This window comes from Ambystoma mexicanum, chromosome 2q, assembly GCF_040938575.1.
Source record: "Ambystoma mexicanum isolate Mex_15411 chromosome 2q, UKY_AmexF1_1, whole genome shotgun sequence".
Taxonomy (NCBI): Eukaryota; Metazoa; Chordata; class Amphibia; order Caudata; family Ambystomatidae; genus Ambystoma; species Ambystoma mexicanum.
Genome location: NC_090924.1, coordinates 710,388,819 through 710,460,907, shown reverse-complemented (window position 1 = coordinate 710,460,907; position 72,089 = coordinate 710,388,819).

Here is a 72,089-nt window from a genome sequence, read left to right as displayed (position 1 = left end):
TCATACTCACCAAGCAGCCATGTATCGCCATGCCGCCCAGCTTCTAGGTCCCGGCTTAGGGTGGACATTCGGTAAATGAAGCTGTCGTGGGTGGACCCGGGATAGTTGGCATATACTGAGGTGATGATTCCCTTGGCATTACATACTACCTGCACGTTGATGGAATGCCAGTGCTTGCGGTTCCTATCGATGTGCTCTGATGCCCTGGGGGGACGTAGAGCCACATGGGTGCAGTCGATGGCACCTAGCACTTTGGGGAATCGTGCCACACCGTAAAAATCCAGGGCGGCAGCATGCCTTTCTGCAGGTGTTCTGGGCAGGTATATGTGCCTGCGGACTGATGGGCGTGCAGTGATGATGTTCAAGACCTGGTGTAGGCAGCGTGACTGGGTGGCCTGTGATACCCCACCCACTATGGCACTTGTCCGCTGAAATGATCCAGTGGCTAAGAAGTGCAGTACATTGAGGACCTTCTCCAGGGGGCTGAGTGCTTGGGAGCACAGGGTGGGTGATGTGAGGTCATCCTCCCACTCACTCACCAGGTTCAGTATTATGTGTGGTGGAAACCTGTACCTCCCATACACCTGGTCATCAGGCATCCCGAAAAGGCTGGTTCTGGGTGTGAATATTCTGGCCCTGACTATCCTCCTCCTCCTCCTTTGGTAGCCCACGCCCACTGCTGCTAGGAACGGTATGTTCATCCTGGGTCTGAGCTTGTTATTTTGTTAGCGCGCAAATTTATGCGTTGCGCGTGTTGTAGGCGAGCGTGTGACCCGCGCACCCCTGAAATCCAGTACCCAGTCTAATAGCGTGTGGAAATTCCCGCGCACCCCGGGATACAGGTGCGCTGACGTACTTGCGTGTGTAAGTGCCCGCGCACCCCTGATATACACGTACATAGGCCAATCGCGTGTACGCGCACTTTTGTCCAATTACACGCGATGACACTCTGACGTGCTGTCAAATTACACGCGATGACACTCTGACGTGCTGTCCAATTACACGCAATGACACTCTGACGTGCAGTCTTTCCACGTGTGCTCTGTCATCACGTGCTGTGTGGGAAACACCCGTGCGGGTCACGTCACAGACGCGCTTACGCGCTGAGGGCCATTGGTCCAATAGAATCGCGTATGCGTGCTGACGCGCTTACGCGCTGAGTGCCTTTGGTCCAATAGAATCGCGTATGCGTGCTGACGCGCTTACGCGCTAAGGGCCTTTCCTCGATTTTCACGCTGACGTGCAGGATTTTCACGTGCCAAATCACTCCGTATCAAGCTGGCCACGCGTAAGCACACGGAAGACCACGCTCCTGCCCAGAAGGCCGAACTACTGCCCCCCTGACCCCCGAGCACGCTCCCACCTGCCATCTGCTGCTGCCTGACTGCCTGCTGCCCACGTGCACTGCCATTTGCTGCCTGCACATCAGCCAGGGGTGCTGTTGCTGTGACCACCCCTGCTGGAACTGAAGACTCCTGACTGGGATTCCATCGCTCCACAGCCCAGCCCCAGGACCCAGTTGCCCACCCACTCCTGCCTCTGGGGTTGTCATGTCGGGGCAAACACCATCTGTGACCACTGACAACCCCCGGCCAGAGAGGCAGAGGGGCACCAGCTTCAGTGCCACCTAAGTTGGTGTCCTGGTGGAGCAAGTCCTGGGGCAGTATGATGCCCTCTTTGGAAGTTCCCGCGCCGACAAGGAAGGACGGACTCGGATCTGGACTGACATCGTGACTGCCATCAACGCGGAGGGGGTGGCAGTCCGGGACTTACAACATGTCAGGAAGCGCTGGGAGGACTACAGGTCCAGGACCCTGAACAAGGCCCGGCGCCTCTTGAAGGCAGCGGATGCCAAGGGGCGCCGGGGCCACTTGTCGGAAGAACAGATGAGGGTCCTGGAACGCATATCCCCAGCGCTCCACGTCCAGGTCCTAGAGAAGCAGACCCGTCTGGAGTCGAGCGGTGAGTGTACATGCATCCTGATTGTGAGCAGTGCGTGTGGTGATTATTCGGTAGTGTGCAGGTTGCACATCTGTTTGTATGGGGTCGAGTATGGGTGGGGGTGTACAGGGCCGTGGGGCTGACACATGCGAGGGCTGTAATGTGTGAGACATGGATGGTGCTTGTGTGTGTAGGCTTGCATGCCAAATGCAGTTGTGTGTGCACACATGTTTGGATGAATGTGTATGTAAGTAGACATGTCCGTGATGTCACGCATGTATGTTGTTTTCGGCTGCATGTATGAGCACTGTGTACATGTGCATGTGTGTGTATTTGACAAGGGTGCAACAGTGATGCAACATGGATGCATGTGACAGCGGTATGTGGAAGCCTGATTGGCAGATGTGACATGGATGCCCGTCTGAACACTGCGACACTTGGCAGAGGTGTACACATGCATGCAAGTGTGGTGGTGTATGTACATGTGTGGTGCACTTCCTGTGTTGCATGTGATGTCTGGCTCCCCTTTGGCTGCTCATGCAGTTGTATGTGTAGGGATGGTGGTGGCAGTTGCGATATGGCTGTGGTATGGCTCATGTGTGCGAGTTGTAATGACATGTGTGTTGGGGATTGTGATGACATGTCTGAGGTTTGCCAATGCCACTCATGTGCAACTGTCATGTGTGTATGTGCCCATTGTACAGTGCCCTGATGCCTGTGTTTTGTTTCTCCCTGTCTGCAGCGTCAACTGATGAAGAGGGCGGAGAAGGTGCTGTGGAGCACAGCGGCGGGGATCCCACCGCCAGCCGGAAACGCAAGGCCCGGCTCCCCTCCCGTGTTGTCATCTCGTCGGGGAGTGAGGAGTCCGGTGCCGCGTCCCAGGCCGCAGCTGCCGGGGGGAGGTCCAAGAGGCGGAGGTTGGAGTTGGACTCCTCGGCAGCAGAAGGGGCAGCTGGGACCCCACAGGGCCCAACAGGGGAAGATGGCACGGAGTCATCCAGGTTGGTGGGGGGTTTGGTGGAGGAGGAGGCCGTGCAAGTACCAGAGACGGGGTCTGGAGGTGGGGATCCCACTGGTGCTAGTGGTGCAGTGCAGGACCAAGGACAGGAGGCAGCACAGGCCGCCGCAGAGGTGCCTGTGTGCAATCCTGTCCCCGATCCTGTCCCTGCATCATCTTGCACCAGCAGGGATGCCTACGTCCAGACCCGTTTTCAGGCAGGGGATGAGCTGACGTCAACTGGCCTTCCTCTGCCTGCAGACGTGGCCATCCAGGTCCGGGTTGAGCCTGTCCTGGCTGGTGTGGCGTTGTGTCAACGGGCAATGCGAGGTGACCTGCAGTCTTTTCATGGAGAGACTGCACGTCATCTCGAATGGCTCGTTGACCACGTCAGCCTGCTGGGACAGGTCACCCAGGCCGGATTCCTCCGTCTGATGGGGCTTGCTCCGACCCCCTCCTCAACTGGACCCCCTACGCGCCAGTCGTCCTCTGTGCCATCTTCCCACCCATCAGTCACCTGGGTGCCCTGTGGAGCTGCCTCTGACGGTGCGGCCAAGCTGGTGGAGGAGGCATCCCTGCCACAGTCGGGAGTCGGACGTCCAGCAGGGGTGGCCACATCTACGACTGCACCCCAGCCGGCAGAGGATGTGCAGGCAGCAGGAGGGAGTGCACGGGCAGAGGCAGAGCAGCAGCAGCAACATGGTGGGAGCCATGAAGGCTCGGGGCCTTCGACATCGGAGGGGCAGGCATCGGCCGGAGGGCAGGAGGACCCAGGACAGAGAGTGTCTTCCGTGTGGCAGCGGTTGGGCCACGCCATATGTGCGGAGCGGCGGCGGGCGGAAGAGGCGTGGCTCACAATGGTCAGGGCGGAGAACTCCATGCGGAGGGCCCTGAGGCGGGCCGAGTGCCTCGAGGCAATCCGCAGGGGGTTGGAGGAGGACACGGCGTCGTCCCTGCGAACCCTCGGGGCCATGGAACTGGACCGCCTCCGGGACATCGAACAGGAGTTCAATGATGCCCTGGCCCGGAACACCACGGAGTGAGCCGCTGGACTTGCCCGCCGCCTTTGTATATAGTTCTTTAGTTTTAGGTTTCCTTTGTTTGTTCTTATGATTTGGAGTCGACGGACACTGCTCCACTTTTTGTATATAGTTGCATTTTAGTTAGGGTTTTTTGTAGGTTTCCTTTGTTCAGTTGGGCTCATGGACCCTTGGATGTTTTGTACATAGTTCTTCATGTGATTGATTTTATTTTTCATTTGACTTTGGACAACATTTTTTTGGATTAGGATTTGGTGGTTTTATTTGTTGAGACGGACATGCAGCTTATGTTTTTTTTCATTCCCATTGTAGTTTGTTTCATTTCTTTTGCATTCTTTTTTTTAAAATACATTTTTGTTTTCATACTTCAATGTGTGGTATCATCTCATTGGTTTCATGCATGTCATGTTGGGTGTTTTCCCATTCAATTGCAACCATTGTGTGTGACGGACATGGGTTCATTAGCTTTATGAACATTGGGGGTGTAACATGTAATTTCCATTTCCATGTGGGTGAATGGGTTACTTGGTAGGGCTTTTTGGCTGTGGAGGCTGACCATAACGCGCATGATTGGGGATTGTGAGGACCTGGTGGGGGCTGCCCATGGTGGCTGGGGGGTGGGGGTGGTGGGAGACATGAGTGGGGGCCTGGTGGGGGCTGCCCATGGTGGCTGGGGGGTGGGGGTGGGTGGGAGACATGAGTGGGGGCCTGGTGGAGGCTGCCCCTGCACTGCTGGGGGGTGGGGGTGGGTGGGAGACATGAGTGGGGGCCTGGTGGAGGGTGCCCATGGTGGCTGGGGGTGGGGGTGCAGGGGGACATGTGGAGGGGCCTGGTGGTGCTGCCCCTGCACTGCTGGGGGGTGGGGGTGGGTGGGAGACATGAGTGGAGGCCTGGTGGAGGCTGCCCCTGCACTGCTGGGGGGTGGGGGTGGTGGGAGACATGGGTGGGGGCCTGGTGGAGGCTGCCCCTGCACTGCTGGGGGGTGGGGGTGGGTGGGAGACATGAGTGGAGGCCTGGTGGAGGCTGCCCATGGTGGCTGGGGGGTGGGGGTGGTGGGAGACATGAGTGGGGGCCTGGTGGAGGGTGCCCCTGCACTGCTGGGGGTGGGGGTGGTGGGAGACATGAGTGGGGGCCTGGTGGAGGGTGCCCATGGTGGCTGGGGGGTGGGGGTAGGTGGGAGACATGAGTGGGGGCCTGGTGGGGGCTGCCCATGGTGGCTGGGGGGTGGGGGTGGGTGGGAGACATGAGTGGAGGCCTGGTGGAGGCTGCCCATGGTGGCTGGGGGGTGGGGGTGGTGGGAGACATGAGTGGGGGCCTGGTGGGGGCTGCCCATGGTGGCTGGGGGGTGGGGGTGCAGGGGGACATGATCGGGGGCCTGGTGGTGCTGCCCCTGCACTGCTGGGGGGTGGGGGTGCAGGGGGACATGAGTGGGGGCCTGGTGGGGGCTGCCCATGGTGGCTGGGGGGTGGGGGTGGGTGGGAGACATGGGTGGGGGCCTGGTGGAGGGTGCCCATGGTGGCTGGGGGGTGGGGGTGCAGGGGGACATGAGTGGGGGCCTGGTGGTGCTGCCCCTGCACTGCTGGGGGGTGGGGGTGGGTGGGAGACATCAGTGGAGGCCTGGTGGAGGCTGCCCCTGCACTGCTGGGGGGTGGGGTGGTGGGAGACATGGGTGGGGGCCTGGTGGAGGCTGCCCCTGCACTGCTGGGGGGTGGGGGTGGGTGGGAGACATGAGTGGAGGCCTGGTGGAGGCTGCCCATGGTGGCTGGGGGGTGGGGGTGGTGGGAGACATGAGTGGGGGCCTGGTGGAGGGTGCCCATGGTAGCTGGGGGGTGGGGGTGGTGGGAGACATGAGTGGGGGCCTGGTGGAGGGTGCCCTGCACTGCTGGGGGGTGGGGGTGGTGGGAGTCATGGGTGGGGGCCTGGTGGAGGGTGCCCATGGTGGCTGTGGGGTGGGGGTGCAGGGGGACATGAGTGGGGGCCTGGTGGTGCTGCCCCCGCACTGCTGGGGGGTGGGGGTGGGTGGGAGACATGAGTGGGGGCCTGGTGGAGGGTGCCCCTGCACTGCTGGGGGGTGGGGGTGGGTGGGAGACATGAGTGGAGGCCTGGTGGAGGCTGCCCATGGTGGCTGGGGTGTGGGGGTGGTGGGAGACATGAGTGGGGGCCTGGTGGAGGGTGCCCATGGTGGCTGGGGGGTGGGGGTGGTGGGAGACATGAGTGCGGGCCTGGTGGAGGGTGCCCCTGCACTGCTGGGGGGTGGGGGTGGTGGGAGTCATGGGTGGGGGCCTGGTGGAGGGTGCCCATGGTGGCTGGGGGGTGGGGGTGCAGGGGGACATGAGTGGGGGCCTGGTGGTGCTGCCCCTGCACTGCTGGGGGGTGGGGGTGGGTGGGAGACATGAGTGGGGGCCTGGAGGAGGGTGCCCCTGCACTGCTGGGGGGTGGGGGTGGTGGGAGACATGAGTGGGGGCCTGGTGGAGGGTGCCCATGGTGGCTAGGGGGTGGGGGTGGGTGGGAGACATGAGTGGGGGCCTGGTGGAGGGTGCCCATGGTGGCTGGGGGGTGGGGGTGGGTGGGAGACATGAGTGGGGGCTGGTGGAGGGTGCCCATGGTGGCTAGGGGGTGGGGGTGCAGGGGGACATGAGTGGGGGCCTGGTGGTGCTGCCCCTGCACTGCTGGGGGGTGGGGGTGAGTGGGAGACATGAGTGGGGGCCTGGTGGAGGGTGCCCCTGCACTGCTGGGGGGTGGGGGTGGTGGGAGACATGGGTGGGGGCCTGTTGAAGGCTGCCCCTGCACTGCTGGGGGGTGGGGGTGGGTGGGAGACATGATTGGAGGCCTGGTGGAGACTGCCCATGGTGGCTGGGGGGTGGGGGTGGTGGGAGACATGAGTGGGGGCCTGGTGGAGGGTGCCCATGGTGGCTGGGGGGTGGGGGTGGGTGGTCGACATGAGTGGGGGCCTGGTGGAGGCTGCCCCTGGATGCTGGGGGGTGGGGGGGTGCAGGGGACATGTGTGGGGGCCTGGTGGTGCTGCCCCTGCACTGCTGGGGGGTGGGGGTGGGTGGGAGACATGAGTGGAGGCCTGGTGGAGGCTGCCCCTGCACTGCTGGGGGGTGGGGGTGGTGGGAGACATGGGTGGGGGCCTGTTGAAGGCTGCCCCTGCACTGCTGGGGGGTGGGGGTGGGTGGGAGACATGATTGGAGGCCTGGTGGAGACTGCCCATGGTGGCTGGGGGGTGGGGGTGGTGGGAGACATGAGTGGGGGCCTGGTGGAGGGTGTCCCTGCACTGCTGGGGGTGGGGGTGGTGGGAGACATGAGTGGGGGCCTGGTGGAGGGTGCCCCTGCACTGCTGGGGGGTGGGGTGGTGGGAGACATGGGTGGGGGCCTGGTGGAGGGGGCCCATGGTGGCTGGGGGGTGGGGGTGCAGTGGGACATGAGTGGGGGCCTGGTGGAGGCTGACCCTGCACTGCTGGGGGTGGGGGTGGTGGGAGACATGGGTGGGGGCCTGGTGGAGGCTGCCCCTGCACTGCTGGGGGGTGGGGGTGGGTGGGAGACATGATTGGAGGCCTGGTGGAGTCTGCCCATGGTGGCTGGGGGGTGGGGGTGGTGGGAGACATGAGTGGGGGCCTGGTGGAGGGTGCCCCTGCACTGCTGGGGGTGGGGGTGGTGGGAGACATGAGTGGGGGCCATGTGGAGGGTGCCCCTGCACTGCTGGGGGGTGGGGGTGGTGGGAGACATGAGTGGGGGCCTGGTGGAGGGTGCCCATGGTGGCTGGGGGGTGGGGGTGGGTGGGAGACATGAGTGGAGGCCTGGTGGAGGCTGCCCCTGCACTGTTGGGGGGTGGGGTGGTGGGAGACATGGGTGGGGGCCTGGTGGAGGGGGCCCATGGTGGCTGGGGGGTGGGGGTGCAGTGGGACATGAGTGGGGGCCTGGTGGTGCTGCTCCTGCACTGCTGGGGGGTGGAGGTGGGTGGGAGACATGATTGGAGGCCTGGTGGAGGCTGCCCATGGTGGCTGGGGGGTGGGGGTGCAGGGGGACATGAGTGGGGGCCTGGTGGTGCTGCCCCTGCACTGCTGGGGGGTGGGGGTGGTGGTCGACATGAGTGGGGGCCTGGTGGAGGGTGCCCATGGTGGCTGGGGGGTGGGGGTGGGTGGGAGACATGAGTGGAGGCCTGGTGGAGGCTGCCCCTGCACTGCTGGGGTGTGGGGGTGGTGGGAGACATGGGTGGGGGCCTGGTGGAGGGTGCCCATGGTGGCTGGGGGGTGGGGGTGCAGGGGGACATGAGTGGGGGCCTGGTGGTGCTGCCCCTGCACTGCTGGGGGGTGGGGGTGGGTGGGAGACATGAGTGGAGGCCTGGTGGAGGCTGCCCATGGTGGCTGGGGGGTGGGGGTGCAGGGGGACATGAGTGGGGGCCTGATGGTGCTGCCCCTGCACTGCTGGGGGTGGGGGTGGGGGTGGTGGGAGACATGAGTGGGGGCCTGGTGGAGGCTGCCCATGGTGGCTGGGGGGTGGGGGTGGGTGGGAGACATGAGTGGGGGCCTGGTGGTGCTACCCCTGCACTGCTGGGGGGTGGGGGTGGGTGGGAGACATGAGTGGAGGCCTGGTGGAGGCTGCCCCTGCACTGCTGGGGGGTGGGGGTGGTAGGAGACATGGGTGGGGGCCTGGTGGAGGCTGCCCCTGCACTGCTGGGGGTGGGGGTGGTGGGAGTCATGGGTGGGGGCCTGGTGGAGGGTGCCCATGGTGGCTGGGGGGTGGGGGTGCAGGGGGACATGAGTGGGGGACTGGTGGTGCTGCCCCTGCACTGCTGGGGGTGGGGGTGGGTGGTAGACATGAGTGGGGGCCTGGTGGAGGGTGCCCCTGCACTGTTGGGGGGTGGGGGTGGTGGGAGACATGAGTGGGGGCCTGTTGGAGGGTGCCCATGGTGGCTGGGGGGTGGGGGTGGGTGGGAGAAATGAGTGGGGGCCTGGTGGAGGGTGCCCATGGTGGCTGGGGGTGGGGGTGGGTGGGAGACATGAGTGGGGGCTGGTGAAGGGTGCCCATGGTGGCTAGGGGGTGGGGGTGCAGGGGGACATGAGTGGGGGCCTGGTGGTGCTGCCCCTGCACTGCTGGGGGGTGGGGGTGAGTGGGAGACATGAGTGGGGGCCTGGTGGAGGGTGCCCCTGCACTGCTGGGGGGTGGGGGTGGTGGGAGACATGAGTGGGGGCCTGGTGGAGGGTGCCCATGGTGGCTGGGGGGTGGGGGTTGGTGGGAGACATGAGTGGGGGCCTGGTGGAGGCTGCCCCTGGATGCTGGGGGGTGGGGGGGTGGGAGACATGAGTGGGGGCCTGGTGGAGGGTGCCCATGGTGGCTGGGGGGTGGGGGTGCAGGGGGACATGTGTGGGGGCCTGGTGGTGCTGCCCCTGCACTGCTGGGGGGTGGGGGTGGGTGGGAGACATGAGTGGAGGCCTGGTGGAGGCTGCCCCTGCACTGCTCGGGGGTGGGGGTGGTGGGAGACATGGGTGGGGGCCTGGTGGAGGCTGCCCCTGCACTGCTGGGGGGTGGGGGTGGGTGGGAGACATGATTGGAGGCCTGGTGGAGGCTGCCCATGGTGGCTGGGGGGTGGGGGTGGTGGGAGACATGAGTGGGGGCCTGGTGGAGGGTGCCCCTGCACTGCTGGGGGGTGGGGGTGGTGGGAGACATGAGTGGGGGCCTGGTGGAGGGTGCCCATGGTGGCTGGGGGGTGGGGGTGGGTGGGAGACATGAGTGGGGGCCTGGTGGAGGCTGCCCCTGGATGCTGGGGGGTGGGAGGGGGTGGGAGACATGAGTGGGGGCCTGGTGTTGGGTGCCCATGGTGGCTGGGGGGTGGGGGTGTGTGGGAGACATGAGTGGAGGCCTGGTGGAGGCTGCCCCTGCACTGCTGGGGGGTGGGTGTGGTGGGAGACATGGGTGGGGGCCTGGTGGAGGGTGCCCATGGTGGCTGGGGGGTGGGGGTGCAGGGGGACATGAGTGGGGGCCTGGTGGTGCTGCCCCTGCACTGCTGGGGGGTGGGGGTGGGTGGGAGACATGAGTGGAGGCCTGGTGGAGGCTGCCCCTGGTGGCTGGGGGGTGGGGGTGCAGGGGGACATGAGTGGGGGCCTGGTGGTGCTGCCCCTGCACTGCTGGGGGTGGGGGTGGGGGTGGTGGGAGACATGAGTGGGGGCCTGGTGGAGGCTGCCCATGGTGGCTGGGGGGTGGGGGTGGGTGGGAGACATGAGTGGGGGCCTGGTGGTGCTGCCCCTGCACTGCTGGGGGGTGGGGGTGGGTGGGAGACATGAGTGGAGGCCTGGTGGAGGCTGCCCCTGCACTGCTGGGGGTGGGAGTGGTGGGAGACATGGGTGGGGGCCTGGTGGAGGCTGCCCCTGCACTGCTGGGGGGTGGGGGTGGGTGGGAGACATGAGTGGAGGCCTGGTGGAGGCTGCCCATGGTGGCTGGGGGGTGGGGGTGGTGGGAGACATGAGTGGGGGCCTGGTGGAGGGTGCCCCTGCACTGCTGGGGGGTGGGGGTGGTGGGAGACATGAGTGGGGGCCTGGTGGAGGGTGCCCATGGTGGCTGGGGGGTGGGGGTGGGTGGGAGACATGAGTGGAGGCCTGGTGGAGGCTGCCCATGGTGGTTGGGGTGTGGGGGTGGTGGGAGACATGAGTGGGGGCCTGGTGGAGGGTGCCCATGGTGGCTGGGGGGTGGGGGTGGTGGGAGACATGAGTGCGGGCCTGGTGGAGGGTGCCCCTGCACTGCTGGGGGGTGGGGGTGGTGGGAGTCATGGGTGGGGGCCTGGTGGAGGGTGCCCATGGTGGCTGGGGGGTGGGGGTGCAGGGGGACATGAGTGGGGGCCTGGTGGTGCTGCCCCTGCACTGCTGGGGGGTGGGGGTGGGTGGGAGACATGAGTGGGGGCCTGGTGGAGGGTGCCCCTGCACTGCTGGGGGGTGGGGGTGGTGGGAGACATGAGTGGGGGCCTGGTGGAGGGTGCCCATGGTGGCTAGGGGGTGGGGGTGGGTGGGAGACATGAGTGGGGGCCTGGTGGAGGGTGCCCATGGTGGCTGGGGGGTGGGGGTGGGTGGGAGACATGAGTGGGGGCTGGTGGAGGGTGCCCATGGTGGCTAGGGGGTGGGGGTGCAGGGGGACATGAGTGGGGGCCTGGTGCTGCTGCCCCTGCACTGCTGGGGGGTGGGGGTGAGTGGGAGACATGAGTGGGGGCCTGGTGGAGGGTGCCCCTGCACTGCTGGGGGGTGGGGGTGGTGGGAGACATGAGTGGGGGCCTGGTGGAGGGTGCCCATGGTGGCTGGGGGGTGGGGGTGGGTGGTCGACATGAGTGGGGGCCTGGTGGAGGCTGCCCCTGGATGCTGGGGGGTGGGGGGGGTGGGAGACATGAGTGGGGGCCTGGTGGAGGGTGCCCATGGTGGCTGGGGGTGGGGGTGCAGGGGACATGTGTGGGGGCCTGGTGGTGCTGCCCCTGCACTGCTGGGGGGTGGGGGTGGGTGGGAGACATGAGTGGAGGCCTGGTGGAGGCTGCCCCTGCACTGCTGGGGGGTGGGGGTGGTGGGAGACATGGGTGGGGGCCTGGTGAAGGCTGCCCCTGCACTGCTGGGGGGTGGGGGTGGGTGGGAGACATGATTGGAGGCCTGGTGGAGGCTGCCCATGGTGGCTGGGGGGTGGGGGTGGTGGGAGACATGAGTGGGGGCCTGGTGGAGGGTGCCCCTGCACTGCTGGGGGTGGGGGTGGTGGGAGACATGAGTGGGGGCCTGGTGGAGGGTGCCCCTGCACTGCTGGGGGGTGGGGGTGGTGGGAGACATGAGTGGGGGCCTGGTGGAGGGTGCCCATGGTGGCTGGGGGGTGGGGGTGGGTGGGAGACATGAGTGGAGGCCTGGTGGAGGCTGCCCCTGCACTGCTGGGGGGTGGGGTGGTGGGAGACATGGGTGGGGGCCTGGTGGAGGGGGCCCATGGTGGCTGGGGGGTGGGGGTGCAGTGGGACATGAGTGGGGGCCTGGTGGAGGCTGACCCTGCACTGCTGGAGGGTGGGGGTGGTGGGTGACATGGGTGGGGGCCTGGTGGAGGCTGCCCCTGCACTGCTGGGGGGTGGGGGTGGGTGGGAGACATGATTGGAGGCCTGGTGGAGGCTGCCCATGGTGGCTGGGGGGTGGGGGTGGTGGGAGACATGAGTGGGGGCCTGGTGGAGGGTGCCCCTGCACTGCTGGGGGTGGGGGTGGTGGGAGACATGAGTGGGGGCCTGGTGGAGGGTGCCCCTGCACTGCTGGGGGGTGGGGGTGGTGGGAGACATGAGTGGGGGCCTGGTGGAGGGTGCCCATGGTGGCTGGGGGGTGGGGGTGGGTGGGAGACATGAGTGGGGGCTGGTGGAGGGTGCCCATGGTGGCTAGGGGGTGGGGGTGCAGGGGGACATGAGTGGGGGCCTGGTGGTGCTGCCCCTGCACTGCTGGGGGGTGGGGGTGAGTGGGTGACATGAGTGGGGGCCTGGTGGAGGGTGCCCCTGCACTGCTGGGGGGTGGGGGTGGTGGGAGACATGAGTGGGGGCCTGGTGGAGGGTGCCCATGGTGGCTGGGGGGTGGGGGTGGGTGGTCGACATGAGTGGGGGCCTGGTGGAGGCTGCCCCTGGATGCTGGGGGGTGGGGGGGTGGGAGACATGAGTGGGGGCCTGGTGGAGGGTGCCCATGGTGGCTGGGGGTGGGGGTGCAGGGGACATGTGTGGGGGCCTGGTGGTGCTGCCCCTGCACTGCTGGGGGGTGGGGGTGGGTGGGAGACATGAGTGGAGGCCTGGTGGAGGCTGCCCCTGCACTGCTGGGGGGTGGGGGTGGTGGGAGACATGGGTGGGGGCCTGGTGAAGGCTGCCCCTGCACTGCTGGGGGGTGGGGGTGGGTGGGAGACATGATTGGAGGCCTGGTGGAGGCTGCCCATGGTGGCTGGGGGGTGGGGGTGGTGGGAGACATGAGTGGGGGCCTGGTGGAGGGTGCCCCTGCACTGCTGGGGGTGGGGGTGGTGGGAGACATGAGTGGGGGCCTGGTGGAGGGTGCCCCTGCACTGCTGGGGGGTGGGGGTGGTGGGAGACATGAGTGGGGGCCTGGTGGAGGGTGCCCATGGTGGCTGGGGGGTGGGGGTGGGTGGGAGACATGAGTGGAGGCCTGGTGGAGGCTGCCCCTGCACTGCTGGGGGGTGGGGTGGTGGGAGACATGGGTGGGGGCCTGGTGGAGGGGGCCCATGGTGGCTGGGGGGTGGGGGTGCAGTGGGACATGAGTGGGGGCCTGGTGGAGGCTGACCCTGCACTGCTGGGGGGTGGGGGTGGTGGGAGACATGGGTGGGGGCCTGGTGGAGGCTGCCCCTGCACTGCTGGGGGGTGGGGGTGGGTGGGAGACATGATTGGAGGCCTGGTGGAGGCTGCCCATGGTGGCTGGGGGGTGGGGGTGGTGGGAGAAATGAGTGGGGGCCTGGTGGAGGGTGCCCCTGCACTGCTGGGGGTGGGGGTGGTGGGAGACATGAGTGGGGGCCTGGTGGAGGGTGCCCCTGCACTGCTGGGGGGTGGGGGTGGTGGGAGACATGAGTGGGGGCCTGGTGGAGGGTGCCCATGGTGGCTGGGGGGTGGGGGTGGGTGGGAGACATGAGTGGAGGCCTGGTGGAGGCTGCCCCTGCACTGCTGGGGGGTGGGGTGGTGGGAGACATGGGTGGGGGCCTGGTGGAGGGGGCCCATGGTGGCTGGGGGGTGGGGGTGCAGTGGGACATGAGTGGGGGCCTGGTGGTGCTGCTCCTGCACTGCTGGGGGGTGGGGGTGGGTGGGAGACATGATTGGAGGCCTGGTGGAGGCTGCCCATGGTGGCTGGGGGGTGGGGGTGCAGGGGGACATGAGTGGGGGCCTGGTGGTGCTGCCCCTGCACTGCTGGGGGGTGGGGGTGGTGGTCGACATGAGTGGGGGCCTGGTGGAGGGTGCCCATGGTGGCTGGGGGGTGGGGGTGGGTGGGAGACATGAGTGGAGGCCTGGTGGAGGGTGCCCATGGTGGCTGGGGGGTGGGGGTGGGTGGGAAACATGAGTGGAGGCCTGGTGGAGGCTGCCCCTGCACTGCTGGGGTGTGGGGGTGGTGGGAGACATGGGTGGGGGCCTGGTGGAGGGTGCCCATGGTGCCTGGGGGGTGGGGGTGCAGGGGGACATGAGTGGGGGCCTGGTGGTGCTGCCCCTGCACTGCTGGGGGGTGGGGGTGGGTGGGAGACATGAGTGGAGGCCTGGTGGAGGCTGCCCATGGTGGCTGGGGGGTGGGGGTGCAGGGGGACATGAGTGGGGGCCTGGTGGTGCTGCCCCTGCACTGCTGGGGGTGGGGGTGGGGGTGGGGGTGGTGGGAGACATGAGTGGGGGCCTGGTGGAGGCTGCCCATGGTGGCTGGGGGGTGGGGGTGGGTGGGAGACATGAGTGGGGGCCTGGTGGTGCTACCCCTGCACTGCTGGGGGGTGGGGGTGGGTGGGAGACATGAGTGGAGGCCTGGTGGAGGCTGCCCCTGCACTGCTGGGGGGTGGGGGTGGTAGGAGACATGGGTGGGGGCCTGGTGGAGGCTGCCCCTGCACTGCTGGGGGTGGGGGTGGTGGGAGTCATGGGTGGGGGCCTGGTGGAGGGTGCCCATGGTGGCTGGGGGGTGGGGGTGCAGGGGGACATGAGTGGGGGACTGGTGGTGCTGCCCCTGCACTGCTGGGGGGTGGGGGTGGGTGGTAGACATGAGTGGGGGCCTGGTGGAGGGTGCCCCTGCACTGCTGGGGGGTGGGGGTGGTGGGAGACATGAGTGGGGGCCTGGTGGAGGGTGCCCATGGTGGCTGGGGGGTGGGGGTGGGTGGGAGAAATGAGTGGGGGCCTGGTGGAGGGTGCCCATGGTGGCTGGGGGGTGGGGGTGGGTGGGAGACATGAGTGGGGGCTGGTGAAGGGTGCCCATGGTGGCTAGGGGGTGGGGGTGCAGGGGGACATGAGTGGGGGCCTGGTGGTGCTGCCCCTGCACTGCTGGGGGGTGGGGGTGAGTGGGAGACATGAGTGGGGGCCTGGTGGAGGGTGCCCCTGCACTGCTGGGGGGTGGGGGTGGTGGGAGACATGAGTGGGGGCCTGGTGGAGGGTGCCCATGGTGGCTGGGGGGTGGGGGTTGGTGGGAGACATGAGTGGGGGCCTGGTGGAGGCTGCCCCTGGATGCTGGGGGGTGGGGGGGTGGGAGACATGAGTGGGGGCCTGGTGGAGGGTGCCTATGGTGGCTGGGGGGTGGGGGTGCAGGGGGACATGTGTGGGGGCCTGGTGGTGCTGCCCCTGCACTGCTGGGGGGTGGGGGTGGGTGGGAGACATGAGTGGAGGCCTGGTGGAGGCTGCCCCTGCACTGCTCGGGGGTGGGGGTGGTGGGAGACATGGGTGGGGGCCTGGTGGAGGCTGCCCCTGCACTGCTGGGGGGTGGGGGTGGGTGGGAGACATGATTGGAGGCCTGGTGGAGGCTGCCCATGGTGGCTGGGGGGTGGGGGTGGTGGGAGACATGAGTGGGGGCCTGGTGGAGGGTGCCCCTGCACTGCTGGGGGGTGGGGGTGGTGGGAGACATGAGTGGCGGCCTGGTGGAGGGTGCCCATGGTGGCTGCGGGGTGGGGGTGGGTGGGAGACATGAGTGGGGGCCTGGTGGAGGCTGCCCCTGGATGCTGGGGGGTGGGAGGGGGTGGGAGACATGAGTGGGGGCCTGGTGTTGGGTGCCCATGGTGGCTGGGGGGTGGGGGTGTGTGGGAGACATGAGTGGAGGCCTGGTGGAGGCTGCCCCTGCACTGCTGGGGGGTGGGTGTGGTGGGAGACATGGGTGGGGGCCTGGTGGAGGGTGCCCATGGTGGCTGGGGGGTGGGGGTGCAGGGGGACATGAGTGGGGGCCTGGTGGTGCTGCCCCTGCACTGCTGGGGGGTGGGGGTGGGTGGGAGACATGAGTGGAGGCCTGGTGGAGGCTGCCCCTGGTGGCTGGGGGGTGGGGGTGCAGGGGGACATGAGTGGGGGCCTGGTGGTGCTGCCCCTGCACTGCTGGGGGTGGGGGTGGGGGTGGTGGGAGACATGAGTGGGGGCCTGGTGGAGGCTGCCCATGGTGGCTGGGGGGTGGGGGTGGGTGGGAGACATGAGTGGGGGCCTGGTGGTGCTGCCCCTGCACTGCTGGGGGGTGGGGGTGGGTGGGAGACATGAGTGGAGGCCTGGTGGAGGCTGCCCCTGCACTGCTGGGGGGTGGGAGTGGTGGGAGACATGGGTGGGGGCCTGTTGGAGGCTGCCCCTGCACTGCTGGGGGGTGGGGGTGGGTGGGAGACATGAGTGGAGGCCTGGTGGAGGCTGCCCATGGTGGCTGGGGGGTGGGGGTGGTGGGAGACATGAGTGGGGGCCTGGTGGAGGGTGCCCCTGCACTGCTGGGGGGTGGGGGTGGTGGGAGACATGAGTGGGGGCCTGGTGGAGGGTGCCCATGGTGGCTGGGGGGTGGGGGTGGGTGGGAGACATGAGTGGGGGCCTGGTGGGGGCTGCCCATGGTGGCTGGGGGGTGGGGGTGGGTGGGAGACATGAGTGGGGGCCTGGTGGGGGCTGCCCATGGTGGCTGGGGGGTGGGGGTGCAGGGGGACATGAGTGGGGGCCTGGTGGTGCTGCCCCTGCACTGCTGGGGGGTGGGGGTGCAGGGGGACATGAGTGGGGGCCTGGTGGGGGCTGCCCATGGTGGCGTGGGGGTGGGTGGGAGAAATGGGTGGGGGCCTGGTGGAGGGTGCCCATGGTGGCTGGGGGGTGGGGGTGCAGGGGGACATGAGTGGGGGCCTGGTGGTGCTGCCCCTGCACTGCTGGGGGGTGGGGGTGGGTGGGAGACATGAGTGGAGGCCTGGTGGAGGCTGCCCCTGCACTGCTGGGGGGTGGGGGTGGTGGGAGACATGGGTGGGGGCCTGGTGGAGGGTGCCCCTGCACTGCTGGGGGGTGGGGGTGGTGGGAGACATGCATTGTTGATTAGTAGTGCAAGGTGACATGTGGGTTGGCTGGGGGGCATGCCCATGGTGGATGGGCTGCCTGCGGGACATGAGCAGGGGTGCAGGGTGGTCCCCCGTGGTGTGGGCTGCCTGCAGGGGCCGTGGAGGTTGTGGAGCGTACACCTGGGATGACCCACACGGCCAATTCACGTGTAGTACTCCCCAGAACCCCTGAAATACACATACCCTGCTGAAATCGCGTGTGGAACTTCCCGCGCACCCCTGAAATACACGTACCCTGCTGAAATCGCGTGTGGAACTTCCCGCGCACCCCTGGAATACACGTACCCTGCTGAAATCGCATGTGGAACTTCCCGCGCACCCCTGGAATACACGTACCCTGCTGTAATCGCGTGTGGAACTTTCCGCGCACCCCTGAAATACACGTACCCTGCTTGCACGGGGCCAATCGCGTGTGGAACTTCCCGCGCACCCCTGAAATACACGTACCCTGCTCGCACTGGCCCATTCGCGTGTGGAACTTCCCGCGCACCCCTGAAATACACGTACCCTGCTGAAATCGCGTGTGGAACTTACCGCGCACCCATGGAATACACGTACCCTGCTCACACTGGCCCATTCGCGAGTAGAACTTCCCGCGCACCCCTGGAATACACGTACCCTGCTCGCACTGGCCCATTCGCGTGTGGAACTTCCCGCGCACCCCTGAAATACACGTACCCTGCTGGAATCGCGTGTTAAACTTCCCGCGCACCCATGGAATACACGTACCCTGCTCGCACTGGGACAATCGCGTGTGGAACTTCCCGCGCACCCCTGAAATACACGTACCCTGATGAAATCGCGTGTGGAACTTCCCGCGCACCCCTGAAATACACGTACCCTGCTTGCACGGGGCCAATCGCGTGTGGAACTTCCCGCGCACCCCTGAAATACACGTTCCCCGCTTGGCGTTTGCTGTTTGCCAGCCCGGTCAACTGGTCCAGGGTTAGCGCAGCCCTTTGCGATGATTTAGCGATTTTGATGGCTTTTCCTTGTGCGAGGGCGTTCTTGAGGGCCTTACTGGCGCTGCTGCAGGGTCGCTGCGATTCTCTGCGCCACGGCTGGTTTGGGAGCCTAAAATCCATGAATACGCTGTGCGCGGAAATCGGTTTTAGCGCACGTGCGTGGCGCAGACAATCGCACGCGGACACTCTGCGCCAGCCGCTTGCGACACTTTTCTGCGAAATTCTATGAATTACCCTGTAAATAGTTTAGAAAAATCAATCTCAAACACAGCAGGCTTAGAAAAGATATTAAAATGATCCTTAAATTGCAGAGTAATGCTTAAACGTAACCTTGACGTGGACCAAGGACTAGTTAATGGAGCACTGGGTACAGTTGTTGGCTTTCAAACATACCCACGCGACAACAAAATTCAGTTTGTCAATATACTCTTTGACAAACTTTCAGAAGTAAAAAGGATAGGACGCTCAACAGCTAGATTCCTTCTCTTCAAAGATATGTATGTATGCAGAGAACAATTTTCTCTAACTCTTGCATACGCAGTCACGATTCATAAATCACAAGGTCTTACCCTAGACAAAACAATGATAGATATTGGTAACGCAGTCTTTAAAGAAGGCATGAGCTATGTAGCACTATCACGCTTACGTACACTTGACGGTCTATTTCTAATCAACTTTGATGCAAGTAAATTAAACGCTGATATTCCTTGCATTTTAGAATACAATAGACTTCGCTCACTATACACCCCCCACCTAAACACATATTCTGTTCCACAAAAAGTTATAAAAGAAAAATAAATCAAACAGAAATGCAACAGGATGTCACTGCAAATCCTCCAAAGAGAGTAAAAGAAACTAATACTTCATCAAGTACCACATGCAAAAAAGAATCAATTAGGGAAAGTAAACCAGGTACTTCTTTAAAGAAGGAAGACAAACTCCAAAAAAAGCAGTTAGATACAGAACTACCTGGACCATTTAAATTCTCAAATATAGTTGGTGTAAATTGCTACGCAAATGTAGCAATGAATATTCTATTTCAATTACCACCAATTGTTGACAACATTTACTTACACAGTACAGACCCATTGTGTTTGCAAATGTTAGTACTTCACAGAAATGCAGCAAACAATCCTGACAACACGTATAGTGTTTATGGAATAAGACAACAATTGGACTACTGTGCTGGAATGGTGAAATTCACTATAAATTCACAGGAAGATCCACAAGAATTTCTAATGTACTTAATACAAGTACTGGAAAACAAAAACATACCTATAAATGAAATCTTTCAGATTTCATACATGTGGAAACATACATGCACTCTCTGCAACAATGTGACACAAGAAGAAATCCCCAATGAACGCTTCATATATATATCAATACCAAATTGTGAATCCATTCCATTTCAGCGACTTGTACAAAATGCAAACCATGGTAGATTATGCTCTACCTGCAATTCAGATAATCGCTCCACATTAGTAATACAAACACATAGTAAATACATAATACTAATGCTTCTACATTACAATGCAGATGGTACCAAAAACAACTGCAAGCTGACTGGATTCACACATTGTCAAATATCACTTGGTAAGAAAATCTTCACAACAATAGGTATAATCTACCACGCAGGAGCCACAACCAATTCAGGGCACTACACTGCATATATAAAAAAGAAATGTGGATGGTTTGAATGTAATGATAGTACCATTACTCTAAAGCAGAGATTACCAGGAAATCTTACAAACGCTTATTTGATGTTCTTAAAACCGAAATTTGATAACTAAACTGTATTTAAACCGTAAGTAAACTTGTGTTAAGAAAATATAAACTGTTAGAATACTCCAAAAGCTATCTAACTGCTCAAAGATTCTACAACAACTAATCAGATAAATGAAAACCACTAAATTAGACCAAAAAATACAGTTAGAATACGCCAATTGGTATCTAACTGTCCCAAAATTTAACAATATCCAAATAGATAAATCAATACCACTAAAATATATAAAAAAAATAGACAGTTAGAATACGCCAATTGGTATCTAACTGCTCCAAAATTTTATAATATCAAAACAAATAAATAATATGTTACTGCTTCAAAAAAATACAAGCCAAAGTGTAAAGCATTAGCCAGAAACAACAAGTGAACACTGAAAACAAACAAATAAACTGTAGCATAACAGAAAAAGTTTTTTTTTTTTAATCCAACATGGATTTTTTTTTCTCCCACAGACCCAATGATTTTAGCAACAAATACAGAAACTGAGCAAATTGCACAGTACTCTGATTTGTAATCTACTAAATATGAGGGTCCAAAAAAAATAAAATATATTGATTATACAATGTAATAAGTCATTACAAAATACTAATACTAACATGCTATTTTCTTTTATCTCAGAAATTAACAAGAAATACATGTACTCCGCTTACTAGACCAAACAGTAAATATACAATAATAAGGAGAACCATAGCAGCATATCACATCCATAGTATCTAGAACCTTTGTTCCTTATACATTTGTTTTTCACCCAAAGTTATAAGCAAATATGAATGTGATATGCTGCGGTGGTTGTTTCCAGGGCATAGAGTCTTGGGTGCATGGCCAAATGGCCATGCTCCCAAGACTCTATGCCCTGGCAACAACCACCGCAGCATATCACATCCATAGAGTCAAACATTTTAACTATGGTCTATGGAAACTTTTAATGTCCGCGGACATTATGAGTGTTCTTAGAACACATTCAACTTGCCAGCGAACAATACGGACAGCGTTTTCAGGACACCCCCTACGAACATTTGAGAACAACGCGATAGTTCTTAGAACATTTTCAACTTGACAACGAACAATACAGAGTGTCCTCAGGACACCCCCATTTTGTTTATTTGCAAACATTTCAGGACACTGCGGGTGTTCTTAGAACACATTCAACTTGCCTGCGAACAATACGGACTACGCCTTCAGGACACCCCCTACGAACATTCCAGGACACCGCGAGTGTTCTTAGAAATGTCTTCAGAACACCCCCATTTTGTTTATTTGCGAACATTTCAGGACACCGCGAGTGTTCTTAGAACACATTCAACTTGGCAGAGAACAATACGGACAGCGTCCTCAGGACACCCCCTACGAACATTCCCCGGACACCGCGAGTGTTCTTAGAAGCGGCTTCAGAACACCACCATCTTGTTTATTTGCGAACATTTCAGGACACCGCGAGTGTTCTTAGAACACATTCAACTTGACAACGAACAATACGAACAGTGTCCTCAGAACACCCCCATTTTGTTTATTTGCGAACATTTCAGGACACCATGAGTGTTCTAAGAACACATTCAACTTGACAGAGAACAATACGAACAGCATCTTCAGGACACCCCCTACGAACATTTCAGAACAACGCGAGAGTTCTTAGAAAACATTCAACTTGACAGAGAACAATACGGACAGCGTCCTCAGGACACCCCCATTTTGTTTATTTGCGAACATTTCAGGACACTGCGAGTGTTCTTAGAACACATTCAACTTGCCAGCGAACAATACGGACTACGCCTTCAGGGCACCCCCTATGAACATTCCAGGGCACCGGGAGTGTTCTTAGAAATGTCTTCAGAACACCCCCATTTTGTTTATTTGCGAACATTTCAGGACACCGCGAGTGTTCTTAGAACACACTCAACTTGACAGAGAACAATACGGACAGCGTCTTCAGGACACCCCCTACGAACATTCCCCGGACACCGCGAGTGTTCTTAGAAGCGTCTTCAGAACACCACCATCTTGTTTATTTGCGAACATTTCAGGACACTGCGAGTGTTCTTAGAACACATTCAACTTGACAGAGAACAATACGGACAGCGTCCTCAGGACACCCCCATTTTGTTTATTTGTGAACATTTCAGGACACCGCGAGTGTTCTTAGAACACATTCAACTTGTCAGCCACAACCCCCATTCATATTTGCGAACATTTCAGGACACAGCGAGTGTTCGACAACGTCTTCAGAACACCCCCATTTTGTGTATTTGCGAACATTTCAGGACACCGCGAGTGTTCTTAGAACATATTCAACTTGACAACGAACAATACGGACAGCGTCCTCCGGACACCCCCATTTTGTTTATTTGCGAACATTTCAGGACACTGCGAGTGTTCTTAGAACAGTTTCAGTTTGCTTGCGAACAAAACGGACACATATTGAGTCCTCAGAACACCCCCCATTCAGTTTATTTAGGACATTTCAGAACACCTGTGATGTCCGCAGACACTCCCACCCTCCCCAAACACTCCTACACACCAACACACTCTACTAAATACAAATTTTGAACAAAGTTTCACTGCGCTGTCCGCGGACGACCGCGAATCCAAGATGGTGGGCGCTACCGAAAATCTGACGCGCTTCACGCTCCACGCCGTCCAATCACTGAACACGTTGCATGTCCGCGAACATCACGCAAGCCGATTGGCCAATCAGGACACTGTCCACGGAGCAAACAGGGAAGTGTGTCCGCGGACCGAACACAGATATCACTAATTTATTTTTACCTACTTTTTGGTCATTTTAAAAAAACGACTGGACGGATTTTCACCAAATTTGCAAAAGCACGCTTTCGGGACCAAGCGGCTGCTCCTGGTCCAAATTTGGTGAAAATCCGTCCAGCCGTTTTGGCTGTAGACGCGAGCAAAAAAAAATTCCCATTCAGTCTATGGGGAAAAAACGTTTTGGGACCCCCCCATAACTTTGTCCCCCCTGGACGAATCCTCACTAAACTTTGCAAAAATATTCAGAGTGACCCAAATACTTTTTTTGCAAAGTTTGGTGAGGCTCCATCCAGGGAGAGCGAAGTTATAAGCCGCCCAAAAAGTGCTCTTCCTATGGCAACTTAACCATAACTACATGGCCACTATATATATATATATATATATATATATATATATATATATATATATATATATATATATATATATATGGGTCAGCAATCACCAAGCGGTGACAATACAATTAAAAAATAAGTACAGCAATTGAATTAACATATTAATGCAGAATAGAAAACACAGGAAAAAGAACAGGTTTGGTTTGTGAACAGAGAGCGTTTAGGTTAATAGTTCCCCCTGCACAGTTCTGAAGGTACAAATGAGCAATCCTACACAGATGTTAGTAATCAGCAGGTATTCAGGAATGAAAGACAATGGGCCTCATTATGAGCATGGAGGTAATGAAAATAGCAAGGCGGAATGGTATTACCGGCAACGGTAACGGGTCTGGGCCATTATGACCCGAAAACCCGCCAATACGGCCACCGCCCGTACCGTGCCGCTTCATACCGGCATGGACACGTACACGCGCCCCTTCGTGGCAGAAATACCGGGATGCCGGTAATAGGAGGACATCACAAGTTACGCGGGCATGCACTTACCGGTGTCCCGAAGGCGGTAATTAGGGCCTGCACGACGGCGGCAATACAGGCATCACGGACCACCCGTAAATAGCAACTGGCAGTGTAGGCAACTGCCACAGGTGCACACAGTCACCACAGGTGGAGTCAATGGAGCCTGTCCCAGTATAAAAGAAGCACACCCACACACCACACCCCTTCCCACACCAAAGTGATACCACTAGCTGTTGCAACCATGGTGCTGGAGGACATGCCTGTACTGCTACATCTACAGCAACAACAGCAACAACAACAACAACAACAGCTACAACAACAGGCAGCACAGAGGAGATGCAGGAGGAGAAGGACAGTGAGACAGGCCCAGCAATTACCACCAGTGCAGCCAGTGGTACCTTGTAGGCAGCCTCCAACCGCTCGCATCCGACCCAGTCCATTCAATCTAACCCCTGAGCAGATCCAAACCCTGTACCGGTTGGACCATGACACAGTCACCACCATTGTGGACATGATACATGACCACATCGTTAGCCTCATTGAAATAAGCACTGCCACCACCCCCTGCTAAAGGTGTTGCCTGTTCTCCACTTCCTGACCACAGGCACCTACCAGCACACAGTGGGCCAGCTGCATGGTAGATTACAACCACTCTTTTCACGCATGCTGACCCAAGTGCGGGATGCCCTCCTGAAGCACACTAGCACCCACATATCGCTACCACGGACTGCCCAGGAGCTTGCCGACACTAAAGTAGGCTTCCATGCAGGCATGCCCAATTGTGTCGGTGGCCTCGACTGCACCCATGTTGAATTGGTGGTCCCTCATGCAATTGAGGTGGTGTACCGCAATTGCAAGCAATACCACTCCATCAATCTACACATGATGCCATGGTGCTGCGTAACTCCACGCTACCCCGTCACATGGAGCGACATGCTGGATGACGTGCCTGGCTGCTCTATAAATTGCCTGCCTGGGCCATGGCAGTGCATCGGGGTGGTGAGGTGGGGGATGCATACTCCACCTGGGTGGGAATGGGGGGATGCATACTCCACATGGGTGGGAATGGGGGGGATGCATACTCCACCTGGGTGGGAATGGGGGGGATGTATACTCCACCTGGGTGGAATGGGCAGGATGCATAATCCACCTGGGTGGGAATGGGGGGATGCATACCCCACCTCGGTGGGAATGGGCGGTGAGTGGACAATGCACTCAGAGCTAAACACTTCTGACCTGAACCTCCCAAATCGAACATGACACATCAATGCCACACATGGAATCAATGCCGTACATCAATGACACATGCAAGACACACAACCAGGCCACCATGGGTATGTCAAGCGATGCATGACTAAACATGATAACAACTGTGCCAATGTCGCTAATGTGATTAGGCACAGAGTAGCATACACTGCAATTATGGGAGGCAAGACATAGCTCCGCATCCACAGTACATCTGCATCAGCATGCAAGTGTACACCCTGCATCATCTGTACAACACAATCAACACTAGCAGACCATATTGCAGTACACAATGCATCCAATCAATCTGTGTGCATACGTACAGGGACATGTGCATGTCAACACCAAATAGCTGCGGCAATGCCCTGAATCCTAAAGGTGGCAGCTCAGAATGACTCACACAGATCTCTTTGTGCTCCCATGCAGGTGATGGAGGCTATCCATTGAAGCCGTGGCTACTTACCCCTTTGCGGAACCTGCGGAACAGGCACGAAGAGGAGTACAATCGGGTTCATACCCGTACCCATGTCGTGATTGAGCAGCCCTTTGATCTTTTGAAGGTGCATTTCCGCTGCCTAAGCAGGTCTGGTGGAGCACTCCTTTAAGGGCCTCAGAAGGTGGCAAAGATCACCATGGCCTGTGTCATGCTGCACACCATGTGCATCCGGAGAAATGTACCACTGACACCTGACATTGACATGCATGCACCGGGTGAGGATGATGAGGAAGATGATGAAGGAGAAGCAGCACCCCTGCCAGTACGTGATGCACAAGATGACCGCGCTGTACACCAATCACTGATTGACGAATACTTCTGAACCACAGGGACATTGATGGATATGTGTCAGTGCTACACTGAGCAATGGGTCCATGTGGACATGCACGCAGGGTATGTGGGGAGTTGGGCACTGTCCACTGTCATGAATAAAATGAATACACACAAAATGAACAATGTCCAGGCATAAAATGATTTTGCACACAATAGGTGTATTAATGAAACCTACAGAAAAGTGCGTCCTCCCTCCACCACTCACACGCCATCTCCCCTCCTCCCTCCTCCAACACACCAAAACTCCCCATACCCCCCAATGAACTCCCCATACCCCCAATTAACTCCCCATACCCCGCAATGAACTCCCCATACTCCCATTGAACACCCCATACTCACCAATGAACTCCCCATACCCCCCAATGAACACCCCATACCCCCTATGAACTCCCCATACCCCCAATGAACACCCCATACCCCCAATGAACACCTCATGCCCCAATGAACTCCCCATACCCCCCAATGAACACCCCATACCCCCAATGAACTCCCCATGCCCCCCAATGAACACCCCCTTAATCCTCTATACAGCAGCAACACCACCTCCCGCCACACCCATTGTCATCCCACACTATTTGCGGGCTTTCTTTGTTTCAGCGTTTCTCTCTGCCTTGCACTCCGCCTTGTCATCCGCACAGGGCTGGAGGATGCTGGTGTGGAGGATGGGGTGGATGTAGTTGGAATTGGCAAGGCCAGCGCAGGTTGCTGGTACTCCATGTGTTGCAGGATGATGGTCAGGACCTGTGTGACGGACCTCAAACTATCACGGATCATGACTGCACAGGCAATTAAGGCGGCAGTGTTCCTAGCAATGGCCTGACGGATCACTTGCCGTGTCTCCACTCTGTCAGCCACATATTGGCGCACAAGGTCAATCATGGTGTCCTGCCTTGCCTCCACCCTTGACAGCGTGCCTCCAAGTCAGTGGGAGCAGCAGAGGTTGGGGGTGCTGCGGCTGGGTGTGCCATTGCAGGGCTGGCCTCGGGGGTGGTACTGAGGTTGGAATTGTGCAGTGGAACTGCAGGATCCAGCATGGGGCTGGAGAGTGTGGCCAGAGTGTCGTGTTGGGGAGTGGATGGGGGGCTAGGGGTATGTGGACATTCCACATGGATTGTTCCTTCTAGGTCCACGTACTCCTCTGCTCCTAGATCAACGTCACTGAGTGGGGCTGTGGCTGCTGCCTCACCCACTGAGCTTGTGGCAGCGGACTGGGTGCCATCAGCTTCCCCCTAAGCTGTTGTTGGCAGCTCTGTGGTAGCAGTCATGTCCACTACTGCGGTGTCCTTGTGTGCCTGCATGGCCTGTGCACCTGCCCTGGATTGTGCTGTGGGCTGCAGTGCTGCCCCGAAGGTAGATTGGTCAGTGGCCGGCGGTCTGGCCCTGGATGTGGAAGGCCTTGTGGATGGGTCCTGGTCCCACATTCTCCATCAGTGCCTGTGGGGGAGGAAGAGATGCAGGGCATCAGTGACGCTGTTACATGCAAGAAGCATGAGATGTTTCTCTACGGTATTTTGTTTCTCATGCATTGCAATCTTATAGGTGTATCACACAGGGTAGTTTCAAGGGGGGACATATTGGCATTAGCTGTGGCATCCCATTTGGCACTGATACGTACCAGGTGGTATGCCATTGTATTGGGCTTTGTGTGATGTGTTACATGCAAATGGATCCTGTGTGTTAGGTGTCTGGTGGTAATGGGATTGGCACACAGCATGCATTTCAGTGTGGCAGGGCCATCTGGAGATGGATCTGTAAATGTTTGTATGATGGGCCAGTATTGCCTTGACTCAGCTCACTTTCACATCAGTTGTGCTACATCATGGTTTGGCCTACTGGGGTTTGAAGTGTCACTCACCTCCTTCTCCAGATGTCGCGGCACCCGTCTCCATTTCCCCAAAGCCCTCTATTGCCTCCATCTGGATGGTTGTGCTGTAGGTTTCCTCCCACCGCATGAGTCTGACGGGTGAGTGCGCACCCCCGACTGTTGCCATGGCCTCGATCTGATTACTGGCCAGAATGTTCCAGACCCTGAGACGGAGGGTGGTGCCTACCGCTGACACCTTGTGTGCTACCTCCTTCAAAATGTCCTTCTTCCTCATCTGCGCCTCCCTTTTGAGGTTATTCATCAGCATGGGCAGCAAGGGTATCTGCCAACATATTCAATTCCTCATCTGAGAAGCGCTTCTTGCGCAGGCCGGGGGTGGTTTTTCGGGTTGCTTTGGACATATTGTACACAATCGCCATGGTCTCTCCTGTATAGCAGTGGTGGTTGGGGTGGATTGCAATGGATTTTGTTTTTAAAGATGGCCGCTGGTGAATTTCCCGTTCCGACACGATAATGTTACTTCCGGGTCCGGTATTACGAGCCCAGTATTAGCATGTTGTTATTCCCAGGTTGTTATTAAGGGGTTGCTCCTTGGCGGAGGCGGTATCGGCGGGTCCCGTGATGGCGCTATCAGCGGGTTGGGGGCCCTTTACCAACATGGCAGTATGGCCATTAGTGGCATGGGGGTTTGCATGTGCTCGCGCACTCGTAATCAGCTGCTATTAGCGGCATCAAAGGAGCACGGACCCGTTATTTCATCCATGCCGGTAATGACCCCATTTTTTGCGGGAATCTTATAATGAGCCCCAATGTCTAGAGTTTAAATGCAATCTTCTCTCCCCAAATAAGAGAGAAAACAGTTTTTGGAAACAGACACTTTTAAAATGACAGGTGAAAAATGGCTTTGTAAAACAGTGCAAAAGGATGCGAAATTACTTAAATGGAGAAAGATTCTGAGAAAAGCAACACTAAACAGGTCCTAACACACATGAGCTACAAGATAAACAATGGTATATACTTTAGATCATGATGGGGGTTAAAGAAACACTTTAAATGGGAAAAAGACACGTGCAAACTTTGAAAACTGCAAATTCGCGGCAAGATTTCACTATGCGATTTATGATGAAAACGGGTCAAATACACTGTTCCGCGATGCAGTTTTTCATTGAGGATGTAGCTAAGGGTCTTAGGTATCAGTGAAAGTTGGAATTTCATTTCTATCTATACAATTGAAGAAGTTATGGAAGTTTTAGTGAGAGGCGTTTTTGCAAAATAGGCGCGAAAATGGAAACAGAAATTCGGTTTTAAAAATGACAGATTGGTTTCATTACACTATATAAATGACTATGAAAAAGAGGATGCCACCCGGGAATCTTCACAGTTACGTGGCTAGCATAACCCTTCACGCGGTGGATACTTGATTCCTTTCTTAGATTTACTGTAGTTACTCAAAATCACTAATGACTTAGAGTTTTGTAACACAGATAAGAGAAAAAACAGTGCAAGAATGATTCTGAGATAAGACAATGCAAATATACTAGGGATCACTGTTCTTCCTATTAATACTTACAGTCCCTTGTGATTAAAATGGACCGTCAAGGTTCTGGTCATGGATCGGGTCAGGTCTACCAGCACCAGGTCACTTCTGGCGGGATTGGATTAGCGGTTATGGTCAATTTTGGACTGCACCTCAGACTGGAATTTTATGGGCCCTTCTGAACACTGGACACTCTAGATAGCAGGATGCGAGTTTCAGCAGGCAAGCACTTATGGTAGCAAGCCAAACTGGATCAGTATTAAATCCCTTCAAATTTGGGAAGTTTGAAATTGAATCTAGCTAGAAAGAGTTTAGCAATGCTAAAGTCTGGATTCTGCAAAGAAATCTGGATCTTCAAAGAAGTCTGGAGTCAGCTACAAGATGAAGAGTTCTGGAACAAGGTGCTGCACGGAAATCTGGATGTGTTCTTGAAGCAGCGTGTCCTATGTGTTGTGAAGTTCTTATATTTATACTACCAATGACATCACCAAGTTTGTGGTGTGGGCAGAATTTAAAAACAAACCCCCATGGCTGTGAGTGGCCGCAGGCACTTGCCTTGTTTTAGTTGACAGTCAGAACAGAGCTGTCATCTTTACAATGGGATTTAGGAACTTCCACATTGATTTTACCCAAAACTTAAACTTTTACACAAATGTACAGTTCGAAAATGATGTTCCCTAATAAAATTGGACATATACATTTCATATTTGATGGGCTATATTCACATTCAATCCCCATCTCTGTGCGAGCTGTCTTTCTCATTCCATAGAATTTTCTCAATTTTAATCATAACAGTTTGGATTAATAATTTCTAATTCAGTACCTCTCCGGGTGTTTATCAGTGGATCATGTACATATTATCTTAGACTTGCAACATTAATAGTTCTGCTACAATGAGAGTTTTTTCGTAACTTTGGTTCCTTAAGTGATACAGGTTTCATCAATGTCTTCAAAGCAAAAGCCTAAAATTAGGTTAACATCTACCAATTTTCAGTCTTATCCTTCTTCCGTTTGCACAGTTAAAGAGTTTCACATTTAATCACAAATAAAGGTTTAAACATCAAAAAGTTCCAGCAGTATTTTTTTTCTCTACTTTCAACAAACAACAGCTGTCAGATCCTTTTGATCAGGGTGGGGTGTAGAGGGAAGCATCCTGCCCATCCCCTGCAGAGGTCAATGCTCAGCCTGTCCTTTGTTCTTGGCTCAGCCAAAAGATGAATGTCTAATGAGGTCCCATTGTGCTCCTTGTTGTCAATATGTGGGAACCATTAAGGCCTCCTGTATCAAGGGAGTGTCAAACTGAGATGTCAAACTTTCCCAGGCTGGTCACTGCCCAATCAGAATTAAGCAGTTACTTAACTCCAGTACTGGGTTGCTTTTAAAATTCAGTATTACGAGGTAGGGTGGGCACCGTTTAATTTTAAGATAATTCAGTAATTTCGCTCATTATTTTGCAATTATTTATGGGGGCACACCCATTAGCCTAGGCACCAGGTTATAGCAATATCCACAAAGAAGGGACGGACAACTTCCATCCCTGGATGAGCTCGCTCTCAATTCTCTTGTCGGGTTTCAATCAATTTTAGAAGTAATTAGTTCTTTTTTGGGTAGTTATATTCCAAATCATCAATCCACAATTATTTGTATGGTTTTATCAAGTATCCTTATTTATTCCTGATGAGTCAGTGTCACAATATTATTGCCAATGCATTTCGGACCTCCGTCCATCATCAGGGCTGTTAACACTACTATTGATAAATCAGTGACAATCCCATCATTGTAATCCATTCCCAATTATTCACCATGAAGTGAAAATCCATAAAGAAAATTGCACATACCATATTATAGTTGTAATCCAAAGTGAAATTAAAAGAAAGCAGCAATAAAAGAGACACAACAAAAAAATTAATTGTAGACCATTGTTATTACGCATTATATTTGTTTTACGTATACACTTAGAGATCTCTACCTGTTTGTCTTCTATCCCCCAGAGTGTATGTTCACCTCTGTTGTTTTTACTTCTGTACAGCACGTATTCTGTGAATTTAAATGTCCATGTTTAACTCTTCTATATAGTTAAATTGCATCCCTTCTGCAACCCCTCATATTGTCCTTCTTTGCCTCATCCTTACCTTATGCTTGCTTTGCTGCAACGACGCGCTGGCTGCTCAAAAGGAGCTGCCGCTGTCTGAATTAGCGTTTATAAATGCTACTCACTTACGCGCATGCGCGCAATGTCCTATCCCGTGCTGCTACTCACTTTCGTGCGTGCCCGCGATGTCCTGTCCCGTACTGCCGGTCCTCTTACTTCAGAAAGCGCTTGTGGCTGGCATATGTGTACACCTAACCGCCTTACTTACTGATTATTCTTTAGGGATTAAAGATGTTGAAAATATTATTTCATGTATATATATTTACCGCACGTGCGCGCGCGTTGTGCACTATATTATCAGGATCCCGCGCATGCGCATGGGGCCCGAGTGTAGTGTTACTCATATAATTCACAAAAATGGAAGAATCCTAGAGAGCCTAGAGAGAACTCGGGCTCTTGTAACATTGAGCTTCTGGGGGAAAGGGAGAATTCCTTTGAGAAACAAGAGTTGAAAGTGGGACTTCTTGGCAATGTCCTAAATGTGAGGGAGGAAGGCGAGAGAGGAGTCAAAGAGGACTCCAAGGAGTCTGGCTTCAAATGAAGGAGAAGGGGGAGAGCCCATAGAAGATGGCCAGAGTGAGGCGAAGTAGGTTCTCAGTTTTGCTAGCATTGATGCAGAGATCATTGTAAGTGCACCAGTACTGGATGGCAGATAGGCAGTCCGGGATGAAGTCTGAAGAAGAGTTTTGTGTCATGTGTGTAGCACTGGAAGTTAGAGGAGAAGGTGGAAATGAGTAGTGCCAGTGGAGCAAGGTAATTGTGAAAGAGCCAGGGAAGAGGTTGGAGCCCTGGGGGACACCACAGGTGGAGAAAGAGGTAGGGTGTTGTTGGATGCACCAGAGACCCGTGCCTGGATGTGGGCTCATTTCTTGGTGCATGTGGAAAGTCTGTATTGTCTTTGGAGCAGGAGACAGACCAGTTTGTCAGAGTGTGAGCCAGAGGTCTGCCACTTCCGTTCTGCAACTCCGGACTTGCATTTCAGGGCCTCAAGTTCAGATTCACACCAGGTGTTATATTAGAGGCACGTTTCACATGGATCCTCATGACTGGGGCAAGAATGTTCAGAATGTTGTTAATGGCCAGATGGAGAGTCAGTGGTAGAGTCTGCAGTGAGGGGGAAGAGGCATATGAAGGTGGATGTGAAGGCATCAGCTAACCCTCGTATCATTGGATGGATTTTCGTGAGCAAGGTTGGCAGGACTGGAGGAGGTGAGGTCAGGGGCTGAGGGGAACTGGTGAGAGGAGACAAGAGAGTGGTTTGACCCTGAGAGCGGGCTGAACAGTGGGGATGAGAGTGAAAAATCAGAGTGGATCAGGGCGTCCAGAGTGTTTCCAGATGAGTGGGTTGGACCAGAAGGGAGAATGGAGAGAGGTAGCGAAGTGCAGAGGTCATGGAAGAGAGTGGATGCTGTGATAGAGGAGTCCAGATGGATGTTGAAATCATCCAAGAGAAGGAGTTTAGAGGTGGTTGAGAGGAGAAAGGAGCAGAAATCGCCCATTCAGAGAGGAATAGGGTGGTAGAACCAGGTGGCCAGTAGATAGTGGCAATGGTCAGTGAGGATGAGGGAGAGATGACCAATGTGCAAACAAAGTTCTCAAAGGAAGAGTAAGGCCGAGTGCGTATGAGGGAGGAAGGGACCCACTCAGGGAAAATCAAGGCAACCCCACTGCCAGCATGGTTAGGGCAGGGCTTGGAAATAATCTTGTAGCCATCGGGGAGAAGGGAGTCAAAGGCAATGACTGAGCTGGCATTGAACCACGTCTGGCTGAGAGCATTGTTGTTGAAGTCAATGTCTTCAAGAAGGAGGCAGATGTCAGCTGAGTGTTTGTCTGCTGAGCGAGCGTTAACTGTGGCTAGATGAAGGAGGTCTCCACCTTTGCAGGCTTTCTGAGTAGAGGTACAGGGCTGTGGTACTCCAGCTGGAGGGGGAGGGGCAGAGAGAGTGGGTGGGGGAGAAGCAGATGTGGGAAGGAAGTTAATGAGGGCTGGTAGATGCCGGTCAAAGAGAAGGAGGTTGGGTTGACAACCCTGAATCAAAATAGTGCCAGTGTGCTAGACATTAATGATACACTGAGATGATGAGAATCCCGCCAAGAGGAGTTCTCACTTGGTGCCACAATTAATGGGAGAGTATGTGAAAGGAGAGAGAGTGGAGATGAGTAGTCCATATATCTGGTGAGGGTACAGAGAAGAGGATATCGGTGAAGACCTGTCTGGAAGTTGACATAGGTGTCTGCAATGGGTAGGCCAGAGTTGGCGGTCAGGATGTATTCTTTGTGCTCTTTTCTTCCAGACTTTGTGAGAGAGGGAGGGTAGGTGTAGTGTAGCAATTCAAAAATATAGGAGAGATGGTGAGTGCCATCAGTGTGGCAGAGCATAGTTGAGGGTAGAGGAGTGGCTGCACTACACAGTCCTATCCCAATCTTACCAGGCGGCCTAGTAGTTACAAGAGGTACACCCAGGACACAAAATGCAATGCAAAAATGGGGTGCAAGCTGTTAAGAACACACACGCCTAGATTTGAAACTCAAACAGGGGCACAAAATGTAATGCAAACGTGTGCTGCAAGATGTTAAGAACACACACTCCTAGATTTGAAAATCAAACAAGAGGCACCAAATGTAATGCAAACATGTGGTGCAAGATGTTAAAAGCACACATGCCTTGATTTGAAAATCAAACAAAGGGCATACAATGCAAATCAAAAGAGGTAGAATAGGTGAGTCAAGGAAGGCAGAGTATTGATAGTCACAGTTTGGTTCAGGTTCAGATTGTATTAGTGGAGGAGGCCGTGAGAAGTTCAGTCATCACTCACTTGCAATCTGCAGGGAGCATGGAGGTGCAGTGGTTCAAGTTCCTGTCGGTGCTGGCTTCATCTGGAGGCTGCTTCATAGTTCATGAGACTGGTAAAGAAGGTGGGTGCACTCCTAGCCCTCCCCAGCCCCGACAGGCACAGACAGGTCCTTAGCTGAGGGCCTAAAATGGAGGGGGATGGCCAAAGCGTGCCGGTTCCCCGATAGGACAGAAAAGGGTGGCCCTACCCAATCAGTGAACAGGAAGCAGGAGCTGGAAGCCACAGAGGTGCCTTCAAATTATGTGGTGTAAGCGGCAGCCATCTTCAAAGTACCACGAGGAGCCCCAGGCACATTTAAGCATTTATGAAAGCGTTTTTCTGTGTTGGTCAGCCTGAAATATTCACTGCATTAGCCAGTGTAGTGTGGCCAGACAGTCAATGGGACAACCGAAGGTCTACCAGCACATTCAGATTTTCGTTTCTAATTTTTCAAATAATGCCCATACCGCACGTGAGTGTTCATAGATGGCCCCAAAAAATGGTGCGGTGCTTCTACCCCATTGTTATCATCCTCCGGGTTTCCTGCAGGGAAGGAGTCCTATTCTTCCTTCCTTCACACAATATCTTGGTTGATCAAAACTCAAACCATTAGAATTTCCAGTGGCTTTGTCAAGCTAGAACTTTAGATTTTTTTTTTTGTGGTTTGAGTAGAGCATTTTGACCTTGCATCTATATAGAGACAGGAGAGAAGACAATCCAGACATTATGTGGCTGCCATTTTAAGAGGCAGGAGTGACTCAGACATGCAGAGCAAGGGAAAGTTAGTATAGTCTACAGTATGCATGCACTGATAATATGACCTTGGTTGAGTTTGGGAATTAGGCTGAATTTGTTGTGGCAGGTTGTAGGACATGATTTGTGGGTTGGTGGAGCGTGAATTGTGGGTTGAGGGGTAGTACAACCTACATGCATTCTGTAGGGAAGCCCAAAGCTGTGAGAAACACATGTGTGTATAGTAGGCATAGGAGATGGCAAAAGCACTGAGTACCCTACATACATGTACTCAGTGGATGAGGCCAAAGCACTGAGAATCCAATGTGCATTTACTATGCACAGGGGAAGGCAAAAACAATGAGAACTCCACAAACATGTAATAGGCATAGGATAAGACCATAGCTTTGAGCTCCAATGTACATTTACTAGGTGGAGGAGAATACCGTAGCCCTGAGAAGCCTCTGTGATGTTACTAGGCAGAGGAGAAGTTCAATGCTCAGAGATGCCAAAGTGCATTTATTTTGCAGAGGAGTAGGCTTCACATGTATTTAGGCACATTATAATGTGAAGAAAATGTGAAGAATTGAGAAGCATTGTGTATTTCGTAGGCAGAGGAGAAGGCAGCATTTAGTAGGCAAATAGGAAGACCGAAGTGCTTAGAAGTCAACATGCATTTATTGAAAGGAAGTGGTGAATTTAATTAACATGTCTGTATCAACTGCAGTAGCCAAATGTGATTGGGAATGGAGTACGATTAATTTGTATTTACCCACCAAAATGTATAAGTTAAGTGTTTATGTTATATTTCTGTTTTTGAAAGAAGAAAAAAACCTTCCTTAGGAAATTCATTTTGCTTGAATGGAAAATTGTCAAACATTCTGGACTATGTCACCATCAAACAAATCACATGATTGGGAAGTGGTTCTTATAGATTCCATAGCAGATATTTCACTTTTTGTGACAAGTCATAAAGCACAAAAAGTGAGACTCTCCTGACGACCTCTCAGCACTCGTCCACAGGCCTGGGACTCGGTCATCCCTCCCAAACCTCTATTTCGGCCAAAAGCACACACCCATTGTCTGTCGCGAGTGGATTCTTCACTATCCTGCTGCAACCTACTGACTTGAACTCTTCTCAGCTTTTGCCATCTGGCATTCTTTCATTGTCCGTATACTTGATCCTGGCTCTGCACTCAGCCCCATTCTGCCACTGTTATCGTAACACCTTGTGACCCTTACGCACCTTTCTCACTGTTGTCGGCACACCTGAAGTAGCCTGTCGGACCATGAGGGGAGGCTTTTCCAGGCTGCAGTCACATTTACTGACTTGTCACACCTAATTGTCTGGCTTTGCAAAGTTTCAATATGCCTACTTGTAATTGCTTACCTGATGTAGCCCCCTGCCCCTGAGGCGAGACATTCCAGTTCTGCACTGACCACCCACTCCAGTGGTGTTCCTTAGTCCAATTGCTTGCCTGTATGTCTGATGTAGCCCCTCATTCCATGAGGTGAGGCTTTTCCAGGCTGCAGTCACTCATACCTGCCTCTCACAGTTACATGTCTGGTCATTGCTTAATGCAGTTTTACCTACTTGTTCTTGCACTTTTTTGCTTGTTTAACTTGTTTTGTATGCAATGTACCCCTCACCTGTTCCCCTCCATGCAGGTCCCTTCCTCTCCCTCTGAACCCTTTTCATGTTTAGCACTTGCACATTCCAAATTGTCTCACGACCTAGTCAGAATGTTTTGCTTGGTTTCCTTCCCTTCTACCCACTGCATGCACTTCCCCTCCTCCCCCTCTCCCCTGCTCTTGTGCTACAGAACTTGCACGTTCTGAATGTTTCAAGACCTTTTAAGAACGTGTTTGTTTTTGTTTTATACCCTCTTCCTCACCCCTCCCCCCATGTCTTGATGCACCTTGAAACATAATGTTGATGTATAGTGCACATTATAAATAACCAATAAATAGATAAATAAATACATACATAATTCTTCTGACAATTTTCCCATACCTTGGATTTTGGTCCCCCTGGGGTGTTTCCCCCACAAGGGTGTTGATGGGATAAAGGCGCTATATCAAGGAAAAACTACTACTACTAGTACATTTAGATTACACATGCTCAGCAATACGCTGGAGTAACTATTCTTTCAAGATTAATGTTAAAAAACAATGAGGGTCATGCTCTTTTAAATAGTATACTGCATGGAGTGTAAAAGGTCCCCTCCATGTTATTCTCAACATTTCGACCATGTAATACGGATGTTCCACTTCACATGGGTTGATCTACCTCTGACGAACCAGGACTGCAACTTGGTTCTGCAAGAACTCAACAACACCCTCATAAACAGCGTCAACTGCTATGGTCCAGTGAAATAGAACACCCTCAAGCCTAAACTTTCCACAGCCTGGTACACTCAAGAACTCAACCACAACAAACAAACCATCGGAAAATAAGAAAAGAATTGGTGAAAATCCTGCAACACATCAGAACTTGCCTTGCTCAAGGAATTCGTTTCTACACCCATGCAATTGATAAACACTGCCATGGCCAACTACTACCAAAACATCATAGCCAAGGCCAACAATGTAAGCATAGCCCTCTACAAAGCCATCTCGCACTGCATCAACCCACTGCCTAATATACTCGTAGCACACTCCATCAAAAGATCAACCACTATGAGTTATTTCTTTGTTAACAAGATCAACATGATCCACCAACACATACACACCAATACCACAAGTGACAGTACATCACACATCCCATCTCACAAAACCACAACTACCTGGACAACTTTCAAGACACTAACTATGCAAGGCCTCAATGCCACCTTAGCATCCCTCAAGGCCATTTCATATGCAGATGACATTCTCCCTGCATCCATACTGAAGACACTTCTGGCTGAAGCATCCTCCCTTACCTGACAATCATCCACAACTCCCTAACTGAAGGCACCTTCCTCTTGACCTTCAAGATGAGACAAATCCTGCCACTCCTTCACAAACCAACACTGGACCCTGACGATCTCAACAACTACCACCCCAACACCAATTTTCCCTTCCTGGGTGAGATCCTTCAGAAAGCAGTAGCCACTCAACTCCTCCAACACATCGTAGTCAATAACCTCCTTCAGTCCTAACCATAAGATTCAGCACAGAAATGACTACCATCAAGGTGATGGACAATGCCCTTCAAATCCTCGATAATGGCCATTTTTGCCTTTTAAATCTCCTTGACCTCTCAGCATCATTTGACACAGTAGACCACCAGACACTCACTAACAATCTACGTTGCCCGATGGGGATCAGAAAGATCATCCTCAGCGGGTTCAATCCTACTTTGCTAATTGCCAACAGTTTGCACAAATTGACTCTTATAGATCCCAACTCTACCCTTCACCTGTGCAGCTCTGCAAGGATCCATCCTGTCCCCCAGGATCTTCACTTATTACATAAAATGGCTCAGAACACTCCTCACTCCACACAACATCCACATCCACCAGTACGTAGATGAGACGCATATCTAACTCAAGATATCCTCCATCGAAGACATCCACAGGCTCAAAGCCTACCTCAAACTGACCCAGTCAAATCCAGTGCTTACCTGATGCTGAATCCCTCCAAAACTTAATTCCTACTGCTGAACAACAACACTGAACACCCTGACATCCAGACTTGGCTCTCTGCTATGAGCCTCGAAGGCTTCACAACCCGGCTGCATCCTCTGCCAAATCCCTTGGGATCAACATTGACAGATACCTCACGTTCAAACAGCACATAGCAAGGAAGATACAAACGGCTTGGTACCAACTTTCTCTCCTGTAGAAAATCAAGCCCAAGAAACAAATTTCCAATCTGCTGTCCAAGCCTTGGCCCTCTCCCACCTGGATGGTGGCAAAGCCCTTTGTACGTCCTTCCGGGGAATTCCCTAGCACACCTGAGGTGTGGCCTGTATGCTGCAGCAAGACTCATCAAAGGACTCTGCAAATTCAATCACATCACCCTGACCCTCATCTAACTGCACTGGCTCCTGCTGCAAGCCTGTATCATCTTCAAATCCTGCTTCATCATCTACAAGGCTATCACCCTGAAGTCCACAAGCTACCTCACTGAGAAATCCAACATCTCCAGATGCCTGTAATGCACTAGAAGTAAGGAAATGTGCAGACTTGAACTCTGACAGTGCAGGACGGAAAGAACCAAAAGACAGCCCTTCTCTGTCTATGCTCCAATGCTCCGGAACCTCCTCCCCGTCAACATCAGACTTTCCCCATTGAGTCTAACAGCGTCATTGTGAGCTAAATCGTAGAAGCCATGCCCAACAAAACATTGTTTACAAAGACCCTCTATTCACTCCCTTGAGCCCTGAACGGCCAAGAATGGCCAGGTTTTATAGATGGGAGAGCTAAAAGAAAGTATGTGCACATTTAACTGAGGGTGGAATTTCATCCATGGGTTTGTTGGGGGCAGAGACCCGCGTCCGGCCTTCTGGAGGGTTGCTGAGTCCTGTTTTGGGCCTTTAAAGTAATGGTTATATTGGTGTGTGAGGCAGGAATCCTCTTAGACTGAGGCTGGGTGCTTATGGGAGTTAATTTACATAGTTCTGCCTTTGATTAGCCAGCATTCCCTGTGCTGCGTTTACTGTGCGCTGTTAATAGAGGGGATAATGAGAAAGTTAGGTCAAAACAGGGGTGTATGATCTAGTTAGCAGATTAGATTTCCTAGTCTACTCTTCTGTTTATTTTTGCTTTTTGCGTGTTTAGGGGGTTGCTACCTGCTGTATTATGGCAGCTTCAAATGTGCTTTAAAATTATACATTTAAAGCAAGACATTATGATGAAACCTCAACCTAATATAACATGACATATCCAGCTAGTATTAAAGGAAACCAATGACATAGTCTCCCCCCCCTCTCCTGAAAAGAAAAAGTGCAGCTCCCCTTTGGAGCCGAGGTGGAGCATCATCTCCACAGTGAAAAGAGAATTTTCATGTGTCTGCAAGTCAATAGCAGAGATCTGGTGGATTGATTACCGGCATCTACACTACCCTTGACACAGCTTTGGTCAGCAAGTTATATCCCAGAAGACATCTTTTCCAGTTACGGCGGGAACCAGGAACTGTGGTTCCTAGGTCCTGAGAAAGGTCGAAAACAACAATGGACACAATAGTCCTAATTAGACTGAAACATATGTAGATCATGGAGATAACAATTGTAGTTGTTCTATGAACAAGAACTGAATATATACAAGTGAAGAAACAGTATTGACATTAACGGGATTGTTTATTGTTCTTTGTGTTTTTTGTGCAGTGATTCTTTTGTCTATGCACTTTTGTTCAAACATTTGAGACAGTGATAGTATGTGTGAAAGTATGAGAGAATAGAAACTGATGAGAAAAAATATATGATGTTAAAAATGTGGGGGTCAAATTATTTTGAAATTGTTTTTTATGTGTAAGTACAATTGGTTTTACTTCTAAAAAATTATAAAATTTGTATATTTTTGAAATTTTCTCTTTAGCCTCTTTTGTGCCTAGGCCCATTGTTTATTATCTTGAATGTAAATTTATCTAGAGGGCCTATGGTACTTACAGGTACCCTTTTATTTAATCTATATAGCAAAACATGACATTGCTAGACATCCCAAGCAAATAATGATGCAACCCAGCAGAAACAGCATCGTAAACGTAGCGTGTCACACACACAAATGCGCACACACACACACACACACACACACACACACACTAAAACAGGTAGTGCTAGTGTTAATCGATTCAGCCATTTTTGATCGCACATATAAAAATGAAAACATACTCAGTTAATACATAATACAATCACAAATAAACAAGTGAAGCTCATTATCATTCACTATACATGAACCTTTTTTTATACACAGTGTGGTTATTAACAGACAATGAATTATGACTGTGAGTGGGGTTCAAGGCTCACTGCCCAGTAGGAAGGCAGGATACATGAGAGTGGAATTTGACTAGTCCCTCTGAGGCCCAGATACATTCTAAAATGGGGTTGAGGAACTTTAAAAGGCTAAGCTTTATTCCTGCTTTCTTTTTTGGGATTAGTTTGGTGATTCAGTTAGGTGTGGACAGGACCAGTTAAAAAATGGGTGTTGGAGTGTTGTGGTGTTTTGAGGAGGAGGTGGTTAGTCGTTTACTCTGGTATTGGTGTTTAATGATCCCTGTTGTATCACCTTTTCGCTGTTCATGGTTGTTCTTTAGACTCACTCTCTAACCATCCCTTTGTGCCCGTGTTCCATTTTAAAAACATTTAAAAAAACAATAAATATCTCTGGCACATTACCCTTTCCTTTGTGCTACCACAAAATAAAATAACACAAGTTTCCTAACACTTTCCCTTTCCTATGTGTGTAGGGAAACCATTGTGTGTGAACCAAATCAGTCTTCTAGTGCTGTTCTCATTTACCTTCAGTACTGTTTGTGTGTTTTGAGTACCCCTTGCCATCATGAGAGTCTTGCGAAATTTCCCATGTGCATCTTTATCACTTGTATTGTGCTTTGTACATTGGCACCTTAGGCATACTAGGAATATTTGTGTTGTGCATATTGGGACCTTAGGCAACATCTCCTTTTAATTGGTGGGGGTGGCAAGAGGAGAAGATGAAGGGATGATCTAATCCTCCTTTGCAGAAGTTGAGGGAGTTAGGCAGCAGGGACAGACAGTGCCAGAGGCGAAGAGGCCCAGCTGAGGAGGACAAAACATGAGATGGGGCAAGGAGCCAGTGCTTGTGGAGAGGAAGACTGTGCTTAAGGGAGGGGAGATGGTAGTTAAAGAGAGGATACAATGTTTAAGGAGGGGCAGACATTGGTTTAGGAGTGGGGAGATGGTGAGTGAGTAGTGGTAGATGATGCCTGAAGAGTGAAGCATGAGGAGGGGAAGAATGTGGCTACCAATCTCGTGAAGGTTGTGGTAGAGGCAGAGTCATTCAAGGAGTGCATGCAGAGGGGGGCACAGAGGTGCATGGGGATGAAGAGCAGAGGAGAGGGGAGATGGCACCTGTCAGAGGATCCATAGAGGATCCTCCAACAAATGGCTCAGGAGCATGAGACTAGGGCCACTGCAGGAGCATGAGACTAGGGCCACTGCAGCATTGCCAACCCATGTGGAGGGGCTAAGGTGTGCCCAGACTTTCGTCAATAGTGTAATATGCAAATTCTTCCCGAAGAAAACTCATTGGAGAACCTCATGTAAAAGTGATTTGCCCATCACCTCGATGCCTGAGTACTTTATGCTGTGGTCAGAATTATGTTCCCATGGAACATACATTACGTGTCACAGATTCAGCAAGTGCAGCACCCTGTGGTTAGTGCAAGAGAGTGTCAGATGACATTCCAGATCATCCATGGCCATGCTCTAGCAAGTGACCTTACCCCCCCTAACTCTGAGCAAGCCCAACATTCTCCCCAACGACCCATGTTCGCCCCAGCACAGTCTCACCCAACTGATTAATTGACCGGTAGGGCCACATATCTACCAATAGCAGTACAGCTGCTGGGTGTAGATTTCACGGTATTGTGCTTTTTGGGCATTAATGGTAAGAGTGAGTGATGAATAATGCAGATATATACTGTATGCATTGCGTAACCACTGTCAATCAGTATAAGCTAAAGGATGAGGTGGATGCCATGCTGAAGGACATGCTCTTGCACCACCATAATGACCCTCTAGATGACCGGGTTTGAGGGTACTAAATGGTGTAATATGAGACTGCTGAAAAAATCATCTGTGGCTCTGCTGGTTGATAGAGCCAATATATTAAATCAGAATCTCCATTTTATGATCTGGTATTGGATTCAGAAAATGGCTCTGCTCTGCAAATAGAGAGCCAAATGGATTTAGGATGATGGGGAAACTAAAGATTTGCATTTGCAATGCACTCAACTACTCCTTCCAGTCTCCACAAGATTGCCTCATTCCACTCCATCTATGGGACTGTATCTGGCTCACACAAAGATCTTCAGCATCTTGTAAGAGGATTCAATTCAACACTACAGCTAAGTCAATGCCTAGTCTGGGATACTGAATGGAAACCCTTATTGAAATATCTTTATGTCCAGTTCATGCGTTCTGGATGACTACCCTTATATAACACCCCTCCCTTGAAATCCCCCTGAACCCACTGAGCCAAGAAGTAGTTCGGTTTTGCAAGTTAAAAGGTTTATTTGATAATTTAAACAATATATATATATATCACACTTTATAATAAATTAATAATTGGATATCACACTTAATCTGATCAGTAATCAATAATGGATAGTCTGGCACTAGCACACTTGTGAATAGGAACGGAAGAATAAGGTGGTAGAGAATACTTTATATAAGTTCAGATGGATGTAATGTTGAATGAAAAATGCAATACAGAAAATACTCAATATGATTTCAACAAAACAATGTAATCACTTTTCTCTGGCAATCCCCTCCCCCCTTTATGCAATGCAAGGAAATGGAAGGAAAGCACACAGTTCTCAGAAATGCAATCAAATGTAATTCAGTTCACCCCAGCAAGCTTAGACTACAGAAGTTGGAAACCCAGGCCCAAAGTGCTTTTATATGTGCTGGCAATGAAGTGAAAAATATGCTAAAATGCTTTTAATTCCCTCTAGAGGTTCAGGGTGAGTGGTATCAAGTTAATATTAGTCCAGGCTCACTTTAGCAAGGATCTAGGAGTAACTAGCAGGTGTGCGTTTTTCACGATTACAGAGGAACTACAAGGACTAGCACTATCGTTTTGGGGTCCTAGGACGGCCTAGGATCTCAGCTTCCAGATGAAAGTTACTGCAAGTCTCTAGGACAAACGGTCGCGGAGATATGAGCGATTAAATAAAGGTCGTTTTTCAGATTTGAAATCTTAAAGTTCAAAAAGACAAGTGACAGCTAGCAACTAGAAAAGGACAAGTGACAGTTAGGAGGCAGTTCTACTTAGATTAAAATAGATTGAATTATATTATTTTAACTAAGAGATTGGTTCTGCACAGTCTTGCTAGGTACTCACACTATATTCTTGAATTAGATGGGCCTCGTCTCGAATCAGGTCAGGTTTTAGACTGGACTCTGGTCTGGTCTCTGCACTTCACAGTGATCTGGGTCAGCTCTCTCTGGTTCTGCTAACAGAGGTCTGGTCTGGGTCTGCTCTCTCTCTGGATTCTGGAGATTGATGGATTTAAAGTCTGGATCTTTGGATGTGGATAGATTGAAGTCTCTATGTTGGCTCTCTGAAGGTTGATGGAGGTAAAGTATGGATTTTCCCGGCAGAGCGTCCCGCAGCAAATGGATTTGAAAGTCTCTATCTGTCCTGACTGTCTGCTGTTATTTGTTTTGAAAATGGGTGTGTGTGCAGCATCACTAGGCTCTACCCCTCTCCACTTATCATTGGCCACTTCATCCACTTCCCCTTGATTGGGGGAATGAAATGAAGTGTCATCATGATGAGGTCTGTTTATGATACAGAGAACCCACCCCTGTCAACTTTACACACAATCTATATTTGCTCAAAAAGACACATTTGCACAGGTACACATTTGTTTAAAATTACATGCACCCCTCACATATCACAGGAGGTATACCCTGTCCAAATCTGCTCTTCCTGAGAGCTTGCATTCAGAAATGGCAATACTTTGCACTTTTTAACTGGTTTGCAATACCGGACATTAACCCAAATTTACACACATGTGCGCAAGGAGTATGGACATTAATTGATGAAGTGTCAGATTTTTAACATGCATACATTTTGAGTAATATCCTCTTTTCCGCTAAAACCCCCCTGAACATACCACCGGGTCCTAACACGTCTTCAAATGTGCACCGAAAAATCACAAGAATTATGGCATCATTTAAATAATTATGACAAGTCCGTACTATGAGTTATTCATCTTTTTCTAAAACCATATTCTGGCTACAGGGGTGTGTCTTTTCAGGTCACATGGTACAGAAACCAGTCTTTCCAGTTTCTGCCAAGCTCAGAGACCCTGCCCCTCCCAGCTTCTGCCAAGAGGAAGCTGTTTTACGACACCTGCAATAAACCATCTGCCTGGGCCCTGGAAGGCCCATTGTTCAAGAGGAAGCCATTTATGGCCCCCATAATAAAACATTTGCCTGAGTCAGGACAGGGCTTTGTTCAATTTCCTGCAGAGCCCCGGTAATTCAATCAGGGAAGTGTCATATCCCTTTTGGTGGGAGCAACAAAAGGACAGCTAGGCCTGGGAACACAGCTGTTGTGCAAGTCTCAACTCCTGTCGGGGGTAGCTGGTGGGCAGAATTCAGTTCCTTAAGCCAGGTTTCAGATAAAATGTCACTTTTTGTTCCCCAGTTTAAGTCAAGACAATTTTTACATATGCAGCTAGAATGCTGATTCTAAGTTCAAAACTATGACATTTAAACAATTGCAACCTATGTGACACTCAAAAGTAGGTCACTCATTTAATTTAAACATTTCGATTTTGGTGGTTTTAATCCAGTTTCAGTTAGGCTGCTGACATGCATAGCTCAGCCAGTTTTGTGATGAACATTGTTTTAGGCTCATCCTCTTTCCAGGTTTTGTATGCCCACAAGACTTTATTCTGCCAGATGTCCGCTGGTGTTCAGTGAGATTTTTGGATGTGTTGCAAATAGGCATTTTGAGCTGGCATTCAGAGAAACAAAAGGTGATTTTAAAGTGCGGTTTTTCCTTTGGCACACATTTCACTCATGGCACCCCGGCCCATCCTGCTCGCACTGGTGGGTGGCAAGTTAGGCAACCATTTTAGTGTGCACAACTGCGCGGTTTTCATAGATTCTGGCGCACATGTGGGCTTTTTCGGCCATCTTGGATTTCCTAAGCCCACAGCACCAAATGTTGTAGCATAATAGTCCAAACGTGGGTCAGGACACCCAACAAATCCCCCCACGTGACTGCCCTTTGAATTTGAGTCGATGGGGAGTCGGGTGCACAAGGGTTTTGACCCACGCACTGGTCTGTCCGCATAATCTTCTTCCAATTCTGCAAATGGCACAGTTCAGCATCTTTTCCTCCATCCGGTCGGATCGATCGGTTCTCCTCGCCGGTCCTGATGGGAATATTGGGCTGTACCCTGGGCCCCCTTGCGTCATCCTCCCAGTCTCCGGATCATCCTCCTTGGCCGGTCTCCAGGTTTTCTTTCTCCTAGGACGACAAAGGAAGAGCGGCAATACCTACTCATAGACGTCTTTCCACCACTGTTGAGATAGTGGGGCAGCATATGCATTTCATCATAACGAAACATTACATTCTTATTTTGAAAAAAAAACAGTATAACTAAGAGACAGTTTCATGCAAATCACAATATTTTAGAGACTAGATGTGGTATGTTTTATGGTTGGAACTGAATTAGTCTGAGACAGTACCCGCTAGGATTCCAGAGGATTCCTCCAGTTGTTGCAGAGTGTGCCTGGGATGGCAAAATTTCAACTGGTTTATGTGGACCCACTTGTCTTCCCCCGCTGCCAAAGGACCTTTGGGGATGTGGATTTTGTAGGCCACAGGGGAGATCTTGTCGATGATCTCAAAGGGTCCCTTCCATGTAGGCAAGAATTTCCGCTGTTTGGCCTGGTTCCTTTGGAAATTGTATAGATAGACCCGGTCCCCCACCTGATATTCCTTCCTGGAAGTCTTCAGGTCATAGTGGGTCTTCATGCTATCAGCTGATCTTTCTAGATTCCGCTGAGCATAAGCAAAAGCATGTTGAAGGTGTTTCCTTAAATTCTCCACATACTCATGAGTTGTGGAGGCATTTATTAGTGTCTGCTCTTGGGTCCTGTAGAGCAAATGCTGAGGAAGCACCATCTTGCGTCCAGTCATCGACTCGAATGGTGACATTTTGGTTGCAGATGAAGGGGTAGATCTGATGGCCATTAGGACCAGAGGTAATCGGATATCCCAACTTAGCCCAGAATCCGCCGCAAACTTCTTTAATATGCTCACAATGGTTTGGTTATATCTCTCTACTGCCCCAGAAGAAGCTGGCCTGTAAGCAATATGTAACTTCATTTTGACCCCCAGTATCTCCCACATCTTTGTCATTACTTCACTGGTGAAGTGGCTACCCCTGTCTGACTCAATCCTTTGAGGTAGACCAAAACGGGAAAAGATGTGGTTAATCATCAGGGCAGCTGCGGTTTCTGCCTTGCAATTTGGGGCTGGGAGACATTCCACCCACTTGGTAAACAAGCATGTCACAGTCAACATGTACTTATTCCCCTAGCAGAGCGAATCACGGGGCCTACAAAGTCGATTTGTAAATCTGACCATGGCAGTGTCATCCCCCTCTTTTGGAGAGGTGCACGGTGCGTGAGGGATGATGGCTGAAATTGTGCACACACAAGACAACCCTTCAAGTATTGGTTGAGGTCCTGGCCCATGTGTGGCCAGTACGCAACCTCTCTTAAGATTTCCAATGTTGTGTGAAACCCCCTTTGCATATGGTTTTTCCCCTTCTGTAATGGCTTGGCAGGCTGAAAAACGATGGTCTGGAGGGTTGCCCAGAGCTTTGCCCGTGGTTATGATTAATTCAAAACCTTCCAGTCATCACCTTTCTGTTTTGTTAAAGTCACCCCGAGTGGGACGGGTATGCCCAGACGTGGGTCCCAAGTCTGCCGGGCCTAGAGACCCAAGCTACTCCTCACTGATGACGCCCAACAAGGCTGAAACATGTCTGGGGATGCTTGTGGTCTCATGCAGAAGGGATGTGACCTAGCAGTTCGGGCTGGACTGCCCCTTTTGGGGTAGGACCAAGACTGATTTGCATATGGTTTTTCCCCTTCTGTAATGGCTTGGCAGGCTGAAAAACGATGGTCTGGAGGGTTGCCCAGAGCTTTGCCCGTGGTTATGATTAATTCAAAACCTTCCAGTCATCACCTTTCTGTTTGGTTAAAGTCACCCCGAGTGGGACGGGTATGCCCAGACGTGGGTCCCGAGTCTTCCGGGCCTAGAGACCCAAGCTACTCCTCACTGATGACGCCCAACAAGGCTGAAACATGTCTGGGGATGCTTGTGGTCTCGTGCAGAAGGGATGTGACCTAGCAGTTCGGGCTGGACTGCCCCTTTTGGGGTAGGACCAAGACTGATTTGCATATGGTTTTTCCCCTTCTGTAATGGCTTGGCAGGCTGAAAAACGATGGTCTGGAGGGTTGCCCAGAGCTTTGCCCGTGGTTATGATTAATTCAAAACCTTCCAGTCATCACCTTTCTGTTTTGTTAAAGTCACCCCGAGTGGGACGGGTATGCCCAGACGTGGGTCCCGAGTCTGCCGGGCCTAGAGACCCAAGCTACTCCTCACTGATGATGCCCAACAAGGCTGAAACATGTCTGGGGATGCTTGTGGTCTCGTGCAGAAGGGATGTGACCTAGCAGTTCGGGCTGGACTGCCCCTTTTGGGGTAGGACCAAGACTGATTTGCATATGGTTTTTCCCCTTCTGTAATGGCTTGGCAGGCTGAAAAACGATGGTCTGGAGGGTTGCCCAGAGCTTTGCCCGTGGTTATGATTAATTCAAAACCTTCCAGTCATCACCTTTCTGTTTTGTTAAAGTCACCCCGAGTGGGACGGGTATGCCCAGACGTGGGTCCCGAGTCTGCCGGGCTTAGAGACCCAAGCTACTCCTCACTGATGACGCCCAACAAGGCTGAAACATGTCTGGGGATGCTTGTGGTCTCGTGCAGAAGGGATGTGACCTAGCAGTTCGGGCTGGACTGCCCCTTTTGGGGTAGGACCAAGACTGATTTGCATATGGTTTTTCCCCTTCTGTAATGGCTTGGCAGGCTGAAAAACGATGGTCTGGAGGGTTGCCCAGAGCTTTGCCCGTGGTTATGATTAATTCAAAACCTTCCAGTCATCACCTTTCTGTTTTGTTAAAGTCACCCCGAGTGGGACGGGTATGCCCAGACGTGGGTCCCGAGTCTGCCGGGCCTAGAGACCCAAGCTACTCCTCACTGATGATGCCCAACAAGGCTGAAACATGTCTGGGGATGCTTGTGGTCTCGTGCAGAAGGGATGTGACCTAGCAGTTCGGGCTGGACTGCCCCTTTTGGGGTAGGACCAAGACTGATTTGCATATGGTTTTTCCCCTTCTGTAATGGCTTGGCAGGCTGAAAAACGATGGTCTGGAGGGTTGCCCAGAGCTTTGCCCGTGGTTATGATTAATTCAAAACCTTCCAGTCATCACCTTTCTGTTTTGTTGAAATTGTGCACACACAAGACAACCCTTCAAGTATTGGTTGAGGTCCTGGCCCATGTGTGGCCAGTATGCAACCTCTCTTAAGATTTCCAATGTTGTGTGAAATGCCCTATGACCGGCGGTGGCCGCATCATGGGCGTGACTTAACATCAGGCTTCGGAATGAGGTAGGAACCACCCACTGATCGTGGCCAGCTTTGGATTTCCTTACCAGCAAACCGTCTTGGATTCGGAACATTTTTGGACATTTCATCAACACTCTTAGGTCCTCTTTCCCAGTGTAATCGGTATCCGTCAGGGGAAAGTTCACAGGGTCCTCAATGTGCTGGTAAAATTTACCAATTATTGGATCCCCCTTCTGAGCGGTAATCAAATCAGCATCAGGGGTCTCCTTACTCCATTGTGCAATTGAAAGGTCGTTGTGAGCATTTGTCTGGGACCTAGTGATAGCAGTGACCTGGATTTCCCCCAACAGGGACTCAATCTCAATTAGATCCCCTTGGATGGCCCCGGTTTTGGCCAGCTGATCAGCTAAGTCATTTCCAGTTTTGTCTGGTCCCTCTACTTTGGAATGACCCTTGATCTTTTTCCAATAGATGGTCATCTCATTCGAAGTGACCACATCATCAATGTTTTGGATCAACTTCCCATGTTTCAAGGGTTTGTTATTAGCACATAACATGCCTCTGGTTTTCCAATTAACCAGGTGCTCCACGAACCCGTTCCGTACATAATCCGAATCTGTGATTATGACCAGTTCGTGGAGTTGATGCTGGACAGCAGTGAGGATGGCCTGATGCACACCCATCAATTCTGCTACCTGACTACTTCGGGGACCAATTTTGTATCCAGCGGAGGGTTCTGGGAACTCCTTCACCCATGCATTCCCTACCCCAGCCACCAGTTCTTTCTCCCCGTCGTTGTCAACATGGTAAGAGCATCCATCCACATACACAGTGGGCATTCCCTCACACTTGTCTTCTTCAAAGACTTTGTGTGGGGAATTAAGGTATGCCTCCGTGTTGTCCTTGATTTTTAGACTTTCGTCCTCGAGACAGTTTTCTCTGGCATAATCATGCAAGTCAGCCAGACCTTGCGCGAGGGGACTCTTCTTGTTTTGGCCATATCGGACCTCCACAGGAAAGCCTTGCATTGACAGAATCCAGGAAGTAATTCGGGAATTACTCACATTTCCGGGCCGGATTCTGTCACTTTGGAGATATTGCAGAGGCTGGTGTGGAGTCTCCACTATGATGTGTTCCCCCTGGATAAACGGGCGGTAATTCTTCAATGCCCACACCGTTGCCAGGAGTGCCTTCTCACAATCGTTGAATTTTTCCTCCACAGAGGATAAAGTTTTGCTCGCATAGGAGATTACTTTATTGACCTTGTCATGCTTTTGGTATAATACTGCCGTCAAGCACGTATTAGAGAACCCCGTCTCCAGGAAGAACTCCTTGTTTCTGACAGGGTAAGCTAGGCAAGGCGCTTGTGAGAGGCTTCTTTTGAGTTGTCTTACTGCCTCGGCTTGTTCTGGACCCCATTCCCACTTGACCCCCCCCTTCAGGAGATGAATCAGGGGTCTGGTGATCTCTGCGTAGCCCTCAATGGACTTTCTGCTGTAATTAGTCAGTCCAAGGAGGCTCCTTAGTTCCCGCAGAGTTGTGGGGTCTTTCAGTTTTTGAAGTGCTTCCACTTTCTTTTCCTGGGGACAGAGACCCTGAGGAGTAATCTCATGCCCCAAGAAATTAACACGGGTTCTACACCACTGTGCTTTCTGAAAGGAAAGTTTTGCTCCGGCGGCCCTCAACTGCGTCAGAACATAACGGATCTCCGCTATGTGTTCCTCCACAGATGAACTTTTGATGAGGACATCATCTACATAAGCCAGGTTACCCCTCGCACCCAGGTCGGGCATGGCCTTATGTAGGAAAATGTTGAATTCATTGCCGGAGTTGAGGTATCCGAAGGGAGTCCGGGTCCATGTGTATTGCTGGCCCCCAAAGGTAAAAGCCAGCTTGTATTGGTCCTCCCTACTGACAGGCACAGTCCAGTATCCATTGGTCAGGTCTATTGCAGTGAATACCTGTGACCCCTGGATCTGGGCCAGCCCTTGGTCAATGTAGGGCAGAGGCCATCGGGAAGTATGGACCCGTTTGTTGAGCTCCCTAAGGTCAGCGCAGAGTCTCCACTGGCCCTTTGGCTTCAATATTCCCAGCACCGGATTATTGAAGGTGCTGTGGACTGGACGGATTATTCCCCGGGACTCAAGGTTCTTAATTATTTCAGTAAGGGACTCCATTGATGCGAGAGGCAAGCGATATTGCTTCACAAACACAGGAGTCATGCCAGGGTCTGTGGGGATTGTTGTTGTGTGGATGTCAGTGCGACCACAGTCATATGAGTCTACCGCAAAGAGATCTTGGAAATCCAAGAAAACTTGTTTCAACTTTTGCTTTTGTTCCAGAGTCACACAGGCATCAGCTAGGTTGACTCTCTCTTCCACCATCTGCCTGAAGCCTGGAAAGACTTCTGGTTTGGCTATTTCAGCGGCCTCCTCCAGCTGGGTTTGGAAGTCCCTGGTCAGAGTGCTGATTTGGACTGGAGGCTTCAGGTGGGAAAGGCAGCCCTCATGGACCTGGAAAATCACCTCATCCCTCCTGAAGTCACAAGTCACATCTTCCTTACCATAAGGGCAAGAAGTGTACACCAGGAAGTTCCCCCCATGCCGGGTAAAAATCCTGTCTGGTGTTGTATTGTCATCACTGTCACTGTCAAAGCAGTCCTTGGGGATTGGCCCTAACAGTTCATTACCTAAATCTATGGAAAAATGTCAGTCATCAACCGCCATTCCAATAATGTTGCCTGCGGCTAGAGTAATACTCTTTAAGTCGCTGTTATCCACCTCTATTAGAATGGTGTCATGTTCTATGTTGACTAATGGGATTGGGTTTACCCCCCAACCCTTGCTGTTGGAGAGAAGCATTTAGATGTATGTAAGCATCAGGGTTTTGCAAATATTGTCCTCTTTTAACTTTCACTTCCAGGGAGAATTGTCGGGTCCTTTCTGGGATGGTGACTTCCTCTTTAATCTGAATTTCAACTGCATAAGGTAGCAATTGAGCTGACCTAAATACTTTTTCTGGATCATCAAAGCCCATGGGATTATCCGCTAATCGGGACCAAGCTTTGAAGTTTATTAGGTCCAAACTAATGGCAAAGCGATTGAGAATGTCACTGCCTAAGTAAAAGGTGGCAGGGACGTCTCGCACGACCCAACAATTGTGGACTATGCTCTTGTTGCCAATGGAGATTTTGAGCATACACCTGCTTGGCAGGAGATGTTTGGAATTGGGTGCTTCCAGGTCCATTTCCCATTTGTCTATCAGTTTGAATGTGGGAATGGCTGGATCTTTTGGGAGTTGGCGGAACATGGCTTCGCTGATGAAGCTCTTACCGTTGTTCACACACACTCGAGCGAGAACAGAGTCCTTCCCATCATTTAATTGGACAGGGATGAACAACTGCTCTCCAATTTGCTGAATATCAGCCAGGCTCTGAGCTGATTTCACATCTTTCTGGACTATAGGAGTGGGAGTTTCTGATTGTGGCTTAGTATAGAATCTCAGAGTGTTTCCTTCCAGCGTGGAGTACCACTTTAGACTGGAAGGAAGGTTGATTTTTAGAAATAGAGAGGACCCCCCATCACCAGTCTGTTGTCCTACTGCTATTACTGTCACGTCTGGAATTTGGCTATTCTGGAAGTGAAATTCTACTTGGTCAGGTTTTTGTTCAACCATGTGGCAGGTGCCGTTTAAACTAACATGGTTGACACTCTGTTTTAATTTTATTGGTCGGCTAGTCTGGGTCCAGAGGACCTTGTTTACACAATCTATTAGGGGTGACAACCTTCTCAGGAGGTCATTCCCCAGTAAACAAGGGGTGCCCTCTGGAGTCACTACTATGACCGGGTGTTTCACCTTGTGTCGCCCGATCTTAATGTCCAAGTCTGCAGTCCCCTCAACGGGAATTTCCTTTCCGTCAAAGTTCTGCAGTTGTCCAGGAAGAGAGGTGAGAGGAATTTGGTAATTCTCTCCCCTTCCTGCATTCAGTTCGTCAAAGGCCCTTCTGGACAGAAGGGTAGCTTGAGATCCAGTGTCCACCAGTGCCAAAATTGTACCCTGCCCCTGTACTTGTACCGGGGCATAGTATCTTCCCTCCTTCTCCTCAAGGGGGCACAGATAATGCACATTTTTGGACAACTGGTGGGCTAACTTTCTGGTTTTGGACATCGCTAGCGAAGAGATTTGGGCAGAATTCTGTGGAGAGCCTTGGGAATGTGAAAGAAAAAGTTGGCAACTGGAGATCAGAGCCATTGTGGGTTCCCCTGGCTCCGGTTCTGGGCTGCCCCCCCCTTTTTGGAGGCAGTCACCAGGATGGGTTTGAACCAGGGGATTTTCTTGCTGTTGGTTCTGGGATGAGATGGTGGGCGGCGGTAGCTCAGTCTCCACATATCCCCAGTCTGGATTTGCATCCCTAGGGACCCATTTTTCTTTGGGAGGAGTTCCCCCCTCTCTGAAGGAGAAGATCCTTTTCCCAGGATCCTCTGAGGATCTCTCTCCCTCAAATTGGAAGATCTGTACCTCCTCCTCAAACTGAGTCTGTTTGGGTCTTTTGTTTCTCCTACCCCCCCTCTGCTCCGTAGGAGGCAGACTTTCAGGGGCAGGAGATTTTGTTTCCGGTTCCTGGGTTTCCAGGGGCTGTTTACAAGTGAGGAAGGAAGCTTCCTCCAAGGCTTTACACCCCCCTTCCCTTTGTGCCTCCTCCCTGGGAACCGGTGAGTTATCGGGGTGCTGCCCCCGTCATTGTTCTGGAGCACCAGGTCCACAGTTGGGTGCGTTCTGTGCCGGCATGCTGATCTGAGGGTTCTGCTGAGCCCTCAGTATGTGACCCAGATCCCGCGCCATGTTTTGAACCTGGCGCTCTAACTGGGAAACCCGCTCAGGCTGATACGGGGCCCTGTTTTCTCCCCTGGGCTGATCCCGGGAAGGGTAGCTATCCCTTCTTTGGTAGTACCCCTGGTTGGGAAGATTTGGATACCCCTCCACCCTTGGCCTCCCCTCTCCCGGATTCGGTTGTCTGGGCTCAGGGAATTGGGGAAAGAAGGACGGATGATTTTGGGGCTGGAAATTGGGTGGATACCTGGGGAAAAAGTTCTGCCCAGGATTTGGTAAGTTTCTGCCCTCCTGTGGGAAGTTGGGAGGGAAGTTCTCTGGGTTAGGTGCTTGGCTGGATCACCCCCCTTGGGCTGGAGGAGTCCACACATAACCCAGGATGGGTCTGTTTCCCTTGTAACGGGGGCTTACATAATCAGGAGAGCGAGGGACCCCATTTGTGGGGCTGCCTCCCTGGCTCCCTGTCTGTGCCTGGCCAGAGGACCTTCTGGGCCTAGCATTATTAGGTGCAGGTAGGTTTTTAGGCCCCCCCATCTCCAAATCCAAAACGGGGGTGACCTTTACCTCTGCCACCTTGGCAGCAGCAGGGGTGCTGTTGGTTTTGGGATTTTTCTGGGTATTGCTTTTATTTTCTATGGGCTTCTGCATCTCATAGATCCGGGTCGCCTGTTCAATGACCCAGTCTAAAGATCTTTTCTCGTGAAAATCCCTCATGAGCTGGGTCATTATGTATTTGGGCAAGGCATGGAAAAACGTATTAATAAATTCTCTGCTGTCGGTGCGCACCCTTCTTGTGGTCTGTGCAAAAGCACGCTTTAACTCTTGCACAAACTCTTGTGGGGCCTGATCCTCCCCACATTGTAAATTGTAGGCTGCCTTGCGAGCCTCTTGGGTATTTCTGTGAACAGAAAAATGTTTTAATATGGCCGCCCTATAGGTGGACCATCTGGAATGATTTTGGTCCTCCAGCCCTGCAAAGAAACTGGAGTACTCTGGGGAGAATGTCCACTTTACATATTGGATACAGCTTTGGCTGTCCTTCAAATGAAAAGTCTCCATCATTTGCTCATAGAGCTCCAAGTGTTCCCAAACAGAGTACTTGGCGTTCTTGTTATAAGGCGTGATGACACTCCTTATTGCCTTTATTTGCTTCAATGGGTCCTTAAGCAAGGCCCTTTTTGCCTTATTGGCCTTTTTGGTTCGGGTAACCCTGGTCCATTCATCTTCTGACTCAGAGGCACTGCTCCCAGAGGTTCCCGTCTGTTCTTCCAGGTTTTCCCGGATTCTGCGAGCCTGGGAATGGCTGGCAGAATGTGGGGACCTGGTCTCCTGTGTCCTGTACTGCTCAGAGGAGTCTTCAGATCCCTCCTTGCTGCCAGGATTTGATGGGTACCCCCCCCCACTGACCTAACTGGGCAGAGGTTTTCAGGATGCCCTTAATGGGCCTACTCACCTGGGGTTCCCCATCAAATTGCACTGTGCTTGGGTGCCCATACCCGGATGCCCGCCCATCCATTCCTGGGAGGTACTGGCCTATGAGCCCCATGCTTCTGGCTGGATAGTAATCTGCCATCCCTGTGGCCCTGTGCTCATGTGCGCCAGGGGACATGGGGGTGGCAGAGTCCAGGGACTGAGAGAAATAAAGGCCTCTGGTACTAGGGCTCCTGGGGTTATGCTCAGGAGTTTCTCTTTCCCAGCGAACCTCATCCCTATCCGCCCCGGCTCCCTGTTGCAATGCAAGAGCCTGTGCCTTCAGTTCCTCAGTTAAGGCCTTACTAGACTCTATCAGTCTCCCTTGCATCGCTACCTGTTGTTGGAGCCTATCATTGTGCTGGCAGAGAGCCTCATTCTCTCTCTGCGTTTCCTGATTGGTCCTGGAGCACTGGGCCAGTCTTTGCTGCAGGAGGGTTACCTCCTGAGCTGTGTCCCTATTGGCCTGCTCCTTTCTTGCCAGAGCATCCTCCACCTTCCTGGTGTGCTCTAACAAGTTATGGTGTTCTTTTTGGAGGTCACCCAGTCCCTGGAGGGCCAGGTGATTTTCTTCCATTTTCCTTTTTAAGTGGCAGACTTCCTGGCCTAAGGTATCCCTTTCCTGACTAAGAGACTGCATCTGTGCCGCCAGGACGTCCCTTTGCCTTTGGAAGGCACCAGCTTTCTGGCGCTCCTGGTCAAATTCTGCCTGAGTATCCAGGTCTTTCAAAATCAGTTTATTGCTCTCTGCCTTCTCCCTATCTAGGTGGCTTTGCAGGGTGACTACCTGCTCAGCACATGCCCTATTGAAGTCTAACTGTTGCTCCAGCTTTTTCTGGCTCTGCAGTAGGGAGTCCAAACCTTCTTGGTACTCCTTCTGCAAGGCCAGAAATCTGGTATCCTGGTCAGCCTTTTCCTGTTGCAGGATGTCCATGTCCCTCTTTATTTTAATGATGTGCTGTCTACTCTCATTTTCTGACTCCTGGCTCCCCTGCAGCCTCTGCTCAGAAGAGACCAGGTCAGATTGGACCTTCTCTAACGCCATCTGTCGCTTATTCGCCAGATCTTGGCTTTCAGTACATTTATCCTGCATGTCTCCCATATATAGGTACAGGTATGCCGCTATCCTAACCATCTTGTCTTGTTCATCCTTAGCTTTAGGAGCCATGTATACTTCACTCAGGGCCACATGTAAGGGACCCTGATCTCTCCATATATCTGACCCTGTTTCCGTGACCTGTTGCGTGATGGCGTGCAACCAGACCATGCGGTCCTGGTGAGTCCACTCACCTCTCACAAATAACTTATGTAAGAAGTGCTCCCTGGCTATTTTCATGTCTACTAAGGTCGTCATTCTAGAGATTGGTCTCTGTCCTGACTTACAGAAATTAGTATTTTATTTTTGCAAAACAGACCTTTTTCTTAGAGCGTTCCTTTGAGGAGTGCTTTACAGCGTAACACAGCGTGTGCTCCGACCGGATATGTGTATCTGGTCAGCTGGCATGCTGTATTAATCTGCACAAGTGATAGATCTAATCCAAAACGTCCGGCACGAGCCCCCAATTTGTAAGAGGATTCAATTCAACACTACAGCTAAGTCAATGCCTAGTCTGGGATACTGAATGGAAACCCTTATTGAAATATCTTTATGTCCAGTTCATGCGTTCTGGATGACTACCCCTATATAACACCCCTCCCTTGGAATCCCCCTGACCCCACTGAGCCAAGAAGTAGTTCGGTTTTGCAAGTTAAAAGGTTTATTTGATAATTTAAACAATATATGTATATATATCACACTTTATAATAAATTAATAATTGGATATCACACTTAATCTGATCAGTAATCAATAATGGATAGTCTGGCACTAGCACACTTGTGAATAGGAACGGAAGAATAAGGTGGTAGAGAATACTTTATATAAGTTCAGATGGATGTAATGTTGAATGAAAAATGCAATACAGAAAATACTCAATATGATTTCAACAAAACAATGTAATCACTTTTCTCTGGCAATCCCCTCCCCCCCTTTATGCAATGCAAGGAAATGGAAGGAAGCACACAGTTCTCAGAAATGCAATCAAATGTAATTCAGTTCACCCCAGCAAGCTTAGACTACAGAAGTTGGAAACCCAGGCCCAAAGTGCTTTCATATGTGCTGGCAATGAAGTGAAAAATATGCTAAAATGCTTTTAATTCCCTCTAGAGGTTCAGGGTGAGTGGTATCAAGTTAATATTAGTCCAGGCTCACTTTAGCAAGGATCTAGGAGTAACTAGCAGGTTAAACGAATTTTTGGCAACTGAAAGCAAGAAAACTGCTGTTTTCACACGTTGAGAAATTTGCAAATCGCGGCAAAATTCGCGCGTGCGTTTTTCGCGATTACAGAGGAACTACACGGACTAGCACTATCGTTTTGGGGTCCTAGGACAGCCTAGGATCTCAGCTTCCAGATGAAAGTTGCAAGTCTCTAGGACAAACGGTCGCGGAGATATGAGCGATTAAATAAAGGTCGTTTTTCAGATTTGAAATTTTAAAGTTCAAAAAGACAAGTGACAGCTAGCAACTAGAAAAGGACAAGTGACAGTTAGGAGGCAGTTCTACTTAGATTAAAATAGATTGAATTATATTATTTCAACTAAGAGATTGGTTCTGCACAGTCTTGCTAGGTACTCACACTATATTCTTGAATTAGATGGGCCTCGCCACGAATCTGGTCAGGTTTTAGACTGGACTCTGGTCTGGTCTCTGCACTTCACAGTGATCTGGGTCAGCTCTCTCTGGTTCTGCTAACAGCGGTCTGGTCTGGGTCTGCTCTCTCTCTGGATTCTGGAGATTGATGGATTTAAAGTCTGGATCTTTGGATGTGGATAGATTGAAGTCTCTATGTTGGCTCTCTGAAGGTTGATGGAGGTAAAGTATGGATTTTCCCGGCAGAGCGTCCCGCAGCAAATGGATTTGAAAGTCTCTATCTGTCCTGACTGTCTGCTTTTATGTGTTTTGAAAACGGGTGTGTGTGCAGCATCACTAGGCTCTACCCCTCTCCACTTATCATTGGCCACTTCATCCACTTCCCCTTGATTGGGGGAATGAAATGAAGTGTCATCATGATGAGGTCTGTTTATGATACAGAGAACCCACCCCTGTCAACTTTACACACAATCTATATTTGCTCAAAAAGACACATTTGCACAGGTACACATTTGTTTAAAATTACATGCACCCCTCACATATCACAGGAGGTATACCCTGTCCAAATCTGCTCTTCCTGAGAGCTTGCATTCAGAAATGGCAATACTTTGCACTTTTTAACTGGTTTGCAATACCGGACATTAACCCAAATTTACACACATGTGCGAAAGGAGTATGTACATTAATTGATGAAGTGTCAGATTTTTAACATGCATACATTTTGAGTAATATCCTCTTTTCCGCTAAAACCCCCCTGAACATACCACCGGGTCCTAACACGTCTTCAAATGTGCACCGAAAAATCACAAGAATTATGGCATCATTTAAATAATTATGACAAGTCCGTACTATGAGTTATTAATCTTTTTCTAAAACCATATTCTGGCTACAGGGGTGTGTCTTTTCAGGTCACATGGTACAGAAACCAGTCTTTCCAGTTTCTGCCAAGCTCAGAGACCCTGCCCCTCCCAGCTTCTGCCAAGAGGAAGCTGTTTTACGACACCTGCAATAAACCATCTGCCTGGGCCCTGGAAGGCCCATTGTTCAAGAGGAAGCCATTTATGGCCCCCATAATAAAACATTTGCCTGAGTCAGGACAGGGCTTTGTTCAATTTCCTGCAGAGCCCCGGTAATTCAATCAGGGAAGTGTCATATCCCTTTTGGTGGGAGCAGCAAAAGGACAGCTAGGCCTGGGAACACAGCTGTTGTGCAAGTCTCAACTCCTGTCGGGGGTAGCTGGTGGGCAGAATTCAGTTCCTTAAGCCAGGTTTCAGATAAAATGTCACTTTTTGTTCCCCAGTTTAAGTCAAGACAATTTTTACATATGCAGCTAGAATGCTGATTCTAAGTTCAAAACTATGACATTTAAACAATTGCAACCTATGTGACACTCAAAAGTAGGTCACACATTTAATTTAAACATTTCGATTTTGGTGGTTTCAATCCAGTTTCAGTTAGGCTGCTGACATGCATAGCTCAGCCAGTTTTGTGATGAACATTGTTTTAGGCTCATCCCCTTTCCAGGTTTTGTATGCCCACAAGACTTTATTCTGCCAGATGTCCGCTGGTGTTCAGTGAGATTTTTGGATGTGTTGCAAATAGGCATTTTGAGCTGGCATTCAGAGAAACAAAAGGTGATTTTAAAGTGCGGTTTTTCCTTTGGCACACATTTCACTCATGGCACTCCGGCTCATCCTGCTCGCACTGGTGGGTGGCAAGTTAGGCAACCATTTTAGTGTGCACAACTGCGCGGTTTTCATAGATTCTGGCGCACATGTGGGCTTTTTCGGCCATCTTGGATTTCCTAAGCCCACAGCACCAAATGTTGTAGCATAATAGTCCAAACGTGGGTCAGGACACCCAACAATCTAAGGAATCGGTTTTGTGACCTTCAAAGCAATGGGACTGGTGTTGTTCTTGCTTCAGCAATATCATGCTTGTGTATGTTTAATCAGACTTCTCCTCACTGATGAGGCGCAATAAGGCCAAAACATGTCTGGGTTGGTTTGTGTTTCCATACAGAGGTGTTTGAGATGGGCTGCTGCACATGGCGTGGCCACTTTTTCAATGGCGAAGATTGTTAGGGAGAATTCTCCTTCTAGGGCTAATTTCCCTCACCTAGTGAGTCCCCCAGCAGCTTTGCTGGATTTCTGGAGTTTATTTTTTCCACCTGGTCAGAGAGTACATCCTTCTTTCACTCTTACATGTGTTTTGGCCTATGTGTTTTTACTCATTGTGTGATCCTGGGCACTGGAGCACACCACTCCTGGTGCCCCTGTTCTTGTATGGGTTACACAGCATCTTAAGTGTAGCAACCCAGGGTTGTCTTTAAGACTTCCCTCTGACTCCATTTCGCTGGGGCTGACTACTGTCCCCCAGAGAAAGGTAAAGTTGCCATTTACTTTACATAGTCACTTTTACCACAGACCCAGTACACCCGATCTTACATGGAGTACTGGAAAGGGCTAATCTGTACCCCTTTTCTGTCTGTACCTCCCTGAGCATTGTTTCACTCTTTTAACATTTAGACTTGGCTGGTGGCAGTGGTATCTACCCTAACTTTTCTACCGTGATTATACTAGATAAACTTGGTAATACTTATGGCTATTTTAGCAGACTTAAGCATAAACCCGCTTGACCAAATCGTCTTTCTTTTGGCTCCGGTTGGGTGTATTCACCATTTCTTTTTGCTAAAATCCTTCTTGTGTTTTACTTTGCATGGCAAACTAGGTTTGCCTTCTTTGTTCACTATCTTTTGGCGGGCATCTGCAGAGAAGCCCTCCTCCTGGAGCCTGGGTGTCTAGGTAGACTGAATGTGGGGAAGGGGTGTAGTCACCCCCTGCACAGGGTATCCTAGGAAACCCAAGTCGCACTTTGCCATGATTGGCTGAGGTGGTTGTCCCGGCTGGACAACCCCCCTCCTGTGTGATTGACAGCCAGGCTGTGTGAATGGGGGTTTTGTGCATAAAAGGCAGGTCTCTTGGGCTAGAAGTCAGAGTCGCCTCTGGAACTACAAGGAACCAAAGAGAAGCGGAGAGACCGACGGCTGCTGCAACTACCCCGTCCCGGTGAAGCCCTGCTGCAGTCCTGAGCTATCTACCCTTCAATGACTAAGAGGAGATCCAGTCCGGAGTCTTCTTCCCTTGAGCCTGGTGGGGATAACCAGCTCATCTTCTTCAGCCAGAGGTCTCTGTCGTGGTTGAAATTGCTGCACACTGCTGTAGTGGTCCGGATAGCCACCTGCCGAGCCTCTCCTGTTTTTAAGGAGCGCAACTTTTTTTCGTTGTCGCTGCTGCCGGCTTCATCCCTGTGTGGTGCAGACCCCCTTCAGACATCCTCCTTCACAACAAAGCTCCAGGAATCATGGGTCTGCGGGAAACCAACAGGAACAACTGCCAGGGCACCAGCTGCACCATTGGAATAAGGTACTGTGCTCTACTCGAGGAAACTTGGTGAATCCCTTTTCTTCATCCTCAAGGCTCGCCCTTGTCTTCCCTCCTTCTCATAACTTTTGCTTCTGAACATTGACAATATCAAAGTACTTTTGGGCTACGCTGAATCATGAACTGTCTAATTGTGTGATCTTTGGCAACAGGTCTCCGGTGTCACTTAACCCTGGCTCCGGCACTTTGACTTTTGAACTCCTGTTTCCGAGTGTTTCTCGATTCTATCTGCCTAACCTAAATATTGCCTGTGATTTTTGCCTCCAACTCCCTCTGGGTATCTCAGGTGCTAAGTGTGTTTTTGCCCCGGTAGCATTTCATGTCACGAATACGGGTTTATTTAGTAGACCGAACTGTCAAAAAGTGATTGCAACCGTATCCGCGGTATCGTGTTTTGTTCATAACACCGGGTCATTCAAACACAGGGTACTTACCTTGAGACATACTGTACAAAGTCAATTGGTTAGTTGTAGTATATTTAACGTGTGGTTTTGTTTAAAGTTTAATAGAAGTGTTGTGTTTATAACTGATGGTTTAAAAATAAATGTACTTATATTTTGTACCTGAAACCTTGAGTCACTGTTTGCTTGAGCCCCAGTAATTGTGGTCCCTTTGTGTAATCTCTTCTACTGCTCATATACTCTTGAGATAAGCCTGGCTGCTCTGCTACTGCTACCACTATAACTTAGTAGTACGGGCTTGTACCAAAGGTAAAACTTGTATTGCCACCTGTGGTCTTAATTGTGTGTAGTGGTCCCTAAGGGCACTGCACAGGATTCTGCCTAACAAAGAGGGACTAAAATAACTTGCTTGTGGAAGGTTGCACCGAGCAGTGGCAGTGGTTCCGATTTATTCAAAACCTTCCAACCATCACATTTTGGGTTACAGCTTGTCTCCCTGTGTGAGATGTTGGTCCCTTGCTCGCTGCACCATAGGGAACCAAGCTGCACCTCACTGATGAGGTCCAACAAGGCTTAAAAATGTCTGGGGTTGCTTGTGTGTCCATATTGGGGGGACCCGGACTAGCATTTCGTGCTGCGCTGTTCCCATTGGTGGCAGTACTTGACTGATTTGAATATGGCTGGACTCCTTCTGTAATGATGCAGACAGACTCAAAAAAGTGTTATAGAAAGTTGCCCAGAGCAGTGCCAGTGGTTCAGACTTATTCAAAACCTTCTTCCCACCAGTTTTATTATAAACATGTGTGCTTCCGAGGCAACACACTACCTTTTAGGCATCTGTCGTGAACATAGGCATCTACCACTCAGTCTGCAGTGGGCTTCCTGAATTCTCATTGGGACCCCGATGCATATAGTAAGCCAGACTAGTGGAGGAGTCTGCCCACAACCTCTTACAGTTTTTCACTCTCTGAAAGCCCACCTTGGTGTGGCCTAATCTAGTGTCAGGAGAACAAATGATCACTGTCAGATTAACTGTGTTGCAATAGTGGAGTCCTGTACTGAGTTTCTTTTTATTTTTTACGTTTTATTTATTGGGTGCTTGACAATGTATAAGGGCTGTTATACAAACAATACTGAACATGGCAGTATCTACTTACAATCGTACAACATCGGTACCTCAGCTTGCAGGAAAGCGGATCACAGTACAGGGTAAGGGCTTGGATGATTGTAGCCTGTACATGGGTTTCTGTTCTCTGACATTGTACATCCTCTTCTTGTTCCAGTAAGGGTTTTAAATGACTAATTAGTGCATTCTTGCACATGGCTGGTACATCCTCTTGTGAACGACAGCCACAGTGTTTTCCACATCCTCATGCACATGCTATGTAAAAGTTTCCACCTTGACTTTAAACTGTGGGCCAGTAAGAAGTGCAAGCAGGTTTACTTACTTTCTCATTCCTAACAACAATGCACGTATGCTGTTGAAAGACGGAGAGCAGCTTAATTGGCAGTTGGTGAGCTTCTGCATTGCCAGACAATTGATGCTCATGTATTGTGTTGGATAGTTTGAACTCCAGCATGTGCACCAGTGGCAGCGGGTTTGTGGAATGATCTAGCATACAGGGTAACCCCAACAGTGGCCTCTTCGAATGGCTGCTGAAAAGAGAAAACATTGTCCAACATTTGCTACTCTGTCATTGCTAAGTAGGCATCATCCAGTTGCTGCCTCTGGCTATTTCAGTAATCATTCACTACATCATTCTGGCAAGTGCTCCACAATAAAGAGGGTTGAATTCCTCGGAGTCACCATTACAGTTTTCTGTTTCTTGTAAGGGAGCTGGTGGCATGATTGCAGCTTACTTAACATGGCCCGGGCAGTGTAGAAGTGGGCACAGATATTTTGGGCCACACTTATCTAGTGATGGAGGACATGGACAAAGCAGGGCGTGCCTATGGGTTTGCCAGGTGTTGGAGTAGCTACAACGTTAGATCCATGATCATCTGCCACAATGCCCACCTGTAAACCATGAGGAGTGAGACAGTGTCCAACATCATCCTTTACTTTCTCCCAAAGATTAACTCCCCTGTGGGGCCTTCTGTCAAACCCTTCCAAACACAAAGTGGCCTGCAGGTGAATGACATTTTGCGGCTGCTGTCCATGGCTTTGCTGAGAACAGGTATGGGGAAGCTAACAAAGTGCCCAGTAAGGGCCATGAAGTCTGTACCTTGGACACCGGTCCGCATGTCTGTTATTAGGTCAAATTCCTAAATGTCTTAACCTCAAAGTGATGAAAAATATAGTGCAAGGACCTTTCTTTTTTGTTGACGCGGGGCCTGACTCTAGAGGGTTACTGCAATACTAAAAGGAGGAAGGCCTGATTTCACCTGTAGCTTAGCCTTGGACTACAGAGTATTGAATGTACACTCCTAGACTGCAGCTGTGAAAAACCTGCACAATTGTGGTTTATAAATTGACATCCAAAGATCCAAATACATAAACATTGCTTCTTTTCATAATATGTTTTTTTCACAACCTCTGAGTGAAGAAATGCTATCGCTTTCACATTTGGAGAAACACATTTTTGCATTAGGCATCTGGTGCATGGATACAACAATAATCCACCTCTACTAGCAGGATACAAAGTCTCTTAGTCGAAATTGCAATTTTTGACAGTATGTTGATGATATACATGAATATGAGTTCAGAATCTCTTCAATGCCAAGAGGACAATGATGTTCACAATATCACTTTGCAAGCACTACAACTAAACTCAATTAAGCTTAACTAATCTAATGACAATTTAACAGAAGATTTGAAGAGAATTGCATTTTGCAACATGCACATTTTAATTTTAACAAATATAAAATGTCACATAATGAAGCAACAATTTGGGGATTTGTACTCACAAGTATGGGAGGAGGACTGTCCTCCACATAGTTGCAGGATATGTACGGACCATGAAATCCTCCATTGTTCTAGAAGTTACAGGACCTTGAGCCTGGGAAGAATTCTCCCTGCCAGGTCATGTGAAGGGAGTGGAGCGCCTCTTGGCAGTACCATCCCATAGAACGGATAGCAAGTCTGTCGTGCCCTCAACGATCTCCACATACAGCTTTGAAATGCTTTCATCCTGAGACCCCCGCATGCCACAAGACCATCCAAACCCAGACCACTAACCATAAAACATTTACACCTTTTACCAATCACTAAGATTAGAAGGCAAGGCTATCGCACCCTCACATATGGGTCACATGATTTGTGCAGCAAGGTGCCGGGAGGCATCCAATTATAGCCTAAAATGAAGGCAGAGGACCTTGGTAGTTGCTGATTTGTCTGGGAATGAGTGAAGCATGTGAGTTAATGAAACCTAGCTCTCCCCCAGGCTCATCCTTGTATCTGCCAGGTAAATTCTTACAACGATAAAATAACATTGTTTGCACAAGTAGCTAATTAATTGTAAGGCCAGCCTCACTGTGGATGATGAGCCCAGTAATGCCTGTGTCGACGAAGATGGGCAGATGAAGAGGGACCAATGGCCTGTGATTCAATATGGAGCAGGCCCTACATGTATAGGACTCCTCCTATTAATATTGCAGAAATGTACTGTATATGATTACGTCATTAGTGACATTGTTTGTGCATATGATAAGCTGCACATGCCTACAGAGCTCAGAACGTTTTGGCGGCAGCAGAGTTCTTTGCTAATGCACCTCTGTTTTGTAGAAAAAAGCACTTGTTATCCTTGCAAGCAGTGTCCTGGGCCTTTTCCCTTGCAGGTTGTATTTTTTCTGGTGTGAGCGTACAGTGGTGTGCCTTTAGTGCAAAGTCCCGGTTGGACCACTACCTGTTGTCCGCAAATATAGTTGCTTGTTGCGATAGTGAATGGATACACAAGATTAACATAGTCGATTACTCAGCACAAAGCTGATTTCGGGATTGCCACAATAGACTTTCAATCTCAAGTAGCCATGAAAAATGGACAAAAATTCAGAATGACAATGGGTCAGCATTTCAAGGCAAGCTTTGAAAGAGGCGTTCTCAGAATTAAATGCGCAGTTTTCCAACCTGTTCAATACTCAATCTAATGGTACAATGGAGAGTGAAAACAATCATTAAATAGGGCTTAACTAAATGCATACTTTCATTGGGGACTGTGGAGGGTAATTGGGTTTGACATGTACCTTTGGTAATGACAAATGCACAGAACCTTCCACGCCATGCACTGTTGACAAAAACACTCCATATGTACTGCTCTCTAGCATTTAAATGTACATGCCTGATCTGTATGTTCCTGCCAGCTTCCTCTGCAGCCCAGATCTACTGCTGTTCACAACTGGACTATGGGATTCACTACAGCTAGACATTGCCTCAAAGCTCAATGCAAGCCTGCAAGCTCACTAAAGGTGTACATTACCCGTGTGCTAGAAATTCAAGTCTGAAAGTTGGGCAACCATGAATGCAGGAGATTGGGTGATGGAGGGGATCCATGACAAGTTGTATTTTGGTCCTTCCTGCGGACCAAAGACCAGCAGCCCAAGTGATTGAACTAATAGGCCTTTGAACATCAATCCTGCCAGCAATCCAACCACATCAAGAATCTGTTTATCATCTCGAACCAGTTCCTGTTGGTCACTGTGCTGTAAACAAGTGAAGGCTGATTGACACTCATTGGTCCAGATTAACAGGACATAGTAATCAGAGAGCTATTGAAAATCAGTGCTGCAGACTTGCAATTTACAATGTACAGTTAAGAAAATACTGAAACCCCTCCAATTTGGAAACAAAGGCATGAAACATTTTGAATTGCCACAAAACATGTGTTTTGGTATAACAGATGGGAAATCATTTTCCCCATTAGTAGCAAGAGTTTTTTTTTAGCCTCTCTATCCCTGGAAATATGTTCACTCCAGTCCACGTGCTCTCTATAAACTCCTTAGCTGACATGCAGCTACTGAATTGAATCCTTCACTCGCATTACCCAAAAGGTAATTACAGGATAAGACTACTCAATATTTGTGCACAGCTATCATCTTCAACTGGGTCATTTATGGAAACCACAGTACAAACCATTTGGAGGGCCTGTCATACAGATTCAGGTACATACACTTTCTGTGATAGATGAATCCAGAATATTTTCAGCTAGTATTGCAATAGGTAAAACCTGTTGATGGTAAGGGCAAATCACTTCAGATTTACTGAAAGTTTCCTTTTTGATTCAGTGCTGTCATACGGGATCTCCAAGGCATTACTTTGAAAAGATGCCTTGATACAATAGTCAAATAACACTCACTAGCACAGAGGCCCTCATTCCGAGTTGGGCGGTAAGAGTTACCGGGCACCGGTAAGGAGACTGGTGCCGGTAAACCCTTACTGCCCAATTCCGATGTCCCTTAGCGGGAACCTTCCTTAGCGGGTCCCGCTAAGGGACCGGCGTGCTAATTATGGGCCAGCTATTTGCAGGCCCGTAATTAGCGCCTTCCCCATTCCCATTGAGCCCTAAGGGGGCTCAAATGGGAATGGGGAATGGTTGGTTGAATGGGGACTTACCGGGTCCTCCAGGGTCGGAATGACCCGGTAAGTCCCCAATCAGCCATACCAGACCCGGCATTGGAGGCAGCTATGGTGCTAACAGAACTATGGCTACCTCCAATCTCGGAATGACCCCCATTGTGTTGTGCCTTTCACAAACCCATCCCCTGAGTTTAAGGCTCTTTGTCCCTATATTTTACCAGATGCATATAGTCATGGAGATAATAGTTGTGAAAACCAATATGCATTTCCTTCACATCCAAATAATTCTTCTATTCACCGCATTCTGTGATATGTAATGGAGTTCTTTTTTCTTTAACATGAATGAGAATTCCTGACAGGTATCAGGCCCATTACTATCTACACAGGGAAAAGAAAAATGACAAATATATTGAGATCAAACCTTAGATATTGCTTGCATATATTAAGCTTTAGGCACATCCACACGTTGTAATCTGATATGGAACCTAAGGAAGGAAGGATTTGAATGTCATCCTATAAAGATATGATTGTTCTTAATGGCACAATGTCAATTAAGCATCTGAATGATGTGGGAAGGTCAGTAACATTGGTGTAATAGAAGGGTTTCCACTACATGTACAGGTCCCAAGAGTGCATGGTTTTCTTCACAATACCACGCATGTGACACCTATAAACCAAAATTATTGCATTAGAGTATATATGGAGAGAAATCGCATATGAGGAGGGACATACAACTTGTAGGTGTTGCTTGAATAATCGCCCACCCATTGACTGCCCATTGCCCTGCTAAACCCTGTGGCCATTCCCACCCAGTTCCAGCCTGTCCCTACTCAAAACACCTCCTCATCAGAACTCTTTGAGTTCGCTTTATTTAGGCCTTACCATCAAACTTTGCACTCAAAGTTCCTGCCAGTGTTCTTTCAAATCCGTCTTCTGAGAGTTAATAACTTAATTGAAGTTGTCAACCTGCTACCAGTGCAATTAAAATGTTTTAATCAGGACTGCCTTCTGCCACACGATTGATAAGCACTATGCGTGTCCTTCACCCAAGCCCTGTTAAAATAGGCATTGGCAAAGCCAACAGTTTTGGCTTGTGTATAAGTATTATGCATTTACCAGGCACTGCTAATAGATGCCCATGTACTTACACCATTTTTCACTTACTGCCATCAATGGACATCAAGTACCAAATGCTTGTTAGCTTTTTTTTTATTTATTTGCATTTATAAAGCGCACTTACCCCAGAGGCATCAAGGGGCTAATACTTAAGATAATGGTTACAGTAGGGTACAGCATACATGTTACTTGCTATAGGTGCGTTCAGCAAGGCAGTGCATACAGGTATACAGGTAAAACAATAATGACACTTCTGTTATAGCACATTTCAGCGTACTTGAGGAATACATACTGGAAGGCTAGTTCACCTCTAACTGTTGTGTCATTATTGTGAGTCTAGGCTGAATAGTCATATGGATGGGTCGTTTCTTAAGTGTGGTTGTAGGGAGTTCCATAGAGTGGCTGCTACTACCAGGAAGCTAGACCCACCTGCTTTTACTCTCTTAAATCTTGGGATGGTGATAAGGTTAGAGTATAAGAATTATAGTGAATTGCAATAATCGATCCTTGAGAGGATCAAGGCTCTTGCTAGTGTAATACTATTATCAGTTGAGAGGAATGGTCTACTGGATATCATAGGTTTGGATGTGTAGGCTGCAGATGAGACAATGGGGTTCATTACGACCCTGGCGTTAAGGGTTTAACAGCGCCGTAAAAAGGTGTCGGCGCCGTTAAACCCTTAACGCCTGATTACGAGGTCCGTTTGGGGCTCCCGACCTTAAAGGCTGGTCTGGACCAGCTGTTAAAGTAGGGACCAGCAAAGGGACTCCCGAGGTAATTACGGTACCGCAATTTGTGGTACCGTAATTACTGCCTTCCGCAGTCCCATTGAGCCCTTTGGGGCAAAAATGGGACTGGGGAAGGGCCAATGGTAAATGGGGAATTACCGCCCCGCCAACCTTGGAATGGGGTGGTATTTCCCCATTTACCATTGGCGGACCCGTTACAATACCGGCAGCAACCATGGTGCTAATAGCGCCATTGGTTACCGCCGTTGTTGTAATGAGGGCCAATGGCATTGACCTGCCTGGTAAGTGAGAGGGATAAGTCAATGTTGGTCCCCCAATGTTCTTATTTCTTTGGCGACCTTGATCGTGTTGCCATCGATATTAAAGGATTCACATTGTTTGGCAGATTATTTAGCTTAGATTTATTTCCTATTAGGATTTACTCTGTTTTGTCATCGTTAAGGCATAATTCATTTTGGGCCTTCCAGGCCTGGTTGGCAAGGTATATTTTGTTAAGGTTATGGGTGTCGGTGTCATGATACCCTGATATTGGTATTATTATTTGCCTATCATTCGCATTATTAGTATATGTGATACCCATGTTATCTAGTTTGTCAAATAGGAGCTTTGTGAAGGCGTTGTACAATGTTGGTGATACACATGAACCTTGTGGAACGTTGCATGTTACAGGGATTGGGGAGGCTGCTGATGTGGTTGACAAGACTCTCATTGTACGGTTGGAAAGAAAAGATTCAATCCATTTGATGGGATCGGGGAGAAGTGTACTGCAGTTGCAAAGTGGTGACATAGGGTTATGTGGTTGACCAGGTCAAAAGCAGCAGAAAGGTCTACTAGGAGAAGGATACAGAGTCCCCTCTGTCTTTTTAGATCCAGTAAGGCTGTCTTTGTACCATGGCCGTGTCTAAACCCCGACTGTCTTAGTCCTAGCATTGAGACTACAGCAATGGTAAAGGCACTATATACATGTCAGTTACAATACAAAATAGCTATGGGCATATTTTAAGCAAAATGAGCATCAGTTCAAATTTTATCCAAATTCCACATCAGCAACTTTAAATTAAGCAAAATAACATTTGCTTTTCATTTTCTCCACCAGGGACACCACTGTAGCAACTTTTAATCACACCATTAGAATCAGGCCTGCCTTCAGCCATCCGATTGACAAGCACTATGCATGTCCTTCACTGAAGTCCTGTTAAAACAAGCATTGGCACAAAGCCGACAGTTTGGCTTCTGTATAAATATTAGGCATTTGTCAGGCACTGCTATTAGATGGCCATGTTCTCGCACCATTTTTCAACTTCTGCCATCAATGGGCAGTTAATAGCACTATGGCTATGCCTGGCAAGTACCAAATGCTTGTTAGCTTTTGATATGGTCGTTTGTTAAGCATTGAGACTACAACAATGGCAAAGGCACTATATACATGTCAACTACAATACAATACAAAATAGCTATGGGCATGTTTTAAGCAAAATGAGCATCAGTTCTAATTGTATCCAAAAGTGGCGCCACTGTAGCAACTTTTAATCACACAATTAGATTCCTTGTGAAAGGTTACCCATTTGGAACCCTCTAACTAAATCCCCCTTCACTTCTATTGCAGACAAACAGACAGAAACACTTCCGAAAACATATAGTAGATTAAGTTAATAAGCAAACCATTTTCCTCTGCACAGTCCCAAGATATAATGTAATGGAAATCACATTGAGCACTGACCATGCCAGTGCAATCTATGTTTTCTATGTCATGTCATCTGCTTCAGTTCTAGGGCCACCTGTCCCAAACCAATAACATGTGGGCAAAGGTCAAAATATCATTGTCCATAGACACATTGCTGTTTTATTCATAAAGATGTAACTGTGAAATTGTATTTTACTTAAATTCTTTGCAGGTTACGTTCACATGCGTTACCAATAAGCATCCAGAATCCAAGTTTGGGAAGAAAATCTACCCGACACAAGATGCACCCTGCATGCTGAGCATTGCAGTTCATTTTCAAGGAGCATGACGAGAAATGGCTCATCGATAGGTTAGTTTAATCAGGCTTGCTTTAACATTGATGTCTGCGACATCACTGAACATTCACTTAAATCCACTGGACTGGAGAAAGCTTGAAAAAAAAAATATACCAACAAAGTACAGCACCTTCGGTGTGAACAGGCTTTAGAACTATTCTATGCAGTTATTTCTATGCAATCTTCTGCTTATAAGATGCTAGCAATAGTTCCGGTCTCACGGGATGACATGGATGCCTCGTTAATGGACTCCTGGCATTGATATCGTATGCCTGCCTTAATATTGTGCCTAGGTGTGACTTTTGCAGTTCTCACATTGTTGACATATATCGGCTCCCAGTATTGTGGGTTCCAAGGGCGTAAATATATTAGAAGAAACTGCAAAAGAATGTACCAAGTCAAATTAAATGCCTGTCCTGGATTTCGACTGCCTAGCTAAAACTAAGCCAACCCAAGACTGAATTCGTCCTCATTGGTCCGCCCGCTAAAAAGCAACCTGTCCAACAATGGTTCAATGATATGCACCTAGAAGGATTTGATCAACAACTCTTATACTCAGCAAAATCCTTAGGCTTCACTATTGACAGCAATATGTCCTTCTAGAAACACATAGCCAAGAAGGCCCCATTAGTCTGGTTCAGAATCTCTACCCTTCGAAAAAAGTCAAACCATTCATCCCACCGCAGGACTTCCAGACCATAGTGCAGGACCTTGTGGTCTTGCACATCATTGGGGGAAATGCTCTCCTGACAGGGCTCCGAGCTGCTCACTTGGATCCCCCTAAAAGCAGTCCACCACACTGTAGCACGTCTTATAACAGGAGCACAGACATTTGACTGAATTACCCCAATCCTCTGCAAACTACATTGGCTTTCACTCTAAGCCAGGATACTGTTCAAGACTGCATGTATCATCTACAAAGCAGTCACGAGTAGCACACCAGTGTACCTGGCGGCTAAGCTCCACATATCTGCTGGCACATGCTCATCGCAGAGCAAATTGACCATCAAACTTGAATCACAGCAATATATAATGGTTGTGT